This window comes from Poecilia mexicana, unplaced genomic scaffold (genome assembly GCF_051168715.1).
Source record: "Poecilia mexicana isolate PSO_F unplaced genomic scaffold, ASM5116871v1 scaffold_17, whole genome shotgun sequence".
Taxonomy (NCBI): Eukaryota; Metazoa; Chordata; class Actinopteri; order Cyprinodontiformes; family Poeciliidae; genus Poecilia; species Poecilia mexicana.
Window position 1 is genome coordinate 27694822 of NW_028263386.1, and position 72089 is coordinate 27766910.

At 39.2% G+C, this 72089-nt stretch overlaps 1 protein-coding gene across 2 annotated transcripts; it reads right to left on the minus strand.

The window, feature by feature from the left end:
- Positions 1 to 2718: 2718 nt before the first annotated feature.
- Positions 2719 to 52911, minus strand: kcnn1a (potassium intermediate/small conductance calcium-activated channel, subfamily N, member 1a). 2 transcript variants are annotated; one of them, XM_088014456.1, is made up of 10 exons: positions 52668 to 52911; positions 52507 to 52588; positions 39283 to 39756; positions 34629 to 34724; positions 32669 to 33087; positions 16028 to 16169; positions 14717 to 14827; positions 13191 to 13318; positions 6849 to 6918; positions 2719 to 5142 (listed from the first exon to the last, which is right to left on the minus strand). In XM_088014456.1, the coding sequence occupies exons 3-10, from the start codon at positions 39670 to 39672 to the stop codon at positions 4837 to 4839; spliced, it is 1662 nt and encodes a 553-aa protein (XP_087870582.1). In that variant the 5' UTR covers positions 39673 to 39756; positions 52507 to 52588; positions 52668 to 52911; the 3' UTR covers positions 2719 to 4836. The 2 variants fall into 2 exon arrangements, with proteins under 2 accessions (XP_087870582.1, XP_087870583.1); XM_088014457.1 differs by having other exon boundaries at positions 52507 to 52911.
- Between the last annotated feature and the right edge of the window lie 19178 nt (positions 52912 to 72089).

Sequence of the window (72089 nt, forward strand, 5' to 3'; positions counted from 1 at the left end):
CTGATGCAAATGCACCGATTAAAATCCAAGCAACTACATGTTTCTGTTACTCCCCCCTCCTGCTCCCCTCCCCACCTTTCACTCGCGCGCGGCGCTACTCCCTCCTCCCCCTCCCCACCTTTCACTCGCACGCGGCGCTCCAGGACATGCGCAGTGGTTTTCTCTCAGCGGCAGAAAATGTTTGTCTAATCGTCAGTAATATAATAGCGCTGCATAAATAGTAAGAAATCCGATGGCCACAGCTAACTCAGCAGCGCTTCGCTTTCACAGACGATGGGGACAACGTCTAACTATTTTCGTCACTTAGAAAAGTAGCTCAAAGAAGGTAAGCTCCGTTAACGTGATGTTAGCAAAGCTAGCTGCAGACACATAAGTATTGTAATGAAAAAGTCACTCACTGTCTGAGTTATTGTGCGGAGATGTTGACTGTCTTGTCGCATATATAGGACAACGCTATGTCCAAAAGTCTGCAATATAGTGATGTGACATTCAGAAACAGTCGATTCTTCTCCACGGCTCTTTACTTATAGATAGGACTGGAGTGTCACTCACTGAGAGCCGTTGTTCTATCAGATTACCATACACTGTCAGAATAGCATACATGCAGTGAGTACCATGCCTGCGCATGCGCATTAAGAAGTCCGACCGTCAGAGGAGTTGTCAGTTCACCACATGCAACAAGTTATGACGAAAATAAGTCATTAAATTGTTTTCAATGATAACTATATAGATATACATGTGTTGTCATGGTTTCAAAGTGTATTTAAGCAGGTCTGGCTGCAGCTGAAGTAAGCTACAACACACGCCCGTGTAAAACTCACTTAACCGCTAAATCAGGACGCCATACAACTGTTAATAACAAAGTGTATGACGATCTACGTCATGATTCTATGTTGCTAGCATACATGCAGTGAGTACCATGCCAACGCATGCGCCTTAAGAAGTTCGACCGTCAGTGGAGTTGTCAGTTGCTGACAACTCCACTGTCAGCAACAAGTTATGACGAAAATAAGTCATTAAATTGTTTATAATATGACATAATATGATAACTAGATAGATATACATGCGTTGTCATGGTTTCAAAGTGTATTTAAAGCAGGTCTGGCTGCAGCTGGATGCCATACAACTGTTAATAACTGTTAATAATGATCTACGTCATGATTCTATGTTGCTGATTAAATAAAATCATATGGTAATGACAGCGTATGCATGTCTGAGCTAAACGTACGACTATCTGACAACGTATGCTGATCCGACAGAACACCGTGAGTTTGTGCTAAGCATATGACGATCTGACCTGACAGAACACCCGTTCTTTGTTCTTGTAATGCTCTGTGTGCACTGCATCATTATTTTATTTAATTATGTACGTTGATATTTAAATTAACAAATAACTAAAACACAAGAAAGAAAGGGCATGCACTCTTTGATTGTTTTTGTTCAAAGTGGCAGCTGTAATGTCTGCCATGGTGTCAGACTACCTGGCTTCATGTACTGGGATAGAGAGTGAAAACAGACACGATGAGCGCCTTCTGTTTGGTTACTTCTTGCTTGTTGCTCCTTGGTCAGTGTTGGTAGTTGAGCGTTATTTACCGTCAGGGCATTGCCTCAATTGCTATGTTTAATGGTGCAGAGAGTGGTGGTTTCTTACATGAGCAATATGGGCAAATGCCCAGGGTGTTATGTTTTTAGGGATGGCACGAGACCATCACACATTTTAGCACAGAAATGGAATATTTAATATTGGTAAAATGTATTAAGTATTTAATATCTAGGTGTTTTTTATGGGAATATGGATCTTTCAGATTATTTTGAGAAGCAATTTCGATCATATTTTACATTTTATTGTATCATGTAGCGTGGACCGCTGGTCTTGGTCTTGACTCGGTCTCGACTTTCATCGGTCTTGGTCTTGACTTGGTCTCGGACCCTAAAAGTCTTGGTCTTGTCTCGGTCTCGATACACTCTGGTCTTGGTCTTGTCTTGGTCTCGGGTTAGGTGGTCTTGAACACAACACTGCCTGACAGTCATGTTTTTGGACTGTGGGAGGAAGTCAGAGTACCCAGAGAGAACCCACCATACACAGGGAGAACATGCAAACTCCATGCAGAAAGACCCCAGGCTGGGAATTGAACCCAGAACCTTCTTGCTGCAAGGCAATAGTGCTACCAACTGCACCACTGTGCAGCCCTTGAATTATTCTTTTTAGTCATAATGTAAATACAAATATCTTAAATTATCATTCAGGAGAGTCAACATGTATCTGTCTCTAGTCAAAGCTCATTTTTAGATCCCTGGAATATAATTACAGATAGATGAAACAGATTTTATGTTAAAATGGCCTGCCATAGCCTCTCCTCCATGGCAATCAACTCCAGACTTTAAAAGACAAAGGTTGATAAAAGACAAAGGACCATCATGTTTTAGCGTTAAATTCCACTAAAACATGATGGGGGGCTAATCTGCACTCCAAGGATATCTTTACTTTTACAGTAACCTCTCAGTGATTAACATCTTTCTACTGCAGGAAATGGAACTTTTATTAATAATAATACATTTGCAGAACTGCTCTTCAAAAAATCCAGATGAACCCTTTGACATTTGGTGGAGCTTTGCCTCATCTGGACACTGAAGCCACATGTTTTGCTCAGTGGGGATGTCCCCGTTTTCCAGGGGCCACAGTTTATATGTTAAATTATGCATAATATACACCACAGGTTCACTGGAGCTCTCAGTTTTATCATTTTATTGGGCCTTCCTCCCATCTAGATCTGGAAGATGAACCATCATGTAGGAATAGTTTCACAGTAGGGAACAATAACACATAAATTCACATTTTTTCTTTCAAATTCTGTGAAAAAAAGTAAACTTTTTTGTATGTTGCAAAAATGGCATTTAGTGGCCTAGTTTTTATAATCCAACCAATTTAGCTAATCTAAATTTTATTTTATATTTATAGTTCAGACATAGGAGTGATAACAGTCAAACAGTCAGCAAGAAAGCCGGATGGAACAGAAGAGTTTCTTTCCCATTTAAAGACGGATCCGTTCACTGTTCTAAGTTTCTTCAATGCTTTTATTTGGATCCTTTCAATATTCTTTCGTAATAGTGACTTTTTAACCCTCACCTCATATTTTAAATAGGGAATGCATTACAGAATTAACATTACCGCAACTCTCTAAGATCGGCAAATCTAAAATGCTAAATATCCTAGTTAAAAAAGTAAAAATGCATTTAAAAAAGGATAGAAAGTGACAAACAAACAGAAGTACGACAACAAAACCAAAAAAAAAAAAGTAACATAATCAAGCCAGGAAGATTGTGATCTCTCATTATTTTGCAACAGAACCATGCAAAGGAGCCAGGTAGGTTTCTCAGTTCCTCTGCTGATGTGTGGCTGTATAACAGCGCCATTCAAGCCATGCCGATTTCCCAAGACCACAGGAAGCTCTAATTAACTGGTAAGAAAGGTAGACTGCATCATGTTTCATTGTGGTGTGCAGCACTGAGCCAGAAGTTAGACTAACAAATATTCTCTACGTTTATCTCTGAACTTTTCATTTGTTACTGTTAGTAGAAACAGGAATCAAAAAAAGAAGATGTTTGGAGTTGCGGTGTAATGGAGGCAATGATATGCATTACATTAAGACAGTTTCTTTACATTTTTGGAGAGGAATGTATCTGAAAAAGGAATGCAATGCTGTATTCAGACTGTTAACATTGTAAAAAAGCTTTGAAATTAGTAATTAAATAACCCTCTACTATTTATACATTCAGGCACTGAAAAATCACATGTCAATATGTAACTAAAAAAGATAGTTGCTCTCTTTTTTTTCTTCCTTGGTAAGAACAAGGAAGCTGATACCTTGAAGTTGGCAAACGAGTACATTTCCCCTACCTTGGAGTAAAGCCATGTCCATCCTCTTTTCATGCGACCATTTCTCCTCCTCTTGAAGTGCATTTTCAAACACTGACCTGGAGTCAGAGCTTTCGTGGTTTCTCCTAAAGCTTTCACCCTAAGCTGTGAGAAAGAATCCATGACGCTTGTCTTTTTGTGAAGAAAATCAAATGGTTTATCTGGATCCTCTCCTTGGACAAACAGAGAAACGGACAGATGGGTGGACAGATGTCCTCCGTGGCCCCAGAGGGCCAGCAGGTGACCCGAGGACCTCTGCTCCACAGACCAACATCCCCCCCACCCCGTGTGGTTAAGGACTCTCCGGTGTGATAGCCAGCTCTCACTCCAGCGACCTTGAACTCAGTCATTTTTTTAACTATACAAGGGCTTTTACAAAAAAGCTAACAGGAACAGCCATACAATGGCTAAAACATAAACCATACCTCTACTTTAATCTCTGTCATTTTTTGATTTTTTTTTTTCTCTGACATTTTTTGATGCATTTTGTGTTTTCCCCATTATTTGTTTGCCTTTCTTTGTTCTTTTTGAGTAGCTCTAATCCAGAACTCTGTGTGCTGAGAGGCTCAGTCACAGAGAAACTGGACTTTGGAGGTTTTGGATTGTTTTTTTCTTTTTCTTTCTTTCTTTTTTTTTGGGGGGGGGGGTTGACGTGGGAGAATGGAAAAAAAGGCAGAGACTGGGCGAGAGAGAGAGAAAAAGAGAGAGAGGGAGAGCAAGAGAGAGACAGAGAGGAAGAAAAAGAGAGAGAATAGAGGTGAGAATCAGGTCACGGGTTCAAGATATGGTTCATTATTAGTCCAGACATGGACTCGCAGTGGATGCAGGAACGGCTTTGGATCGGACAGGATGTGGTAAGGGGGGGTGTTTGGAAAAAAGGTGCTGTCTGATAGGGCGGACTAACACAGGGTTCCTCAAGGTTATCCACTGTCAGAAGATGTGTGTGGTGCTGTGGAGGGAGAGCGCCGCCTACGGGTGGTGGAAGTCCAAGATCTGTCTGAGCGTTCAGAGCGCTCTGACGCTAGTGAGGCAGGCCGGAAGCGGTGAACGAAGCCGTCCAGGAAGTCCTGCTGCTGCTGGGTTATGGCTTGGGAGATGAGGCAGGGCAGTGCCTGCAAGCTGCCTGCCACCGAGTCCAGCTTGTCCTCCAGTGTCCCGATCCGCTTGTCCAGCTCCTCGCTGCGCTCCTGCAGCTCCGACACCAGGTCATACATCACATTCTGGGTCTGACCAGGAAGACAAAGGAAATGTGTTTCAGGGCAAACAGGAAGAAGGAGAAAGAATTGTTTCACAATTCAAAATCCAGAAAACCATTGGACATGAACTAATATTAAAAGCTGAAGCATGAAAAACAGCTCCATGTTCATCATAAAATCCAACACTCAGCTAAGTTCATTACTCAGTAAAACTAAAAGTATCAGGAAGCTAAAAGAACTGGAGCCACGGAGTTTCAGCATGTCAGCATAGATTATATCATCTCATACATTTAACAACCAGCCTCTCCAGTACATTTATAGCCTTTATACATTTATAGGCTTTTAATACCTTATGCATTTGATTGAGAAGATCCATTTATGTAATTAAAAGGGTTTCTATTATAAAGCCACTTATTGTTCTGCAGGGCCAGCAGTGGGACCAATGTTACAGAATGTGCAACTGCAACAGTTGAAATGTCAAAAGAATTTGCTGTTACATTTGTAATGTTATGTGTATCATAAAAAGGTGAATGTTTGTGTGTTTTTGAGCTTAATTACACTTTTAAACTTCAAGGGGGTAAATACAGTCAAGGCTAAAATTATTCCTACCTCTGGCAGATTCAGAGATTCAACCAGGAAGTTTGTTTCTAACAGGAAATCAGACATGCATCTTTCAAAAGATAATAAAACAACAAAGTATCCCTTTAATCTACTTTGTATTAATAAATGGCATGTGGCAAAATATTTATGCCCTTCCTATAATCAATGGAAAAACTATTTGCCAAATATTTTGACTTTCAAATACTTCCAACAAACAAACCCGAAGCTGCTGAGCTGCTGCTTGCTTGTTTCTCTTGTTTGTAAAGTTACACATTAAAAAATTAACAGCAATAATTTGTTTATTAGCTTGTCATAAGAGAAGGGTATTTTCTACCATGTTGTTCAAACCATTCATTATTTTACAAATTAAATATTTAATTTAGCTTCAAGCTAAATATGCTAACTAAAATTTAGCATAAAGACAAATATTTCGCTTGAAACTAAATACTTAGCAAAATAACACATACAACATTTTAGTTGTACGTGTTATAGAACAGGGTGAGCTGTTTTAGTATAGACATTTACCAATTGATTCATAACAACAGTCACTATCTGAAACTATATATTTAGCTCCTGGCTTAATATGGTATTTAGTGCAGAGCTCTCACCTGGAATTTGAAAATAACTAGAAAGGTAGTTTTTCTAGTTTTCTACCTTTTTTTAGTTTTCCAAATGTTAACAACTGAGTAAAATCAGATCCAATCGTTTAAAAATTCAACAGAGTCCATGCTTCCAGCAAGCAATCGTTTATCAGCAGCCAAGAGTTCACAGCTTCTGTACAAAGCAAGGCGAAAGTTTTTAACAGGCTAACTTGATCCTATGACATATGTGTACATTTCTTCATTTATCTTCTTTACAATTCTCTTTGACACCTATGCAGCTTTTTACACTCTCTAGTGTCTGATGTCTTACAGCCTTTATCTCATGTTTATCTTGTCTTAATTTCACTTTCCAAACGCTTTTCTGTAACTTTGCATCTTTCTGAATATGAAATTTTGATTTTTTTTTTTAAATTATGGTTCAGAAAGGCTGTAAATAAGCCTTTTTGGTATATATTTTTATCCAAATCAGCTTTGCGATAAGATTTTAGCAGCTTAGTATAGAAGGTTTTGTTTTGTAAAGGGAAGAAGGCTTACCTTTGCAAGGTCCACCAAGGTGTTGGCCTGATCATTGAGTTTTCTCTGCTCCATCTTCACGCTGCGCAGTCTAGGTGGGGGCAAGGGGGAATGTTAACAGGAGAAAGATAGAAGGCAAAGTAGAGAAAGACAGATGCAATGATAAATGTGGAGAAAAGAGAGCAAGAAGGAGAGGATATGTGGTTTTCAGGAATAAAAAAGGGGAAAGAAAGGCCAGTAAAGAAGAAAGAAAAAGGAGGAAAATACATTTTATTAGCTGTGTTCTCATATTAATCAAGCTCAAATAAAACACATGCATTGTAAAATATCTTTGAAATCAGAACATACATATACTTTGCAAAACTGTATATGTATATATAGAATACAAGGAGATGTGCATAAAAGCAAGCATACTTGGTCTTAGTAAATACATTGCAAACCAAAACATGCAGAAGTACAGAAGCATACTACACTCATTTTCAGTGATTTTAAAGACTTGTGTGTTTTTTTTAAAACATTTTGAAGCAGCAGGGAGCAGCAGGTATTACTGACATGAAGGAAGGTGATTCTGAGTTACTGTCTTGTTGCAGGTAGGGGTGGGCGATGGGGCAGGCTTCTAGCTACTTTTTAGGAGAGGTATTCTGAGTACAGCAATGTTAAAGCCTCACAGAACACACAGGGTTTCTTTGGTAAATAATCAGTAACTTGGTGTTAAAATTCTACTGCGTTTTCATTACATTCCCTGGTGGATTTACGTAAGAATATGAATGAAAATGCAAAACGTCTTCAACCCTCTTTTTGGCAGCATGATCCTGCAGCTTACAACAGTTAAAATGATAAATAAAATCACCCTAAACAGACTTCACTGCTTAAACTGCTCTATTACTTCTCTTACAGCTGCACTGAATATGCAACTGATAGAAACCTGACAGGGAGGTACCAGTGAAAAAAGAAAAAGTTAACTTTATTTGCAGGATAACTCTGGATGGTAGAAACTTACATCAATAAAATGACAAAATGTTCCAGAAGGGTTGCATAGCAACTTATTGTTTATCTTATCATTTCTCTACCATTATACTGCAGAGACTGAGGTCTGTGTACCAACCGTTATGTCACAGAGAATCCTGTGACTCTGAAATCTACAAACTAATATAAATAGATTTTTAGGAAAAGGTTGGGGGCAAAAGTAACTCTATATATAAGAATATAAGAATTGTCCTAAAGTCAAAACAGCTCAAATAGCCAATTAAACAAACTAACTCAACATTTATGCTTAGTTCAAGGTTTTTATGCTGATTTTTGTCCCAGTTTTCTCCTTCCATCAATATTAAAGATGCCCCGATCATCAGGATGGCTCTTAGAATAACCTTAAGATGTGTTAAGAGTGATCTGGTCCTCTCAGAAGGACATGTTGGATTGTCTTGGCCCAATATCGCAGCATGTGTGTTGTTCCCTGACAACAAATGAGAACACAGACTGTTGAATGTGACGTGTAGCTAATCAGAAAGCAAAGTGATGTAAAGCATGGAGGGGAATCTAACATACACAGAAAACAAAACAACTTGCCATGAAGCACCAGAAAGTCCTGTGGATGCTGGAGGCAGCTTTGTATCGTTTTTTTCTCTATCAAATATTTTCCACAAACTATTGCCACTGCTTCTGTTCAGTCAGCCATGTTTATTCACTCTGAACTCTTGCTTGGTTTTGCGAGATTTCACATGACATCTGAATGTTGGTGAGTGAAATCGATTTGTATGTAATGTGTTGCTCCTGTTGTGTGACTGAACACAACACACTGCATGACCAAAACTGTTATACCTAAAAAATTTCATCGTCGCTTGTGAGGTCTCAGGTTTGGCGGTGAACTGTATTAAAATCTTACAGTGTGAGCCAAGCATTAGCAATATGGAAAAAAACTTAGACTTGCCAAAGGATTGACAATTATTGTATCATTAATCATTTTCATGCAAATTGTTTCATGATGACAATTGCAATTGTATAGACCAGGTTAAACTAACTAATAATGTTTGCAAACACAAAACTAACACTTCAGTAACCATAGCCCCAGTTTGTTTCAGAAGAGTGTCAGTCAATATGAATATATTTGAAACTATGACTAAGTACAGTATTATTGTTTTGCAATGAGGATTTGGTTTTCTGTCTCTTTAGTTCCTGTGTCATCTCCTTTGCCCCTGATTGCTCCCAGCTGTGTTTCATGTTCGCTGATTACCCCTTGTGTATTTAATCCCACCTGTGTCCCCTGCTCCTGGTCAGATCCTTGTTGTGTTGTGTGTTTAATGTCCTCCCTTTGTTGTCTAGTAACTACCAGTGTTACCAGTGTCTGCGTTTCCTTGTCTCATTGCTCACCTGTGCTGCCTGGATTTCAGTGTTCTTGATTAAAACCACCAGTCTCACCATAACCTGGGTGCAGCTGTGTCCATCCCCACCACCAACACCACACAATTCATGACAACCGGTGGTAATTGTCATGAATTGTCGCCCATCCCAAGTTTTCTACACACACATCAACTAAAAAAGTTGAGAACAGTGACGTCCTGAAGAACCACTGTCGACAAGGAAGCTGGTGATAGCCTATAACTTTAGCTAACCTGTTTACACCCAAAGGTCACTGTGAGCCAAAAATTACTTTGGTAAAGTCTTGATAGCTGTCAGATTTTTCTCTGAAAGAAATGATACAGCTTTGGTTTGGTCTTGGGGAACAAAAATGATCCAAATGCATTCAGTGACGTTCTTGATGCTCCCTCTAGCTATCTCCTTAGTTATGTCCTGCTTTGTTTACTTCATTCATATCGTGGTAGCATTAATATTTTAAAAGGTATCTGACATTCTTGGACACTGCAGCTAAACTATGCTTCATATTATAGGTAGTTGGTATGGATGTTGAGGGTGTAAGTAGTAACACCATGGTCGTTCTGCAGGTTCGCTGGTTTCTTTCTCCTGCTTTGGGTCAGATTCTGACTCCAACATGTTGGATAGAAAGTCTACCGTTGTTGTCATCTCTAATAAAAAGTGTCTCTGCTAGCAGATAAATGAATCATTAGTATGAAACTGCAAAATGGCCAAACAGGGTGGAGCGGAATGTTGTGCAACCTGGAGGGGCATAAAATGTCTTATTCACATTTTTTTTTAAAAAACGCAGCAAAACGGGTTGCTCTAAAATGCGTCAGAGGAAAGGTAAGAGAGGGTCTGTGGAAATCAGACCAGAGCATTGGAGTTCTTTTTCATATAAACTGAATGATTTACATGTGAAAAGGAAAGATTTAAAAGCTGGATATATCCACTTTAAAACACCACACAGGAGACTATACCACAGAAGTTCCAGGAAAAAAACTCTATAAGTCAACAAAGTTACAGTATGAAGAACTGCAGAGCCCTGAATATTATCATTGGTTTAGGTGGTAAATATAGAATTACAACACAAGTGCAGCAGGAAAGAATATGTATCTATGAACGACAAGTAGATTTTGGAGCACCTAACTTAACAGAAACATCAAATATTCTGCCAAAGGGAAAATGTAATCACATTTTAGAGTCAGAAAGGCAGCAATTGAAAAATTTAAAATATCAATAAATTTATTGATATTTTAAATTTTTCAATTGCTGCCTTTCTGACTCTAAAATGTGATTACATTTTCCCTTTGGCAGAATATTTGATGTTTCTGTTAAGTTAGGTGCTCCAAAATCTACTTGTCGTTCATAGATACATATTGAAAATATGTTCATAGATACATATTGGAAATGTCTATTGTAATTACAATAGACATTTCCAATGCTGTTCAATTGAATAACCATTTTTTACAATTTTGTGACTCATATACACTTTTATCCACATTAACAAAGAGTTAGTGTTAGGCTTAGAGTCCAAATAATCACACAGTTAGACTGAAATTATATTTAGACTATGATTTTATCAGAATGAAATAGATGTCATGATTTTTAGCCAAATCACCCACCCCTAGTTTTAAGTCAGAAAGGAATCCGAGTACTGAACTGGTCAAATGTTTTCCCAGAAGAATGCAATATGCTTCCATAGAGAAACCTTTAAATCCAGTTTTAAATAAAAATACAAAAGCATTCTTATCCGTTTTCATCCAAAAGTAAAACATGAACAAAAGGAAAAAGATGGCATGCCCTTAGTCAGAGCTGCAGCCAGCTCAGTGGTAGGCTCTCATGTATTCACACTGGTCACTCAGAAAGCGTGCCGTAGCCATGACTGATCTTTGTGCACAATAAGCAGATCTCTGATTAGAGGAACAATCCCATTTCACTTTGGATCTGTATTTAACTCACAAGCTGACAATACAAGCCTAGGCCTTAAAACATTTTAAGTCTGTTCAGATTTAAGATAATTTATTCATTGAGAGTTATAATGGATTAAATTGTTTCATTGTTTGTTCTTGTTTTATCCAAGAGATCCAGGTGGTCTTTTATGATGTGACAAAACTACAAAAAGCAAACAACCCCCTCCTCACCGCCCCCCAAAAGATTTGTGCACATTTGCTATGGAAACGCAGCTCCTATATAAGCTCCTGGATCTTCATTATTTGTTATTAGATCCTTTTGTTACTCTGCTGGTTCCCAGTCTGATTTCTTCCTATGTTCCAAGATCTGAATTTGTTCGGCAAGTTATTTCACTTCATGAAAATATTCCGTTTCGATGCAGCTCTGCTCTGCATTTGGGTCCAATTCAAACACGACACTACTCTGCGTCCCCAGAATCAGAACCAAACATTGAGGAACAGCATTCAGTTTTCATGCTCTACTAATCTGGAATAAACTGCTGAAACTAAATTCCTTCAAATTACAGTTCAAACCTATTTTGTTCAGAGTTATGCTTGTCTGATGTATCCATAATATTAATTTGAAACATCATTAATTTTAGTCTATAGTCCAATTTTGCTTTCTGTTATGTCACTGCAATGTATTGTTTTATGTTCTCAGCATGTAAAGCACTTTGACTTGAAAAGTGCTATATAAATAAACCTGCCATGCTTAAAATAGCAACCTTTAAGCAGTTGTTAAATATACTTTAAATTACACATACATTTCTGAATTAAAATGTATTTTTATTGTTCTGATATAATATTCCAATCTTAAATTCATTTAAGATTGGTATTTAATAGTTTAACTATTTATTAATGTTATATTATATTGAATGTTTCTTTGTATAAAACTCAAGAAAGCTCTTAAATTTAAACAATCAACACTAGCAAGCACTGCAAGCATGACATTTTAGCAGCTTTGAAACCATAATATTTTTCGTCATGTTATAACATTGTCAATCTGATACCACCATAACCAAGTCTAACACTGACTAGGATCTAAAAACAAGTAACAAAGACTTTTACACACAGTTTGATTCTTGTGTTGTAAATTGTTTGCTTTGAGATTATTTTAGAGAGGAAAAAGACAAAAACCAACAGCAAACAGTTCAGCTTCTTTATGTAACTACAGTATGTTACACAGTTTGGATAAATGTCATCACAAAACCATCAAGAGTGTGGGATGAGTTCTGCTGATGACGATTAATATAGCCCCGGGAGCAGCTATATTAGTCATACTTGTGCGGTAGATGAGGATGATCTTGGCCAATAAAAGGTCCAAGCTCACTCTCTGCGAGAAGCTTTTTCTTTCACACATTCTCTCCAGACAACCCTTAATTACTGACACAAAGTGTTGGTGGCAAAATGTTGATGCTTGTTTTTTCTCATTCCATTCAAGAGAGAATGGGAAGGAGAGTGGAGGAAATGGAACACTGAAATAAATAAATAAATAAATAATAATAATAAAAAAATCAGCATCCAAGATTATTATTCTTTTTCTCATGCATGTCAAACGCAGACATGGAGAGTGGAGGAGGAGGAGGATGTTGAGGAAACAGTAGGAGAAGGATACATAGAAGACTTAACTTACTTCTGAGCTCTGCGGTGATAGAGCAAAACAAGGACAGAACACAGTACAGAGTTTTAACCTCACAACATTCACGAAACGAGTGAAACCATTACACTTGTTGTTGTAAGCGCAGGGTAAAAGAGGGAGAGGGAGGGCAGGGAAATACGAAAGACCATCACAATACTTTGAGTGTGTGTGGGTGTATGAGAGTGTGTGTGCGTGTATCTGTCAAAGTTTACATGTAAGTGAGTATGACAATAAAAGGAGCAGCTCTAAAGGGTGATAATGCATAGCTATGGCTATATTTTTTTCACCATGTTAGCAACATAACCAAATATGAGGCCTAATATTAGAACCTTAAGTGAGATTGAAACTTATTTTTACTTTCTGCAGAGAGATTTTAATTGTCAGTTTAAAACGTTCATGAGTTAACAGGAGTGCTGGACTTACTGGTGGATGGCTTGGAGAAACTTGCGCTGGTGTTTCCGCACCTTGGCGTGATCGATCTTCTTCACCAGCTTGGTGTGTTTGTAAATGAGCCATGTTTCCCTGAGTACATTGGCAGCTGTGTTCTTTACCTGAGGCACAAGAGTGAAAAAGACATTTGATATCACAGATCTGGCTCTGCTTCAGTGTATCAGTTTCTGATTGAATGATTAAACAGCACCATGTGGGAGATGGGAGATACAAGATAAAGGTAAACTGGTGGAAGCTATCTGACACAGTGTCAGCGTCATACTCTCGTGTCTGCTGGAAAATGGGAAAAGTACAAATTAACGTTCTGCTTCACAGTGAAAACCTGCTGAGTTCAAATCACTCAACTGAAACTGTCGTGTTTCTCACACCGGTTGAATTTTTCCATCATACCGCATTGCTAGTTTGAAATATTTTTTAATAAAATTAGCAGAGCTGTAGATGGTATCGAGCTGCCGCTAGGCACTGCTGGTTAGTTGGCTGAAAGGAGGCTTCTGAAGTTCTCATTAAATTAAAAATTTTAAAATTACAAAAAAAACAAACAATGTTTATGTTCCCTAAATACAAGAAGACTCTAGTTTTTTTAAAAGTCACTTTTATAAAATTATATTAGGTAAATACAAATAATGCTAATATATATATCTGCTATAATCAATATAGTTGTGTATTTTATTAATGGTAGTTGTGGGCTGCACAGTGGTGCAGTTGGTAGAGGTATTGCCTTGCAGCAAGAAGGTTCTGGGTTCAATTCCCAGCCAGGGGTCTTTCTGCATGGAGTTTGTATGTTCTGCATGCAGAACATACAAACATATGTCCACCATGTGCATGCCGGGTTCCCCGGCTTCCTCCCACAGTTCAAAAACTAAACTAAATTGTCCATAGCGGGGTCACCCTGCGACAGACTGGCGGCCTGTCCAGGGTGCCCCCCCCTCTCGCCTGGAACATTAGCTGGAGGTAGGCACCAGCAGCCCTCCTGACCCCACCAAGGGATAAGGGTGTAAAATGGATGGATGAAATGGTAGTTGTACTGAACTTTCAGTGGTTTTCTTGTCAACTTGGTGACTGTATGTTGTTTTTGTGACTTTTAATTTCTGTTTTTATGATTTAAAGCACTTTGAACTGCCTTGCTCCTGAAAAGTGATGTACAAAGAAACTTGACCGAACTGAAATGTCTATAACTGTTTCACTGGTTTAGTCTTCTGATCTCTAAAACATTATCAGGAGTTTCTATATTATCCCCATCCTAAAATAATGACCTAAGTCATCTTTGCCAAAAGCCATTTCAGCAAAAAAACCTTTGGGAAAAATGATGTCGGCCATTGTTTTAGAAAGGTGATATGGAAATTAAAAAGATCAAAAATAAGCAGGAAATGTCATGGGTTAAAAACTTACCATGACAAAAGGGTCTTTTGTCATGGTAAGTTAATCTGAGCATGGTACTGTAGTCTGCTACATCAACCTGGAGCAGACTACAGTAAGTGCAGGTAGAAAATGTAACTCACTCGTTTGCAGAGTTGTGTGTCCATCATGAAGTTGTGGACATGCTTCTCAGCCTTGGTCAGCTCCAGCTTCCTGGCAACCACTGCTACCACCAGTGCAGTGCAACCTGCCCCCTGTTGTTTAAATGTAATGACAAACACAAAAGCACTTGGTTGGTGACATTTGTAAATGTAACATGAACTATATCTATCTGCTTTAACATTATGAGAACACTGGAAGCCCCTAAAAATCTGAAAAGTGGGAAATGCATGCACTTTCAGCTCTCTGTATGGTATAATACCTCTAACTAAATAATTAGCAACCATTTGCCACCAGAAGTTATCTGTGTTTCATTAATCCCACTGTCACAGTCACAGTACATAAGACTGTACAATGAAGCCCCTTTGTAGTTTTCTACAAGCAACATAGGGGAGACAGAAGGTGCTATGATCAGATAAGAAACCTGTCAGTTTTGCCTACATACACAATGTTGTTTGTTTGGAAAACTAGCACTGCACATGACCTAGATTTGATCTTCAGGATTTAGAAGCTGGTCAGAACTGATGGAAGATGGATTAGCTGCTGCAAAAAGACCTGAAATTGTGGCAGAGGTTCACCTTACATAGTGAGGACAACCCTAAACACACAGCCAGAGCTACAATAGGAAGGGTTATATTAAAGTGTATTCATTGTTTAGAATAGCCTAATCAAAGTACAGACTTGAGTCCAACTGGGGATCTGAGACAAGTCTTGAAAATTGAGAAACTTTTGCAAATAAGACTGGACCAAACCTTTCCAGCAGAAGGAGCTGCTGGAGCCACATCGCTACAAACTGAGGGAACAAAATGCACATCAACAAACTATTTATGGGGGTTAAAAAAACAAATTCACATCACACTTTTCAGATTTTGAAAACCCTGTTATCTTTGCATTTCCACTGCATAATTACCCACTATTTTGTGCAGGCCTGATGCCAGAGTGGTTTCAGTAAATGAATAAATGAGAAGAAATCAAAAGTAATAGTAACTGGTACATTTTTAACTTGGTTTAACCTTTCAGCACAGCAAATTATCGGGCCATCCTCAGTCCTTCTAGAGAGAGCTGAATAACAGAACAGATGAGTGAGCTCTGCAGGGCGCCATTAACCACAGCTACAGGTAAAAATAGACGCCAAGAGAGTAAAAGTGCATTTGCATGTGTAAGACGAGGTAAAAGAGGTATTAAGGGTCTCAATCCAAGATTTTATTTTGATAGAACAAAAAAAAAATTAATAAAGTAAAGTTTTCCTTCCACATATTTAATGATATATTTCAATAAAAACAAAAGGAACCTACCATGATCCCTGTAAGAAGACACACGCCTTTCCCACAGTACGTGTGTGGTACCATGTCACCGTAGCCAATAGAAAGGAAGGTGATTGAGATGAGCCACATGGCTCCCAGGAAGTTACTGGTCACTTCCTGTTTGTCATGATACCTGAAACAATAAAGACAAGGACAGACAGGCTTAGAAAAAGGTAGCCGCAGTTTCATGAATGCAAACATGCTAAAGAACAGGATGCTCTGAGTCAAACAAGCCCTGTGGCCGGAGGGAAATATGGAGGAAGAGCATGAGCGAGACCTCTGCTCTAAAACAGTTTGGTGTGTTAGCTTTAAGCAGGTAGCAGCAGTTTGTAGGGATTTTAGACCAAAGTTCTTGTGCTAAACCAGGTTGTGGTTCTTATGGTGCATTCTGTCTGCACTGAAGGCCTCATGAAGTTCGAGTTCTGACTCAAAAAGTTGTAGATTCCCACCAACCCTCAACCTCAGAGTTCAAAATGCCATGTGTACAGGTACACCAAACTGGAGACTTGAGGTCAAATTAGCTAAACATGATTCTGTAGGCCGCCAACTGATGAGAAAGTGAGACAGTGACAGAAAGAAAAAAGGAGGAAACACAATCTGGAGGAAAAACCCTTAAAGGTTAGTTGTACTGTATAGAGAGGCTGTGTACTGTTCAGCAGTACATCCAACAAACCTTTGGGTCTGAAAGGCTTCCAAACGGGTTTGATCCATATGAGCTTCTGGACAGGCAGTGATGCCATAATGATCCTGTAGTTTGTTGAAAATTTTGCACTTGTCCACAAAAACATATACCGTATTTTCCGCATTATAAGGCACACCTAAAAACCTTCAATTTCCCCAAAAGCCGACAGTGCGCCTTATAGTCCGGTGCGCCTTATATATGGACCAATATTGAGCCACAACAGGTCTAGCAACGGACCTTACCACATGGGCCGCGTTTCATTGACTAATGCCCATTTTACGTCACAGCGCAGCTACCACGTGTGTGACCGTCTCACAAACACAAGCTGCAGTAGTAAACACATGCTAATGTACATTGTGGACCATCAAAACCATGAATGCCGACTTACCCAGCCTTGCAAGAACAATAGGCATCAGTGATCTTGTCCATAGCTATATTTATGCTGAGGGTGTGAGGATCTGCTGTTTTCCTCATCTGTCGGTAGCTTTTAGCTGTGACGCGCACAATGTTGGAGGCATCCCATGGCTCAAACACCTTGATGTCGTCCAAAAAAGATGACATGAACTTGTTGGTTCCCCTGTCCATTGTCGTGGCTGATATTTTGTGAAAATCCGGCAGAAATGCTACGCTAATTAACTCAGATCGAAATGAAAGACGTCATGTTTACACAGACATGCAGTAGGCTGCTTACGTAGTTGGTCCACTACGGTAAGCAGCCGCCAACTTCTTTTTTTTCCGTAGAAGAAGTGCGCGGTGCATGCTGGGACAGTATGGTTATGGGAACGCTGGTTTGTTAATAAAGTTTGATAATACATTTAAAGCCGGGGGGGAGGGGCAGGGGACGAGAGAGTGCAGCGGCAGCGTGTCGGTTGGTCTGTTACCCAGAAAGCAGTTGGGCACAATATGCAACACCAACACCGTGAGTGAAACAACGACTGGGCCAGCCTACTATATAAAGTACTCGGGGACCAAATTTTTATAAATGTATAATAGAGTATGAAGCGTCTATTCTATGCGCCTTATAATGCGGTGCGTCTAATACATGAAAAAGGTGCTAAAATAGGTCATTCTTTGAAGGTGCGCCTTGTAGTGCGGAAAATACGGTAAACATTAAAAAAATATATCAAAGGCAAATATTTGTTTTTTTGTAACCATCTTTAGTAGTTACAGATGATATGAGAACTCCATCAAAGTTTTTTAGATAATCAATGAATGACTTTTTATCTATATTAGAACAACTCCAGGACATAAGCTCAATCCTCAGTAAGAATACTTGATGGTAAAATACAGTTCCCTCATCATGATGTACATTAATGGGGCCTGCTAAGCTAGTACTGCCTGCTTGTTGCTGGTGGGAAGCTCTCCAGAAAACTTTGGAAAAAAAGCAACTTTCTATTTTTTTCATGTCACCGACATCTACCTGACAATATCCTTTAGTAAATATTGGGATTTTAACCTCAAATCACATACATCATACAGTTTATGTATGTGAGGCCTGGAACAACTTTCTACACCAACTACAGCTAGGATAGCGCCCAAAGATGTTATAGCTGATAGCTGCAACGATAGTTTATTTCCACTTCTGATAGCCTTAATGTAAATGTACATCATCTGTTTTTAAGATGGTCCTTTAGTTTTTGGAGCCAGAATATTCTAAGAACTTCATTGTTATTAGCTTATGTTGCTAACAATTCAATTAGCAAATGTTGCTTCAAATAGTCCTCATTAACAGCATGTTCTGTGAAAACACTGATAAGGATCGTGTCGTTTTTACCAGATAAGTGGCTTGTTGACAGGTGGTAACAGAACCAGAAAAGTCTTGCTTGATTAATCTGCTGTCATTTCTGATTTCATATGATTTCATTTATTTATTATTTATCGGTGGGGTTTTTTTTTGCTAGTGGTAGGAAACATAAATCCCACCACAGAATCTGGTGGGAAAGGGGGAAAAGACTGAGAAGAGGGAGTGCATGTTTAAAAGTCAGGGGTCACACCATGGACATCTAAGCTAACCTATATGGAGTGCCTGCTTTGCCACAGGAAGCACATCCTAAACACAGAACATGTTTTGAACTGTCTCCTGCATTACCTACCATGTATTTGCCATCCATGGCAGGTATAACGTTGCCATGGAGGGTATGTAAAAATACATTAGAAAAAATTTGAAAAAAAGTTAACTTGTGTTATCTCAATGCTAATCTAATTTTCTTTTAACAGCCATGCGTCAAAAGAAAATTAGATTAGTGAGCGTTTTCTTAAAAACTTTAAAAAAAAAATTGACCTAATTTTTTAGGTCAAGAAATTATTGACCTAAATTTTTTATGTCAAAAATTTAGGGAAATTAGAAGAAATGCACCTGCAAGAAAAAAATGCATCTGATGTTTTTTCCTCAGCCCAGCAGGTGGTGCAACATAGAACTAGTTTTTTTATATATAAGAGTTACTGGTCTCAGGTGGTTCTATTTTCAAGCACTGGTTTGGCACAAGAACTTACTTATTTTCAGGCAGAGAAAATTAACTTCTGCACAGAGAAACTAATGTCACATATGGGAAAAAGAATTATACACAATATGCTTAAAGTATTTGAAAACAGTATCAACAAAAGACATTCTCAGAATCTTGAAAGATACAAAAATAAATTTTTGACCAGGGACATTCATAAAATGGCTGCAGATTCAAATCCTTTACAAAATACCATAATAATTTCAAAGAACATTTTTCAAATGTCAAAGAAAAACATATTTTACCAGACATTATGGTACAAAGTGCCACACATCAATTAAACTCATGTTGATAAATGCAACTAAACAACTGCATGTCAGTGCATTCAAAATGGTAATAATGCTGCAATAAATCAAACAGTTGACTGATTGGTCACAGTGTGTGACAAATGCTCCATCAGAGATTAAGGTGCTGAAAGAAAAAAAAAAAAAAAACTGAACATACAAATGATCACAACATACAAAGTAGCTTTCAGCAATGTTTGAAATGTCAAATCAAAGGCCAACAAAGTGTATGAAAAATAACTTTACAAAGAAATAAAAAAATAAAAAAAAAATAAAAAAAAAACTGTAGAAGCCCAAGATTGAGGATGGCATTCCGATATCCTTTGCAGCAACGCAAAAGTCTGTTACAGAGGCAAATATGCCTTGGTGCACCTTTGTTCAACTTGCTTAAATATAACCAATGGACTGTCTTGGAGAAGTTGAGAGTTTTTTTAATTTTAAAACTGCATAAATTCTAACTACTGACAATGTTTTAATGGCAGAGATGCACCAATAAAAGTTCTGGTGACACAAATAGTGTCATTTTGAATTTGATCAGCCCAGATATGTGAGCAATTGATTGGAAACTTAAAAAATGCCAGCTTTTTCTAATCAGTTATTAATTATCATAATTACTATGATTCTCAATTTGATCAGCCCAGACACATGACTGATTGGTTGAGATCATACTATCAACCAAAGACTTCAGGGTACACACTGTTTCTGGGTGAAAAAAACTAAATGTTGGCAAGTTGATTCTAGATGAGGCGTTAAGCACGAGGTCACAGAGGAAGCACAAAGATGCTCACAGATTCACAGGAAGTGAGAGAGAGGGACACTAAGGAAATAACAGAAAATAAAACCTGCTCTGTTTTAGTCATTTTATCTTTTCACTTATTTATGTTACAGCAATTGCTAGATTTGGAAAAACTGGTAGCTTTGAGTTAAAGCAGCAGTATGTAACTTTTACAAAAATGTGGGGTTTTTTTTACAAATTTGTTAAAACTGTCAATATCTTGTGGCAGTTTAATATAAAAACCAAGCTCCTCTGCCTCCTCACAGTGCCGCTATTGCCATCTGCAGAAATGAGGAGGGTCTTAGCACTGTCAATCATGTATGCACTACTAAATGTGCTACTGGTGGAGAAATAACTTGGCGTTCCAGGAAAACTGTTCATCTGCTGTCATTGTAACTATGCTAACTAACCTGAACATTTGAGTGAGTGAGGGTGATTGACAGCGGTAAGACCCTCCTCCTGCCTCTGATTGGTTGTTTGACAGAGCTGTATATTTGTTCAGATGACAGCAGGACCATAGAAAGAAGGCAGCAGAGGTAATTTTTTTCACAGATTATCCGTCTCATATTTTATCACCACATGGTGATAGTTTTAACAAATAAGTAAAAAACATGTTTTTTTTAAAAAAAAAAAAAATACTGCTGCTTTATGGTAAACATTTATTCTCCACGAAATAAGTACAAGCTAACCATGCTAATATAATTTGCTAAATGTAGTTTAAGATGTAAAGTCTGCGGCAAATTTGTCTCTCACATGCTGCAGGACTCGCCTTTAGCCTGTGATAGAAAGTTAAAGAATACTTTAAACACAATTCTCATATCAACAAATAATATAACTGTTAAAGTGAAGCTAGGATTAGCATAAATATATTTAACGGCTGGTCAAATATGTCCAAAAACCGAGTAACAAAAATTAAAGTCGTAATAAGTGCATCTTTTCTCAAGAAGATTTTAGTTCAATCAGTTAACTGCATTTTCCAAAGTGAACCTATCAAAAATGTCCAACAGATCTCCTCCAAACACAAAAGAAAAACTAAGGGCTCAGTTTCTTTTTTTCTATTAGAAAAAAAAAAAAAACACTGTTTCAGAAATTCTTGGGTCAATTTTCTCCTCCAAGACAGTTCATTGCCACCAAATATTTTTAATCATCTACTCATGCCTTCTGCAGTGCATAAAACTCCCACTCCTCGTGTTCATGCTCAAAGTCAAGGGGGAATGAATTCCTGGGAGCTTCTCTGTCCCACAGCAGTGTGTGGCTTGTAGGATTCTAGTGTGTGATGACATGCACAGAAGCAGTCCGTTTTGTATCATGCACGAATAAAAAGTTGTCTGCATCCTGCATGCTTCAAAGCCAGTATATTGAGAGCAGGAGTGTGAGGGAAAAACTCAGGGTCTGTAATGTTGCACTGGGACGAGGGAATGAAGCGTCTTTGAGGACCAGCTCTCATTTGTGAAACGTGGAAGGTAGATGCTCATTGAATTTGACACCCCTGTCTCTTTTACCTGCATTCCAACACTTCACCAGCTGGCCTTTGATAGCTGCCAGGGGGCTAAACTTGATCAGATGGCTAAATATTGTAATTACAAATGACTAGTATGCAAACTTCATTCATCTTGGCATGAAGGCGTGCAGAGAATGAGTCATGTCTTTAGTGCAGGCTGAAATGTGCCGCATTTTCAACTTGGAGAACACGGTGCAGTACAGTGGGCTTCTTTCTGCAGTAAACATAACCCAGAAGAATGCTGGGAGAAACGCTAAAGGTGTCTTTTCTCCCTCTTTTATTATTAGCACCAACTATGGATGTCTCTGCTCTCTTCTTTGTAAATGAATCATGGAAATAGAAGGGACGTGATGAAAACAATATTTTCAAGCTCTCAATATACCGTGGCAGGTTTTTGGGTTAACATGGAGAAGAGCTGGCACCACTTTCAACCTATTCCAGGGCAACAAATATGTCAGGAACCTAGAGTTTGTTCCCCACTTTGACTACTTTGTTATCAGGACACGTATGAAGTGATTCAAAGAAGGCGATCAGTTATCCATTTCTGCATAAAACACATGATACATAGTGGGACCTGAATGGTAAGAGGGAAAGGAAAAACATGACCTGCATCTCTTCTCGAAAAAAAATAAACTGCTTGTTCAAATTATCTACAGTCAAGCCTGGTACTAATAAATACTTCCCAACAGTTGATGACTGAAGATTAACAATCCAGCAGCCTCTGTTGATGTGAAAAGGCTGTGTCTGTTGATGTGTGTCTTTTTGTCCCACCATCACAAACATGTATGTAGAGTTTTCTAAATTATGCTGAAACTTTAATGTCAGCTGTGTGCTTTGGTCAGATGAGACCAAGATTTAACTTTTCGCAAAAGTTTTGCAAGGGAACACAATAAATCCATAGGAATAAATGTAAGTGAATTTTTTTAAGTCCCACCTTACTGTTTTAAGTTGAACATGGTATTAAGTGACTCGGAGACCTAATTCTCTTTGCCTCTCTTCAAAACGCAAAAGTTTTGCGAGGGAACGCAAAAGAAAAAAAATTCCCATGTCCCCTGGAGGGCTCTGTGAGTATCAGATTGATTCTAATGATGGTAAGATTGATACTTTAGCATCAGAATCCATCTTGAAATTTTATTTTATTTCTGCATTGTAGTTTCTCAATAGTGCCTCAAAAAAATTGTATTGATTTGCTCCCCCTTTAATAAAACTGTCACTTTGTTTATTTAAAAAAAATGGACACATCTTTGTTTGATTTTTCTGTTGCTACCGTTTGTCGTGGTAGTATGTTAACACCTTTCAGCTTTGTCCAAATTCTATCGTAGGTGTGAACAGAATAATTTAAAGGAAAAAACAAAACAACCTAAAGGTCAGAAGTTTGATAATATGTCAAACTTAGACAAAACGTGTCGGTATCAGTATCGATATAATTATTGGTCTCAGCGATACTGGTCCAATATTTACTTAGTACTGAATCAATATCAAAATATGAAGTATCACACACCTATAGTGGTCACCTTAAATAAAGATGCTACATTTATGTTGATAATCTTGACCTTATCTGTTGGTAACCAATGGAAAAATTGGTTACCAAAATAGCAAGGTCAGTCAAGTGAGACAATCATATTCACCTTAAAAATGTGACTTGTTAATTTTCCCCTAAAGCAGGCCTCTCTGTCATTCCATGACTGTCCTCCTCAGTCTGCAAGGCCACTACACAGGTAGCAGTTCATGAGCTCCTTATTGTCAACGCTTCAGTCCTGGAGTGCATACTTATGTCTCCAGTGTTAACAAACCTGAGATTTTTCTGTTACAGAGGTCTCATTGAATTACTTGGAGGTAGCACCCAAAAAACACAGCAAAATCACCACAGTGTGACCGACCTCAACTCCAGCTGCAGCTGCTCCCCCTTTAATAAAACTGTCACTATTTGGTGCAGATTCTGGGCTTCTGTCCTTCAGGGGACACAGCAGCAGTAAAACTCCACCACTCCATCGCCTCTACAAACGCTGTGTAGCTCTATGAAGTCATCCCGAGCATCAATTCATGAAATGTGTTGCATTTCCACCCACAACACTGGTTAGATCATGGAGTGTTTGCTTAGTGTAGCTCACTTTCTCTCCAACCTATCTACTCTTTCGACAAAAATCTGATTTTCTTTTTTTTGTTTGGAGAGAGTAGGTTTCAGATGAATATATTATATATAATACTAGCTTTATATATAATGTTAGTATGTGGCTGCCTGAGGACCTCCATGAAAAAATAAAAATAGAAAAATAAACACACACACACACATACAATCAACCAAGATGTATGTAAACCTTGTATCTGTTCTAAGTGCATCATGGTGGATGTTTTCCCTGGTCAGAGTATTTGGGTTATTCTATGTTTCAATTGGGCAATGATGCATGTAACATATGGTGTGTGTGTGTATCCGATGAGTAATTCGAGCTCGATTATGTGGTGCCTTGCTCTCAGCGACAGATAAACTTTCTGAGACTTTGACGTTGCTGTAGACAGTGAGGTGAGAAGCACCACTCACACTGCCTGGGAATGGAACGTTTTGTTTCAGGTAAAAGAATCGAAACAAGAAGGGAAAGAAAATTAACGAATGGCTAAGAAAGGGAGGCAGAACAAGCACGCATGCAGCAGTTTAAAGCGGGTTCGGTCTGTAAGGGGACAAGATCGGAACAGGGAAGAGAAGATGACGGGAAACTGCAGATGAGGCCACATTAGATGGGTAGAGTAGGGGATGTATAAATCAGTCAGTGAGGAGTAGGGAGAGAGGGACTTGGAGGTTAAAGCCAAAAGAACTTAGATGAGGTTCATGACATGTTATGCACTAGGAGAGGAGTAAGAACAAACTATGAGGAAAGGAGTAAGAATGGACTAAGAACAGTCTTTAATCCATTCACAGTAAATTTAAAAAAATCTTCCCCAACTCCACACTCCCTCTACTTCTCCATCCCTCTCAATTCCTCTGGATGTGTGACTTTCATTCCCCCCATCTAGGCATTTTCCAGTTAGACTCCGTGTTCGTCCACTCTCACAGCATACTGCCCTTTCATAAACACAGGAGCATGATCAATGTGACAGTGCCTCAATGCATTTAACAGAGGATACAAGTCACACAAAGCACTTTTAGGAAACAAGCGCCTCTTCTTTTCGTTTTTGATTTGTTTAAAAGAATGGAATTGGGCAGTAAACATGAAAACTATCATGCTGTTTTTTATGTTTACCAAAGGAGATGAGGAAGGGGAAGTGACATTTAGAATAGTGAAACAAACAAGGACAGTAGTCATCACATTCTGAAGAGTTTCCTGCTTTACCGTTGTGTCTACGTACTTTAAGTTGCAAGGGAACACAAAGCCCTCATTTAAATCCTGCCCTGTAATATTTCAACTGGTTGAACCTCAATCTCTACATCAGCATTGCAATGTTCAAACCAGGGCCACAAAAAAACAACTTAAACAGTCTCAACAACAAGACTGAAACTGCTCACTGTTCTGATTCAAGATAAAGTTAGTCTGGATAGGATTTTTGTTTCTGGATTTCTAGGCAAAATATATTTGGGTAAGAGCAACAAATGTCTTTGAAAAACCATTAGAACACGATTCAATCAATTTTGTGAGAGGGAGACGCATAATGAGATGGTAATGTGTGAGGAAAAGAATAAACAGGGTTTTTCTCCTCAAAAAATCTTTGCAGTTGCTCCTAGAAAGTATTTTTGTGTCACATGGATCTATACCAATTTCATAAATCAAGAAAGGGAGACAAATTGTACAAAGATGGATTGCCCTCTGGTAGACTTCTGAAGGTGACATGGAGTACTTTGCTTTAAATCCAACCCCTCCTCCCACCCACTCAGGTTCTCTTTGGCCTCATGCACAACAGTTAGCAAAGAGACGCTTGCTTCAAAGTGCTGCTCACACAGTTACTTCACCTCTGCTATGCTTCTAGAGCCAGTAGAATATGTCCTCTTAGCAGAGGAGCAGTGGCACATTCCTGCCAACGAGAGGCCTTACCTGATTCTGCTTTGGCCTGCTAGGTTTGACAGTTCATGTGTTTTAGAAGGGCTGCCCCTATACCCCTCTAATACCCCCACCCTCCCAGTCAGGGCAGCAGTGGCGCCAGCTCAGTGAAGAAAATGATATATAGATTTTTTTTTTTTTTTTTTTTTTTACAGCCAGAGAAAAAGGACTCACATGGTATCCCTATGGAGCAGCATAGTGGGGAAATAGAAAGTACAACAAAACATTATACAAACACACATACACACACGCACACACACACACACACTCACAAAACTGCACATGCATGCTCATAACCATTCACAGTAACACAAAAAGACATACATACACAGCTCCGCCCATCTCATTCTGGAAAATGAAGTAAAGTGGTGACATGCCCTGGTGTTTGGGAGTGTGCTCTAGCAGTGTGAATGACTGCGTGGTTGAGCCAATCAATTTTTTTTTAGCTTTTTTGGAACCTCTGTGCGTCTCAAGTATGACTTTATTAATGTCTGGGTTTCTGAGCTCACTCTGGGTGGAGGACATACAGTTAGATGTGCAGTAGAAGACAGGAAGACAGGGCTGGACGATATAGACCAAAACCAAATTCTTATTTATGTTCAAGGTCAAAGCCAAGGTTATCAAGACTAGGCATTTACCTTCAATATGCTACTCTCCTGTTCTTTTTCCTCTTATTATACTAGAAATAAATTTTTACTTCTAATGATGCTAAACCATTTTGGTTATCTACTGTTTTATTTATAATGGAGTAGAATTTTGTTGCGCAATGTGGCAGCTTGTTGCTGTATCTCTGTTATAAAACAAGCAATTTAAATCATTTTGAGATTAAAAGCTTTACTTTTGCTGATTTTTTTAAATTTAGCATTTTTGTCACATTCTGATAATGTGAAATAAAAGAGAGATAAATATTTCAAAAGCTCTAATAGAACCAAACTGGACCCTAAATCAATGACGGGTTATGGAGGAAGAGTTTTGGATGAAGAGCAAGAGCAGAGTGGATCAAGAAAAACAGGAAGCTAAAACCTTCTTGATCACAGTGGCTAACATGACCCTCTCATACATTGGAGGATGATCTAACAAATACCCAGCCACGCTCTCTGGAATACAGTGTCATGTGTTTCAAAGAGATGTGGCAGCAATAGCCAACCACATAATAACCAACTCTAGTATCTCTTCCTGACTTTCACAAGTTAAGACTGGACAAGCAGACAGAGATTTGAAGAGTCGGAGCAAAAATAAGAGTTGTAGGGATTGTCATCAATAGCTTGTGTAATCCAGAACATCCTGCTGTTGTTTCTGCAGTCCAGGTACTGAACTTTGACATAGCTGTAAAATTTTATTTACCAAAGGAATTCAGCAGTATTACCTCTGTAGATGTATAGATCCTGTAGTGGATGATTTAATATGCCAACTGTGCATATTAAGTCATCCACTCCACTCTGTTGTTAAGGACAGAAGCCTCATTGGATGCATATGCAGGAATATCTGAAAAATGTTATCTATTCCTCTCTCCCTTCAATGATTTCAGCAGCTCTTCAACTACTCCACCAGAATGAAAAATAAAAACAAAAAAATGTTGGATTTGTTTTATGCAAACATCAGGGATGGTACAGACTGGTGCACCCTGTGTATCACATGGACATGACAACTATGCCATGAAGTTTATGTGGACAAAATGATTCCCAATAGACCACTACAGTACTTTCTGAAATGTAAAGCTCTATACAGCCACTGGCCTCAAAGAATGACTGAAAGAGAAAAAGGAGATACCCGAGAAAAGAAGCCATGGAAATTACTGAGCTGTGCACAAAATCAACTTCAGACATAACAAGAGGGTCAGATGGTGTGAGGTGGACAGGGCCATTGAACTAAAGACCTTCCTCAACATGTTCAGCTTAGAAACGAGCCCAGCATCATCCTCACCTGCTCTCAGCCAGACACACCTCTTTTCCTCCAATTTACCCACAACTTCCTTTTCACACCACATTTTTCTTCTGATTTGGACATTGATCGTAGGGTTACTGCTCAGTTATTTTCTTCAATGATATCAGGGAAGGCTGGTGCTTCCTTCACCTCACCCCATGTCCATGTCTTGTCATCATGAAAGGAAGGTGGAGAGATGGAACCAGAACAAGACTGCAGCCAGACGGTTTCAGACCCTCAGGATTTGAAGGTCTGTGGGATCCTGCATCATCTCTTCAAGTTCAGCGCAACCCAGGAAATAATTGCGGTGCTTTGGAAGACATCCTGCCTCATTCCAGTATCCAGGAAATCTCATTCATCCATGCTTAGCAACTACAAGCCCTGTTGTCCAAGCATCTTTCATCATAAAAGTCATGGGGAGAATGTCTTTGGCCCAACTGAGAAGGTAAACAAGCCACTCAGGACCTAAAACAGTAAAGAGGTCACTATAAGCCAGTACTGTGAGTTTATCTTCTTTAATTTCTCTAGTGCATTTAACACAACCCAGACTGCTTAAGTGTGTAAGAAACTCAGGAAGGCACAGGTGGACTCCGATTCAAATTCAGATACTTTTGTTGTCCCTCAAGGGGAAAATTCATTTTCACAAGGTCAGCAAACCTGAACTGAGGCAAGATTAGTACAAACATCAATATTCAGCCATAATCACCTGAATTAATAACTTCCTGACAAACAGACCACAGTTTGTGAGACTACAGACTGTGTGTTTGACCAGGAGGTCAGCAGGGGACTGTCCTGTCAAAATGTATTTTTACACTGTGTGCTTCAGTCTTCCAGTACAAGTCAGAGTCCTTTCATCTGCAGAAACACTTAGATGACTTTAAGTCGCTGGGTCTATCAGAAGTGGACAAGAGGCTGAGCACAGGGACCTGACAGACTACTCAGCAGTACGGCCATCTTTAAAGTCAAGGTATACGTTGATGTCCATCTGCACAACAGGATGGACTGGAGAACAATAGCTGCACTTCCATTACAAATGAAATGTACACAAATCTTTATCTATACTCTGCTAATGTCGAAAAAACACAATTTTGCAATTGTGGTGTTTTCATTAAAGGTGCAGGATGTAACTTTTAGAAAAACTGTTCATATATATATATATATATATATATATATATATATATATATATATATATATATATATATATATATATATATATATATATATATATATATATATACAGTATGTTATGAGACAGATAATCTGTGAAAAGTTCAGTCCCACCCATCTTCTCCTTGAGCTATTGTTGTCTGAAGAAATGTTCAGTTCCAGACCAAAAACAACCAATCAGAGCCAGGAGGCAGGGCTCAGCGCTGTCAAGCAGCCTTTCTTACTCACTGCTAAATGTCCTAATGGCGGAGAAACAGCTTACCATTACAGAAAAAAACTTATCTACCGTCATCGATGACTATGCTAATTAGCCTGAGCATTCACAACAGGATCTGTTGACTGGAAAAAGCTGCGGCATTACCAGAGAGCAGGCAACGTAGGATGTGAAAAAAATGTTTCTACTGGAGTTTTTTAAAGTACCTCTATCTTGATACAGCTGAAAAACCACCTTGTCCCAGTGCAAAACCCATTTATCGAAAAAAAAAACATACAATTTTCCAAAATTGCCATGGTTCCATAAAGCAAATTTATTTCTACAATTTCAATTTGCGCAATTTTATTGTTAGTGGACATTCAGGCAGTGAAACTGTATACAAGGAACTGAGCAGGCTATAATTTATCAAATCCATTCCGTATATGTAAACATAGAAACACTATGACAGAGCTGCAAACCTACCAAAACATCTAAACTGACAGCAATAACCAGAGAGGCAGCCAACAATCCCATCTCTGGAGGAGATGCAAAGATCCACAGCTCAGATAAGAAAATACCCCAACAGAGAAACAAATAGTTTTTCAAATTTCACAAATCTGTGAGAAAAGTTATAAAAGAAGGACAATAAGAAAATCATTACAAAATGAAAGCTAAAAGAAGCCTTGTTTGCAGGTTCACACAAACCATTCCAACCACACAGCCAACATGTGGAAGAAGGTGTTCTGTTCAAAAGACACCAAATTAATCCTGTTTTTCTACAATTATGTGTGGCAGAAAACATACTGCATATCACCCTAAACCCACCTCATCCACTGACAAACAGCTAGTCATCTAGTGACCAGTGTCTCTGGTCACTGGATGATGGGAAGATGGATGGATCTAAATGCAGGGATATCCTGGGAGAATCCCTGGTAAAGACTTGGAGCGAGCTTCACCTTCCAGCAGGAGAACGACCCTGAACATACAGCGAGAGCTACACTGAAGCAGTGCACATCTCCATGTGTCAGAATAACTCAGTCAGCCCAGAACTAAATCCAATTAAGATGGCAAGAGCCAAAAACTGAAGTTCAGATGACATCATCCAATCAGAGCTTGAGATGTTTTGCTAAATGTTTATAGACATCCAGAACTGGTACAAACATGCCTCAAAACACACATTTTCCTTCCATTACACAATTATTTTGTGTTTGGCAATAAAATAAAATATTTTTTAAGACAATTATGATAGCTCTGGTTAACTAAAACTATTTATATGACCGTTTTCACTGATGTCACTCTAGCAGTTAAAACTATGTTCAAACAGTGGTGTCTATTTATCAGCTCAGATGTGGTCCAGTGGTGAGCTGAAAATATAATATAAGCTGCCATGATATTAGTGCATGTCTAAAAGGAACAATGCAAGAAACCGGAAATGACAGGTTTACATGATGTATTGTGTCAGTATATTAAAATGAATGTATATATAGAGGTTGCTATATCGCCCAGCCCTTTGGTCAGGAATTTAGTTTTTTTTTAGTTTCTTACATGCCAAGTACTGCACATGGAATCCTTTACTAATATGAAACTTTGTGAAACTAATGTTAATGTTAGGTAAGGGGAACCAGAGTAAATAATAAAATGCAGCCATCAAATCACAATTTTATTTATTAAGTAAACAAGCTATCCAAACCAACCTGGCCCCGTGAGAAAAAGTAATTGACCTTAACTCGTACGACAAGTTGTTTCTTCCTTGGTTGCAACAACTGTCAACAACTGTCTTCAAACATGTAAAGACAGTATCTCCATCAAATTGCAGTAAAGGAATTTTTTGCCACTCCTCTTTGCAGAATTTTTTTTTAAACTTTGGAGGGTTTAGACTGAATTTAAGTCTAAACTTTGGCTAAGCCCTCTGTTTTGCTTTGCTAAAAATCTGAGTCTCTCTCATATTGCTGTATCATAAAACCTGTCTAAGGGAGGCCTAGAGTGGTTCAGCTGTTGTTCAGAGTTCCTTTGTGACCTCCTGGATCAGCCATCAGGGACTCTTTTGGTCAGCCAGACACTCCTGGAAAGTTTCATGCTGTTCCCAGTATTTGCTGGAGTCTCAAAGCCTTAGAAATGGCTTTGTTACCGTTTTCCAGACAGATGTCAGATCGGTTCTTGATTTTTTTTTTTTATTGGAACATGACATGTTGCATTTTCTAAATGTATTATAGACTACTGATTTTCTATCAGATGGATTGTATTAAAGTAACTTCTAGATTCTACAGTCCTGGCAGTAATCCGGCCTGGGAGGGAGACGGAAACTGAACAAAAAATATCAGATTTGGTTAATGATTTGGCAACAGGGACAACTGTATGTGCTCAGAGTCATGATGGTTTGGATATGTGCAGCTTTTATGCTTACTACATTATATCGTCATTCTGAAAACTGCATTCTGTAGTTTACTCAGGTTATTTGTACTGATTTTAAAATTTATTTGATGATATGGACCATTTTAGTGGGACAAAAAACAAAAACAGAAGAATTCTGTAAAGGTTGCCCATGTTATTCACAACTGTGTATTTAAGCTTAGAACAACGTCTGCCTACCTCTGCACTGGTTTGTAATGTAAAATACTGTTATCAGGATGAAAATCCACCAGCTAACAGCTGAAGTGCTGAGGCTAAGGCTAGCAGAGAGGAATGATTAGTGTCAGGTTAACAAGGACGGAGTTAGGAGAGAGGAAACAGAGGGAAGGATGGGAGTTAGAGCTTAAGGAAGAAACTAAGCATCTGTGGTCAGGACCTGGACAAATTCAAACCCTCCCCTGTGGTGCAATATGAACTACTGTAGCTACACCACCAGAAAGGGGTAATTTGCTGTATTAGATCTCCTTGACAACATCACTGAAGCAACCACGCAAAAAAGACTTTAAACATCAAAGCTGACATTAGCGTCTCATTTCCCTATGCAAATGTAAAGCGAGGAAAAGAACGGAAAGCTTTCCATTTTTTTCTGCCTTTCCTTCATTTTCACTGAGATTCCCTGATGCCCCTCCTACCAATACCCGCCCCACCACCCGTCCCGAGACGGACCAAGATGCTCAGCTTTGGGGGGGAGGAAAGTGGGTTAAGGGATTTTGGGGGCTTCTCTGCATTACCCAAACAAACCATTCAGCAAACAAACAATTAGGCTCTCATGAATTATGGACAAGCCATCTAAAATAGCAATATTCATCTAAAACAAGGAGTGGGAAATTGTGGAGCGAGTGCTGAGCTAATGAGACAGATGTCAGGGTGTTTTTAAACACTTCAACAGGGCTGTCGCATGTGGGCGAATCAGTGAATGCCTTCCTGCAAACATGTAAGCTTTGTTTCTATGTGACCTATGCTAATGATTTCATCCATGTGGGCCACTGCAGGTGAGTGATAAAAAGCAAGAGAAGACTGACGAGAATGAGACACGACAGGTACGAACGTGAAAGGAAGGAAAGAAGGAAGGCATCTAGTAATCCACAAATCAACACAACTGTGCATCAGCCATTTTGTGTCTTGGTTTGCACCTAGCAACATCCATTATTCACAGCCCTGTGTTTACCTCTCACAGACACGCACAGTCCATGCAGCAATGATCCAGGAGGATATACTGAACACCAGCAACACTGTTCCCGGACAGATGGTCATGAGGGTTTTCATGACAAAGCGCGTGTTAAAGTTGATCTTGTTGAGGGCGCCGATACTGCGGGACGAGGCGTCCGTGAACAGCTTGCTGTGGAGTAACATGACCCTGCCAATCAGGTAGAGTCTCAGGAACATGGGTATAGAGAGGATGATGTCCACGTCGGCGTCAGCCACAGACGGTGTGTAGGTAAAGGCCAGTCGCGCCGTCCAAGTGAAGACGTACTGGCCTGGGATGGGGTGAATGGCGCACACCAGAAGCTCCAGCACAATGAAGAAGATTCGCTCATATGTCATGGCTATCCTCCAATCATCTGCTCCATTGTCGACCATGAACAGCTGAAAAGAAGCAAAGTGCATCTTAGCTGAATGCATTTTCTTTTATTTAAAAAAAACAAAAAAAAACTGTACAGCATCTTCCAATTGTTTAATTTGATAAATCATAACTTAGCTGTCTGCATATCATTATCCATTAATCAATCAAAATGAACTGCAATTCAATTTCCTCATACTAGTCGTCATCTGCTTATGCAGAACGGGGTCGCTGGGGCAGCAGTTTCAGCCCAGACTTCCCTCCTCCAGATCATCGGGGGGGAAGCCTGATGTGTCCCCACGCCAGCTGAGTATCCTGGCAGAGGAACATACCCGAAAAATGTTTCGAGGCATCCAGAAAAGATAATAAGAGACACCTTAACTGACTCCGTTAGATGTGGAGAAGCAGCGACTCTAGACTGAGTCCCTCTCTGATGGCTTCTCTAAGGGAGAGTACAGCCACGCTGTGGACAAAGCTCATTTTGGCTGCTTGTGTCGGCAATCTCATTCTATCATAACCTAATAAATGACCATAAATGAGCGTAGGAACGTAGTCTTACTTTTTGGCTAAGCTCTCTTCACCACAAGTCTGTGCAGCAGTTATTGGGCAAGAGGCAAGGTACATTTTGGTTCAGTTGTCAATCAAATAAAGAAACACAAAATCAGAAGGCCACACATTGTTAATATCAATGAACACACAATTTTTGGTTTGGAGTAGAGTAGCAGTCTTCAGATGCAGGCCTTGAGGGCCAGTGTCCTGTGACTTTTAGATGTGTCTCAGCTTCAACTCAGAGTGAAATAATGAGGTAATTAGCAGGACTCTAGAAAACCTGACAGAGTGAGGTGGTCATTGAGCCATTTGATTCAGGTGTGTTGGACCAGGGACACATCTGCAGGACATTGGCCCTAGAGGCCTGGATTTGGAGACCCCTGCTCTAGAGGAAACTGGATTATTCAGGCATGCTCAGAGTTACACCTGAGATTCAAACCAGGGAACCTCTGATCATGAAAACAAATTGTTTTACTATTTATCCTTCAGTTACTCTGCAAAATCCAATTTATTTTTACAGTTATATACTTATCTCAAAATTAAGTTCAGACTCATACTGAAGTTCATCAGCGGCAGTTCTAGACCAAATTTACCAGAGGGACCAGTGTGTCCTTTCATGGGGGCACAAAACAAAAGAGTGAAGCAATAAAAACAGGGCAGTAATCCATCCTTTAAAATATTAAGTGAGCCACAGAACCAGAGCCATTTGCAACTCCAGAGCTACAGGCTGCAGATGAAATCTTTGATCCCATCTCAGCACAATTGAAGCTAAAAATGCAACACTTAAATTTGAATTCATTGTTAAAGTAAAATTCTCAAAGTAAAAATAAATTTGCTCCAAAGGACAATTATATACAGTTTCTGTGCCTGCGCATATCAGCATAAGAAATTGATTTAGTATCATTTCTTCAGTACAGGAGGCATAACAGGGACTGGGATCAGTTCTGCAGGGGCACTGGCCCCTAATGGCCTCCATCTAGAACCGCCCCTGAAGTTAATATTTTATTAATAGACTCACCTGGATTTCTCGGGCGTGGTACATTATTATAAGACCAAGCAAAATAACAGTGGAAAGGCTGATAAGGCATTTCAGTGCAAATGAGTATGAGGATTCCTGCAATAAAAAACACAGAAAAAGAATAATTTATTCCAATATCAACATAAACTATATAAAATACAAATCATTTAGTGTGTATTGTTATATATCATGACAATAACAGTGATTTCTGAATAGCATGTCTCTAATAAAGATAATAGACCAGGATGAGTAGACCTCAGACAAAAGGAGGTCACAAACAACCTTAAAAAACAGATCTTTCAACAGTTTTGTTGTGCTTTTTTCAAATACATAGATTATGAGGCAAGGCAAGTGATATATTTTCAAAAGTTAGCCAAGTATCATCTTAAGTGTTGCTTCCACTACCTAAGCCTGTAGTGGCAACTCTTATTTGTAATGGGAGGTCAGCGTGGTTCTGTTACAACCAAGTTAAAACCAGAAATCCACATGTGCTGTTTATATTTACATACACAAGGACACACAAACTTATTGTTGGTGTGATTTTAAATTAGACTAAATATTTCTGGTTGTAGCCCAGTTGGGAGTACAAGATTATTTCTCTCAGCTAAATCCCAGAATACTCAGAAAAAATTTTGTGTGTGTGTATATATATATATATATATATATATATATATATATATATATATATATATAGTTTAGAAGTTCAATTCCTAACAATGCAGAACTAGTTTTTGTATTGATAATGATTTTATATAAAATAATAAGATATTCTCTAAAAAAAAACATGTATTTCAAACAGTTATGCTGCTTGGCAATATAAATCATTTTGATAATCCTAAATGACCCAAGACAGAAAGATTTTAGTCTGATTTAATATCAGGGGAAAAAAATATGCCTTTTTAAATATCTGGTTTCAACTACATTAACAATCATATTCTTTGGATATATGGCTCTTTTGTCAGACTGAAATGAACTTTTGAACATAACGACCTTTAACCGGATATTAAACATGCTTTTCAATAAGCCCACATTTCTGTATTCAGAATGTTTTTTGTTTTATTATTAGTCTTATGTAAGCTGAAGATCATAACAGAAAGAAAGGCTTGATTCATCAATGTGTGCAAACCTAATCTATATAATGTGCATGACTTATTGAACTGGGATACTAAAATACGTAAAATTGTCAATAAAATTAAAATTTATTGAAATATCCTGCATTTCTTGTTTAGGATGTAAATATAAAATGAGAAGCAAAAATTAAACAAAAGCACTCAAAGGAAACACACAGATGCGCACACACACACACACACACTACTCACACAAGCACAGAGAATTCCTATTAGTATAAGTGGATAATGTAGTTCTATACAAAAAGTACACTTAAGATGATGCTTAGCCATGCAGGTGCAGGTGTAAGTACAGCCTGATGTTGTCTGGACACCGTTCATCATAAATGAAAGTACAGATTAATCAAAACGTGACATAAATAGGGGGACTTTTTACATAGTGGTTGGAGCCAAAAGCCATTGCTAACACTAGCACAGGGCCACCAGCGTGAGCTGTGCTTGTGATAAATAGACTGGCTGGATGCTAGAGTGCCGCTGCTGTTTATTTGTGTACATTGGAAATGAGAACCGGTAGTCCTCACACCTCCTACTTGGTAAAATGCCAGATGATAAATCAGTTTAACAACCCTGGTGTAAAAGGGCCTCTCTACTGCAGGCTAATGATCCTAAGATTGCTTTTATAATAACAGCGCAAGCACAAATGATAAAAACGAGAGAAAATATTCCACATAATCAGCAGTGTGATGACAGTCAGAGCAGCTCTACATCACTCTGTCCTTCAGTGGTCTATATAGCCAAATGTATTTTTAGTCATCAACTAGATTGCCTTGCCCCTCAGTTCAGCGACATGTTCTCAAGACATTTGGAAATTGTTTTGAGAAATCCCTGGTGAAATAACATCGGGTAAACCAATTAATCCACCTGCCAGTGGTTCAAGGATTTTTCAGTCCCAGTGCTTCCCGTTTCCCTACCAGTTTCCCTGCTTCAGGGCTCAGAAAACCTTAACTGTACCTCAAGTTTCCACTCTGCAATGTGAGATGGTGAAGTGGACCATCCACAGAACCTGCTACCAGTCTAGTGTTGGAGCTTACAGTTCTACTAAGACCACTCGGGTCATTTCCATTTCAGCTGAGGTCAGGTTGATGAATGGACTGATCTCCACTCAGTAACAATCAAGACAAATCTATTAATTTTCTTAGATCCCCATAAATCATATTATGGATTAGTCCCCCTAACTTTCACATATACACCCACATACTTCTGTAGCTCTTTTAAGTTACAGTTCATTATCTGCAATTTGCTGTAAATAAATATTAATGATTTATCAGCTCATATTGAAGACCATGTATATGTCTGAAATCATCCTTTCGCTATTTATTCTCCTTTCCTTGGTTTGCTGAGCCACTGGTCCCTCTCAGCCAAAGACAAAAAGTGCTAGAAACATGAACTTTCTAACTCCTAAAATACATAATGTTGCATGGTGATTTGAGAAAGTATAATTTGTGACCATTAACACAAATACAAAGATGTTTGTTTTGTTTGTTTGCTCAAACGGTACAAGAACAAGAGAGTGGGACGTTCAGCTGGAAAAAGTCTCAATCTGTATCAACCCAAAGGGCCTTCCCTTCCAGCTGCACCCTGTTAGTAATCACATCCCTCTGTATTTAAGCTCCTGGATTTTTCATTGTTGATACCTCATCTTTCCATACTGGATACATAAAAAAAAAAAAAAACTGTAGGGTGTTCTACCTTTCTCAGTTAGAAAAATAATTTTTGGCTGCTATATTTTGTTCAGTGACCAAAACAAGGTTAACTTTTGGTGTTTGCCAGTAATTATACAATTCTATTTTCTACAGATTAACAAAAAAACAGCAGTACATGTATGGCAATTTCATTTTAAAGAACTGAATATTTAATAGAGTAAATATTTAATGTTTTGTTCACATGACTATGATGTACTAGGACAACACTAGTGTATTAGAAGCAGGGGTATTCCACTACCATAAACAACACCAAATGGTAGTAAAGAGGTAGTCGGTTTATATCTCGCTTTATGACAATTTCATCAAAATACAGAGACGCCAAGTAAAGCTGTTCAGTGACACAATTCTATTTGGACATAACTGATGCACAAGTAGCTCATTGATGGTTGTGTAAGTAGTTCTATTTGTGAGCTGGGACAATGACTTTGCATGTAGCTGGATGGTTGTTTAGGACAGTGCGCTGTATGGCACTGTGGCCTAAGTTTAGAACAAAAGACACTTCAAGACACTCAAACTGCAAGCGTAGTTCAGTACTAAGTGATAAAGAGCATATTTCACATACTGAGAAAACTCCATCACTGTGATGTAATGCATCTACAAGCTGCCTTTAGTTAATGTCCATCACAAATTAAATGACTGTCAGACCTTGAACACACCACACCTCCAAAACATAGTGGTGGGAGCATCATTTTGACTGAAATCATTTCTTCAGCAGTCAGCAAGAATGACTTACATTAGAATAGTAGAAATCAGAGGTCTTCAAATCCAGACCTGGAGGGCCAGTGGCCTGCAACCTTTAGCACTGCTTCAACACACATGACTGTTGTAGATTGTCTCATTAAATATGATTGCTTCCACTCTGTTTTCATACACTCGTTGCATTATTAATGGAGATCTGTCTCAAACGATTTAATCCTTTTCAATTTCTAACTTTTAACTCTGTCTGCTTTGCACTGGGAGCTGATGAAGCAGATAAAGCATGATGTTTGTTCGAATAAAAGAGGGTTTGTTAGGATAGTTCAGGATTTGTGAAATGAAATTCTATTAAAGGGGGAAAAAAAAAATCAATATATTTCTTACAGTAGATATTGCTAATGGCAACATTATTTAGCTTAACTACAGATTAGTTGGTCCTGAAAGCTAAAGGTTAGTCCAAGAGCAACTGGGACCAAACTACTCCAAAAATACAAAGTATGAAAAGTGTAGATGTTATTTATTTTCTATTTTATGGCCTTACTTGTCAATTAGGTTATTTCTCTGACCAGAAACTTAGTAAGTGTTTAAAACACAGGAACACAGATGGAACTCTTTGAAGACAGACAGATCTTCTGGATCCATTCTTTTTCTGAGAGCTTTTTAGGCTTAAACTAGGATTAGAATCAAATAAACTTAAGTATATCAAAATTTTAATCTTTGCTTTACCTTTGTTGTTAACAGAACAGTGCATGGTGTGTTTTGTTTCAGTCAGATTTGTAATTTTGTCCTGTTGATTTGCCAGATGCTCACTACAGAAGAAGCACATAAAACCCAGATACTGTTGCATCCTGAACACAATACAGACTGAGTTACTGAGTTGTTTTAGGTCAGCAGAAGGATTCTTTGGTCTTTGGTCTCCATCTTAAGCATGGTTTCAGTTTCCTGGACCAACTTATCTGGATTGATCCTAACAGAAGATGCTCAGAGTAAGGGTTGGGAGAAGCATCTGATATCAGAAAATACACTTCAGGATTAATAATCTCTTTCCACAAAGCTGAAAACGGCAGTATCCACACAAATGACAGAAATCAGACACACTTTGTTCTAACTCTCACACACAAAACCCACCTTAGTGTAAACCCCCCATGAAAGTTCTGTCTCCGTCACCATGACAACAATCCCAAACATCCCGAAGATGAGTGCATAGTCACTGAGTCGCTTTCGTTTCTCGAACAGCGCCCTCCGGTGACCGAGCTTGTAGCCAATGTCCTTGTTCTTCTTCTGTGGAGCCCTGCCGCCGCCTCGCCCGCTACCCTCCCTTACCAGGCTCTCGTTGGACGCCTTACTGGGGTCCTCTCCGCCGTTGCCCTTGGACACCACCACCTCTAAGCCAGAGCTGTGCAACGTCTGCAAGGGTTGCGTTTCCGAGTCAAGCTCCGCAAGGTTTCGGCGCGACGAGGACGCCAGGCTGCCTACTAGTGGTCTTACCACTCCACCATTGTACTTGCAGGTGTTCATGGCTATCTGAGGGAGTCGGCCACTGCTCTCAGAGAGGGAGGGCTTGGATCCAGCATGGCTCAGCTTCTTCTGCTCAGTTGAGGTCTGGAAACAGAAAGAGCAAGAATAAATAAAGCACTCTCACAACAAACAAGGTGTAAAATCTAGCAGTGGGTTGAAGAAACCCACACAGGTTCATTGTTTAAATAGGACACTGATGCAGGAGTTTGAGCAGCAACTGACAGAGACGGATAAATACTTGGTTCATTGTTGAGAAGAACCACAAATTAAAAACAAAAATAAACCCTTTGAAAACCACCAATACTACAATGCCTTGCAAAAATCCAATCCCCTTTCATTTTTTGACATGTTACACAACAACCACAAACAATGTACTCCATACCATCAAAAAGTTGTGTATAACTGTGAAGCAAAAGGAAATTATGCCAAATAATTTTTACAGATTAAAACCTCAAAAGTGTGCCATCCATTTGTATTCTCGTCCCCTGAGTCAATACCTTCTAGAACTTGCTTTCAGTTCTGTTTCATCTTCAAGTCTTCCAGGGTTTGTACCAGCTTTGAACAACTTTAGACTACATTTTTGTCCCCAAACTTCTTTGCAAAAGAGCCCTAGTTCAGTCTCTATATACAGCAGCTGTGAGCAGTAACATTTATGTTTTGCCATAAATTCTCACCTAGATCTGGATTGGACTGGCCCATTCTAACATGGATATGTTTTGAGCTAAACCAGGGCTTTTAAAAGTGCTCTTCATGAGGAAAAAAAATAACCAGACAAAGTAACTGCAGACATTTAGCCAACTTCATCAAGCCTATGCCAGAGACCAGATGGACAGACTAAAGCTATGGTGAGAGATAAGATATGGTCTGGGTCAAGCAAATTAACAAAAGGAGGAAGTATCACCATGAATACTGAAACTTTGGATTTCTATGGGCTGGATCTGAAGATGATTGACTGTCGTCTGCCAAAATGTGCTAGCTAACAACCCCGTAAGGCTGTGATGTTATATTAAGACCAAAAACCCAAGTTTGATGACCAAGCCCCAGGAGTTTTAGGCAGGAAGGTAAATGTAGTTTATTATTTTAGCACTGCATATGGAGAGGCAGCTAAGGCCGATCACGTGGTGCTAGACATAGCTAAAGTAGGTAACTGCTGTGATAATGTAGTGGGGGGCAGGACAGTTATCTGTTTAATGATGCTGCTGCCACCATGAGTAACCATGGGGATGATGTGTTCACAGTCATGTGCACAGTTAGTTTTTTACCTCAGAGTGTTTTGCAGGATGATCACAAACATTTTTGGTCTCTTCCTGGCTGCTTCATTTTGCATATATTTTGAAAGTATCTGACATTACACACTGATTTATTACAAAGAAACTCCAAAAATGCACTGAAGTTTTGAGTTTCAGTTCCACGAGATGTGTAAATTTCAATAGGTATGAATACCTTAACCCAGTGGTTCCCAAACTTTTTCTTCTGCACCCCCCCAGTGGTTTCCAAACATTTTCTGCGCCCCCTCCTATGGATTACAAATGGCTGTCTGGTTGAAATGACACGTGTGACCGGGGGGGAGTCATCGACTTTTTTGGGGGCAAAATGAATGCTGAAAATAGACACCAACCCCAGTAGCCTACAAGGTACTTGTTAAGCTTAAGGTTCTGTATTGATATTAGCTAGTCATCTTTTACCTGCATCCAACAGCTTTACTCAACTCAGTCGGTTAGTTTGGAGGGAAAAACTGTGAAAAGTTCTTTGCGTTTTGCTGCCGTGATTCTAACACAAACCTATGTAGCTCCACACAGCAGCAGCAGGTCTCCTTCACAGGTGTAAACCCAGCGCGAGCGTCGTAGCGCTCATGTTGCGTTTAAAGGCGGCTCGGAAAAACAGGTTACACCATGTTAACGACGGATTAAACAGTTTTAACTGCTGATAAAAGTGACAGAGGACACAAATATGGGAAGTGTGGAAGCCTCTACTGTATCAAATTTACATAGTTATAACAGAGAGTTGGCCATTCTAAGGTAAAAACCCAAGCGCATACAGTGTTCATGTTTTGTTTTGTTTTTTTCATCCAGACGGCTTCCCGCGCCCCCCTGCAATGACACGGCGCCCCCCCCAGGGGGCGCGCCCCACAGTTTGGGAACCTCTGCCATAGTGCCTTTCAAAGGCATTATAAGTTAAGGTTTTATTGCAATAAGGGTTTTTATTGCAAACTATGAAGTATCCAAAATTGTGAAATAGTAAATATTTGCATGTGTCTCTTGAGATTTTTTTTTTCTTTAAGGATGGCATCATGTGATGTCTCGATGAGCTCTTCCCTCTACAGAATGAAATTAAAATAGGAACTTTTAAAAATAAATGAATTATGAATAGCTCCAGATGTATAAATAAAACCACATAACCAACAGTGGACCATACAAAGTGCAGAAAATTGAATCTGTGCTTTTGCACAAATGCACATATGAATGATTAATGCTTGGCATGACCCCTTTTCCTGTCACACAAGCACTCTTTACTGTGGAGAGCTGTAGCAGCCACCAATAACAAAGGGCAGAAGAAGACATTGACTATTTATATATCTTTTTTTATAATTATTGACAGAAAAATTGATATGCAGATACATTTCTAATTTGATATAAAAGTTCACTGAAGCGAATGTTGAAATAATTTTAAAACGTTTCCTTTTAATCCACTATAACATATTTATTGAGCTCAACAACATTTCTGCTAATCCAAAGCACTCATAGCTTGTCCTGGATGTTCAGGTCTATTGTCCTGTTAAACCTGAACCTCTGACATAATCTCATCTTTTCCAGCCTCTGCTAGTTTTGTTTGTTTTTTGTGTCTGGTGTCTTCCGTCTTCTAATCAAATCTTACCATCTTGTCTGTCACTGCTGAAGAAAAGCATTACCAAACCATGATACTACCACCAGCAGCATTCTAGATGGCGATAGTGTGTTCGAGGTTATGTGCACTGTTAATGTAATGAGCTCTGTACATGTGCAGTTCCACCAGGTGTGTGATAAGTGCTGCTGGCTAGTCTGAAGGAGCAGAGGGAGGAGTCGAGTGGGAGGCACAAGCGTGGAACCTGCAGCTTGGAGGAGGAGCTGCAGCTTGAAAGCGGGGCTAGGTCTACTGAGAGGTTTTACACAGCTGAATGGTTGCCATGGGAGACTAAAGGATTTCTCAAACATGCGCGAAAGCAACACCCCAGGTATGTTTCTGATGAGGAAATGACATAACTCAATTTAAAGCTTAAAAAAAAGTCGATTTTACGTCATAAAATTGACTTTTATGACGTAAAAGTCATAAAAGTCTTTTATGACGTAAAAGTCATAAGTCTTTTATGACTTTTATGACTTTTAAAAGTCATAAAAGTACTTTAAAAGTACTTTGTACTTTAAGGGATTTCCTCCCTTAAAGGGAGGAAATCACTCCCTTTAAGAGTGATTTCCTCTTAAAGGGAGAGGAAATCACTCTCCCTTTAAGAGAGTGATTTCCTTAAGCTGAACAAGAACCAGACATTTTGTCTCTAAGCTCAATATCATTTCTGCGTCGTCTTGTAGTGCAGACGTAAAGCACTCCATCCATTGGTCACCCCAGCAGCATCTATGTGGCTGTCGCCCCAGGTCCTTCGGAGACCCGGGCAGATTATCATAATGGGTTATGAAGACATCACACAGAACAGTAGCTTAAAAAAAAAAAAAAAAAAAAAAAAAAAAAAAAAAAAAAAAGTTGGGGGGATGCAATACCAATGCCAGACCTTTTTATTAGCCTTGACAAAGCGTGCCTAATGCCTTTAAAAGTGCTGGTGGGAATACAGAAGGGCAGCCCTAATGGAAATTCACTAACTCTCATCCTGTGATGCTATCATCTTCCGCATATTGTGGCGAATAAGAACAGAACTAAAGGTTAAGGATTAGTGCAGCCCATAGTGTTTCTAATCCCCTTTTCTGTATTAAATTGCTTTTTAATCTGTGCCATTAGAAGCCCTCTATACTTCAGAAGTCAGTGGAGTAAGTGAACTTTGAGTTTGAATGACAGGAAACAGTGCAGATAGATGCTGATATGGCAGTGGAGATCAGGGTGCTGTTCTTTGTGCCTGGACTAAATTAGATCAGAGCTAATTTGATACCAGTTCAACAAATTAAGATAACAGCGGAGTTCCCTGCAGAGGGAATCTGAACTTTACTGTCTTGTGACCGATTTTATAATTCATTTGACCAACACAGCATTTAGCAACAAAGATTAGAATTCCCCACGTCTTTAATCATTTCAATGCCAATGGCCACTAATGGATTTAAGGAGAAAGTGTAGTTTCAGAAATTGTTTTGACGTCACGTCAGAAATGTCTCTGAGCATAAATCGCTGATGTGTGCTGACACTCTCAAAAAAAAAAAAAGGTTGTTTTTTTTTTGGTTTTTTTTTTAGAAAACTGAAAATAGATTTCCTTTTGTGAAACTAAGGCCTACGATTTAACCGTTTTTATGTTTTGGATCCAGATTACATCCATTTGCGAGAAACTAAAGCATCACTTTTTCCTTTGATTCATCACAATATGTCAGACATGTTAAAAAAAGAATCTGTGATTCTTGTTGGTGATTTAAATAGCTCTGAAGTCCTGCTCCCAGCTAAGAGTATTTTTAGTGTCCTGGATATTTGAAGTGGAAATATGGATCCTGGACTGTAAGAAAGCAAAGGTAAGACTCAGCCAAGTCTACTACGCTAAAAAATTCCTTTATTGTACAATTATAGAGAAATTCTGGGCACATAAACCTGTTTTAAGAAAATAGGTTTACATTCAAGAATGAGCAAAAATGCAAAGTAATGATGCTCTTAAGTTTATTTTCTACTTTCATAATACATCAGATTTTTGTCAGCTAGTGTTGCACATTACTGCTACAGTCAGGCTGTTCCATGTGCTTAACATGGCAAGACAACGCCAAGGCCCTTGAAGCCAGAAATCAGTAAGAATAACATCACTTTCAGTTTAACTGAGATCCAGTTGCAGTTTGCAAGCAGTGATACCCCTTCACTGGACTGTCATAGAACTACAGAGTGTCTTCAGTCAGAGGCGCTAACAGATCTACTGTACGACAGACCGCTACAGGAGATCCTTCCTGTTCACAGACATCACCATCTACAACATCGCTGAAGAAACTTGGACAGATTGCGTTATAAGATTATTTCATTTCCCTTTGTGGTATTTTTTTTATTATATTTGAAATGAATTAAAAAATTACTGAAATCCATTTGGATCCTTGTTCAGTCCCTCAGACGTTCACAGGCTTGAAGCAGGAATCCTCACATTACCTTCCAAACTCACAAACACTCAGTGCCTTCCATTCTCATGCCCACTCGGTCAGTCACCAAAGCTGCTCAGTTATTTAGTTTATTTGTTTGGCATGTTCACTGCAACACTACTAAAGAGTGTGGCAGAGCGGGCATGGGGGGCCAGCATGCCCTTGACTGCCCGCAAAGCCCCCAGAGAGGAGACGCAGAGGCAGCTCGTCCAGCTAAGAAATGGCTCAATTTTATTCTAAATAGCACACAGCATCCAGGCTCATGAAATGGAAACTCATAATCAAATTGAAAAGCCTCAGTGCAGAACAGCTTAAATGAAGGCAACCCTCTGCCTGGCTTTCTCGGTCTGTCTCACTCTGCAGGCAGCTCAGACCTAACAGAAAACCTGTCTTTCATTTTGGAACGCGCCACAGTGCTGTACTTTTGAAGCCTTATATACATTTGTGAAATTGAATTGTGTATTATAGCACAGTGCGTGCGTACGTGCGTACGTGCGTGCGTGCGTGCGTGCGTGCGTGCGACAGAGAAATTTCTGTGTGTAAATAAGCCCAGATGTGTGTTGGTTAAAGCCAGGATCCAGACCAAGTTGGATCGTGATGCAGACTGTGTGCAGCAATTAAAAAAAATATAAATAGGAAAAAGCCACGCAAGTGTATGTATGTGGGTGAAAGCAAGTGTATGCGTGTGTGCGTGTGTATGGAGACAGATTCAGCAGGGTTAACGAGAAAAGAAAGATCACAAAAGAAGACCGAAGAAGGAAACGTGACAAAATGAGGCAGTTCTGGAAATGGAGGAAACATGAACGATGGAGTGAAAGAAGAGAAAAAGAAAATGAATGAAAGAGGGGAGACAGCTCCCTGCGGGCGTCTCTGCCAGGGTGGGAGTGATTGAGAGCTCCAGGCTACCCTTTCCAGTTTGTCCCTGCACCCTAGACGCTGTCAGATTTCTGTGACAGGCCAGCAGGCTACAGGGCTCCTCCGTCCATCACTGACCAGCATGTGGATCATTACTCAGTGCTGGTAAAGACAGCAGGAAAACACGGCTACAAGCTCCACATGCATAGGAAAATATTTGATCACATCAGCCTCTGAAAACAAAGATATATAATTGTACATTTTTTGCCTACATTTAGTATTGTAATGCTTCCTAACAAATTTGTAATAGGAATACACCAATCTACTCTTCACTTCCGATACCGATATCTGAAGCTTAGTATTGGCTGATTCCGATCCGATACAGAATTACTTAAAACATTTCTTTTTCAAAGCACAGAGACAAAAGAAAGTAATTACAATTGCATTTAGTAACTCTGCACCAGTACAGCACACTTAAAACACCAACAGTTTCACAGGTTTGGTCAAATATGTAAAATCAACTTTCATTTGTTCAGTCCGTGCAATTAGGAGTAAAACAACCAATGTAAAACAAATGAGGAGGAGGAAGCACTTTCTCTGTCTACCTGCCCTCCCCATCTTCCCTGGTCAGCGTCTGTTTAGAGTCTTGTTTGCAAAGTTGCAAATTATGGATGTGGTCAGCTGGTCTCTCAACACGATAATTTTTTTTCCACTGGGAAACCGGGAAAAGGGGAACCCTTGTGTCCAGAAGGGACATTCTTCGCTGGATACACAATGGATTCTGGATGGAAGTGGAAGACCATGTCTGACGACGCCGTCAGTCGAGGATGTTGAAGATGTGTACATGAGTGGATTTATGATAACAGGTTTTTTTGCTTATTGGAGTTGGCGGCTACCTGGCTTATCGGAAATATCGGAAGATGCCGGTAGCCATTTTGGCAACTTCGAGGCTGCTGGGTATGGCTGATGGGATGGGACCAGAGCAATCAACACTCAAACTGAGATGATACGGAAGCTGAGCCGTAGACTGGGGGCGATCCTGGAACAGGACCATGGCCAGGCAGCGGATCTCGGACTCAGAATGGATACGGTGTGACCTTGGAGAACGTTGTTCACTCGGATCAGGTGGGAGACCCTAAAATTTGGCTGTTTGGATTTGCCATTGAGAGGCACCAGCGAGACTTTCAAGGAAGGCGGTAAACTGATTTCAGCCTGACCTAAACGAATTTCTGCTATCGGAATCTGGCTCCCTGGGCTGGCCTTGGCTGGCCAGCTATCCTCCCCTGGTTATGTCTAAAGAAGGCTCCGTTCTGCTGCCCCTCCCCTCCCTGAGAACATATGTGGGCCCTGAACTGATAAAGCTGGTGGTGAACTCCAACATCATACTCACAGACAACCACATGCTTCAGTTAAAATTGTTAAAATACTGTAAAATAAATAATAAAGCATGATGCTTAAATATATTATCTTGAACATCTACTAACTTATTATGAATGGCTCTCAGCTGAGATCTAGTGATAATAAAATACATTCTATTTTTATGGTGCTGTTTTGGACACTCAAAGTAATAGTGCTTATTGACTTAGTGTCAGTTTTCAATGAGAAATGTTCCTTATTTTATTTACCTTTATTTTACCATGATTTTCAAGGGAATCCTGGCCAAGAGTCAGCAACACAACAGAAAAATACCCAGTGCAGAGAAAACTCCACAACTTCCCAATAAAGTTTAGTTTAATAGACAGAGCCCAACCCGACCAAATCCTGACCAAAAATTTATGCTGGGTGGGTCAAAATGAAATATGTTTTATGGTTGAGTAGGGTTGGGCTTACAAACTTACAATACACACAGCAAGTAGGAAAGCTAAACAGGAATGCATGAAAAAAGTTGTTTCAATCTACTTATTCTAGTCTAAACAGAGGAGCAGGTATTTTATCCGGTTGAGGAACGAAAATAAAAGTGCAGGAGTTAATTAGACTGTAATAAGCGGAGTGAGCTGAACAAGTATTGCTCGGAAGATTTGTACTTGATCCATCCTGTGATTACAATAAGCAACATATCAGGTTTACTGCTGGCTCAGGCCTCATGTAATTTTAATGTGAAATGTAGTTTGGTTAGAAGGGCAGGTGGCATGGAACAGCTTAAAGTGGCATCTCTAAAAAAGATGTTTTCGTAGTCTTAATTTTCCATACCTTCTTTAATAACTTATTCACACCTCAACAAATAATCATCATGTATTTAGCATTTTCATGGACAATTGCAGGAAAGTCATTAGTATCCAGAATTTTTCTTTGCAACCACAAAAATTAAATACTTCCATTGTGTTTGTTCATTTTTGTCTGTTGAAAACCAACTAACTCAAAACCGCTAAAGATTTGTGACATTTCAAACAAAGCTCAGTGACCAACACAACCATCCTTCGACTCCATAACAGATGCAAGCCTTCCAGTCATGGAGTCTGTCAATTTCATGATCCGTTTATGATCAACTTTTTGTTCAGCAGGAACCACAGCATCCCAGATGCTGTTCAGAGAACGCCACTGCTTTCCTTTACCATAACTCTCCTGTTTAAGAAGGACTCGTGTTTTCAAAAAGATTTAGATCAGGTGAGAAAGGAGGCCGTGTCATTATTCTTTTACCTTTGGAGCCTTTAGTGATAAGATGCATTGAGTACTTCAATGCATCTTATGGAACGTTGTCTGGCATGAAAGATGCAGACTGTTCCCTGTATCACTGGCTAAGGAAGTCTCTTATAAAGACTTGCAGTATTTTTGTTTAATTTTGAGTCCGTCTTCAACTCCAAAAGGTCCGACCAGCTTGTTTTGAATTAAACACCATATCCCAGAAATGTAGCAGCCAACCTGATGTTATAAAGACCCTGTTTAGTATTGTTTAGACGTAAAACACCCAATTTCTTTATTTTTTTACTCAATACATAATAAACACAATAACTCTCTTCTACATCCCTTCTCCCTCCACTTGCCCTTTTTCTTTAACGTCAGATTTAGATGAAGAAAAAGTTTCTAAAAACCAGGATAATCCTCCATGGAGGAAAAAAAGGACATGGGTACACGCCTGTGGGAGCCAGTTTAGTTCGGACAAATAACACAGTGTTCAACAGAGACTCCGTGCCATTATAATTAGGACCCAACAAGGTTATTCCATGAATGCGTGCATGAGTGTGTGTCTTATAAATTAGGTCCTGGGGAGATTGGGGTTATAACGGATGGAGGGAGATGTAGGAGGGGGGTTACGTTCCCTGTGGGATGCACACTGCCTGATTTTAATTTCCAGCAAATTAAAATTGTTAGAAAACGGATTTGTAAATTGGGGCCATAAAGGGTGGACTGATCCTGATAATATGGGTAGCAAATTAAAGCTTGAAGTGATACCAGCCTGACTTCTTCTCACTCCACTGGAAGACAAGTTACATCTGACAAGAGTAGCAAATATAGTAAATATTATTTACTGAAACACTTTCCTATGACTTCTTTTAGTGTATTCATTGGTGGCATTTAGTACATATAATAAGAAATAAGCTATACCAACAAAATACCAACTGAATTTTTTAGGGGCAAGACAAATAATCGCATAAGTGAGCACAACAGATCTCATTCTGACAATGTCAGTCAAGATTCACAAAACTACAAGAAAAGCTCAAAAATTAGAGTTTCATCAAAAAGTTTATTTTTGCCTCATTTCAGAAAGTGAAGCTCCAGAAAGTGAATGTATTGCATACATTAAAGATAGAGAGGAATGTTGATATAAAATGTCCAATGAAACCAATGTTGAAATTTGGGATATAATTGTAAAAGAAAAAGGGAAAAAATTTACATCGATAAATAATACCCATATAGAATCATATTGATGGCAGCAGCATGCTCTGGGTCTACTTCACCTCCAAAACATGTTTGAGGAGAACTGAGGCCTTAGTCATAGTGGAGGGAATGAAAAACAGCTTCAAACAAGCTCTTATTTTGAATGCTTTGCACACTCTGCAGCGAATGTGTCTTTACAGAACTAGTGAATGACAGCAACTCCATCGAAATCATTAAAGTAGTTGATCAGCTTCAGCCCCTCTTTACCCTCCAGGTCATACTGCTTCCCACAGAGACCTAAAGAACACACCTAGATCTGGATTCCATCTGCAAAGTTTTCTGAATGAGGTTTCTGTGACAAATCCAACATTTGCTGTTAACACAGCAGTTACATCTCCTTTTTTACTCTTCATGCTCAGTTGTGCAGAGATCTCAAGATGTATATTCTAGCTGGCATATTGTGGTAAAACATAAAAATTACATTACTATATTTCTGTTGTATCCTTTTTGCTGCTCTGAGCTCATCAGCGTATTGCCAAGTAATCTTTCTTCTTTTTTGTTTGTGTCCTACATTCTAAACATCGACTCATTTTCAATCTAGAGTCTTATTTCAGACCTTCCTCAGATTTTGGAAAGGTCAGTCAGCTGCTCCCACACAAACGACTTTCCCACTGGCATAGTTACAAACCATGGCAGATACAAAAAAAATACCAGAATTACAAGAATAATTCCCTTAAAGCAGCACATCCTGCAGAACAGCTTAGAGTTCAGTTATTTTTAGGGAGGGAGGCGGGGGGAATCTCAAGCTGCTGTCATGCTGCTTCCTATCCTGCCATGTCTGCTGGCTTTCTGCAAAATATGTGTCCAAGCATGAGGACCTAAGCACAATTTGCAGAACATTAAATTCTGTCATATCCTTGAAGAATGTGTGCTGCTTTTGATGCCCCCGTTTTCTGAATAGAGTGTTTTAGATCAATGTTCAAATGCCACTGTTCACAGTGTTCTGCTGCGTCAGGACAGGATGCTGACAGGATACTTTTCTGTGACATCACTGTCTCCACTGATCCAGACGAGCTCAATTAGAGGGATTTAGAACTACTGTATGAGAGGGCAAAGCAGGAAAAAAAAAACAAGCAACACAGAGGAAGCCAAACTAAACCAGGATTTACAAACCAAAGAGAAAACAACATTAACATAGAAGTCGAAACTAAACCGAACAGAAAACGGGAACAGAATTAAGCTAGAATATAAACCCCAAAAAAATTGAACTACAAAGCAAGATCCTAACGAAAACAACACCACAGAGACTGAGTATGGAAAGTCCATTCTAACAATAACAACCAAACCCAAAATGATCAGAAAACAAAGAGGAAATGAAAACAAAACACCCATGGGTCACAACATGCCATAGTGCACAGTCCACATTTTCTGCAAACAGGATTTCTGTACAATTCTTTTTATGGAATATTACACCTTTACTGATTCAAATAAAACAATAAAATAAAGATTAAGCATGTCAACATAATGTAAAGAGTCAACCACAGCAGTCATCAAGCATGATAAGACCTGTGGAGGAAAACTGAAAATTTTTTTCATACTCTGCTTTCTTTTTTCCTGGAACTTTCCAGACTTTATGGGAAAGCATATCAGACCTGTTGAAATCCATGTCCATGTTCCGTATTAACACTAAAGAACTGTAAAACGTCAGATGTTTTTGGCTGAGTCATGCATAGAAAACAGCCCATTCACTACTAGTTTCACTCCTACCAGCAGACGGAATGTAGATGAAATGTCCTTAGTGTTGACATTATCTCTCAAGTTAAAAAAAAAAAAAAAAAATCAACAACTTTTTTCTAAGAGTATTTTTACTGTTATACTAACAGAGAACTAAAAGCCTTTTAGCATTTCGCAACAGTAGTCAAAATGGAGTTCTGATCAGATCTAATAATAATTTCATTAGAGATGCAGAATCTTTTTCTGGAAATGTAATGACTCCACTCCTGTGCTCATTCAGAAGCTCCATCCACCATGGAGGAACGTTGCCGGGCAACACCACCAACAACAGAGCTTTCTTACAAGAAGTAAACCATTTAAGTCTTACCCAGTGTGGAGGTGGACATCTCTTTCTAAAAGCTGCAGCAAGACAATCATAATGCAAACAATAAGCAAGCACATGCAACAGTTATGGGCTATGCAGATAACTGCGGCTACAAGAGCAGCATCAGAAGATGGTTCTTTAAGGAGCCTGAGGTGTGAATGAAGACACAAAGCAATGGTTTTAGTTTTTGGTGCAAATATTAGTGATTTGGGAAAAGAAAAAAACAGACAATTACAAATGCACAATGAGAGACAAATTAACTCAAAATAAATCGATTCCAAGATCATAGAGTTCTTGTCCTTTTTCCTTAGCTCGCCATCCTTGGATTCAGACGAGGATCTGATCCATCATGAATAAAAAAAAAAAAAAAAACCCAACCTAAAAGGCCAGAAAACCCATTAAGTGTTTTATCAACAACCAACAATTATGTGTAAACATACAAATGCAATAAATATGAAATTCAAATGCAATTATTAAATGTCTAATAATTAAACTAAACATATCAGGTTAAATTAACCATAATTTAAGTAAGCAAAAAGAATATTAATCATATTTCAAACTAATCAATTTAAAGTTGAAAAGTTGAAATCAAAGTTCACTTTCAAAATCAAGAAAAATAAATTAACTGAAATACTCAAACAGAGTGAAGGAAAAAACAATACATAAATATATTGCGCAATATCAATTAAAATGTAGCTACATCCTATTTTAATCATATCAATACAAAAAGTGCCAGAGCTTGCACAAAACCAGCGATTATGTTACCTTTGGGAAGAGAGTGGGGCGTACTAACTGCAATCAGCTGTTTCAATCCCGGTGACGGCCCAGGTAACAGACGCCAACAGTTCTAATAAAACAATGCTCTAATGAGCAATCGAGCAGAAATTTCATGCTAAACCAATAGTGCTATCCCACAAACAACTCACCAATAGATCAAATCAGTGGATGCAAAGATTTTGATGAATTTGCCAGGATGAATTGTCAGGAAGACGTCAAACAGCCAACCACAATCACAATAGAACAGGTGATAAAGTTCAACTGTGTGCTGGAGGCGGGGCTTTAAATAAGTTGGCAGGTTTGGGGCAAAACAGGAAGTGGGCCCGCAAAAATAAAAGTCTTGACTAATTGACTAAATGCGGGTTACACACACATACACAGCACCTTCAAACAGTGAAAAATGGTCAGATTTTTTACATGAAATGCAACAGGGTCCGGCATTACAGCTGTGTTTATGTCTTCATTGCTACAAAACCTTTCCAGATGTTCTTCAGGGAGTCAGTGACATCTCAAATAAATCTAATGTTACTTTTTTTTTAAGTCATTCATCCAGTTGAAGTGCCAAATGTTTTACCTGAACATTCACAGAACTCATTCAACCACAAACCTCTGCAGCATAACGTCTGCAGCGGTCTTGCTGCTTTATTAAGCTTTATTATTTGGATAACAGTCTGGCTGCAATTTGGAGGTGTGCGTACTCTAGGTGTGTTAAATGCATAGAATACTGATTTTCGATCCTGATCCTCAGAGCCCACATTCCCTTTCACTTTCAACTGCAGCATCCAGATTATATGAAAGCATGGATTCATCCTGTGCATCAATGCTAAAGGCTAGTGTTGGTGGTGTAATGGTTTTCATTGCATGGTTTGGGCCTCTTAGTACCAAATGATCTCTGTTTAAATGCCACAGACTATTTCTGCTGCACTGTTGCTCATGTCCACCTTCTGTTAGCTTATTCCAACAGGATAAGTTGCCATGTCAGAAAGCACAGGTAAGAGAGAAGTGATTTCTTGACTGTGACTGATTCTGATTACAGTGGGCTTACTGTGCTCTAAAGGACTCCATAGTCACTACAACTCAGTCCAACAGAGGTAAGGTAAGGTAAGATAATTTTATTATATAGCACATTTTCAGCAACAAGGCAATTCAAATTGCTTTACATGAATTAAAAGGAAATACAAACAAAATAAACTAAAGGAAAGAAAAAGAAGAAAAAAAGCAGTGTTTCTCAGCTCTGGGGCCTTATGAAGCCTTTTGGGTAACACTTTATTTGAAGGGGGCTGAATAAGACTGTCATGACACCATCATAAATATGACATAACACCTGTCATGCACATGAATAAGTCTTCATGAATATTTATGACTGTTGTCATAAAGCGTCATTCGGTAAATTATGACACTTTTAATACAAAGTTGACATTATTCAAAATGTCTTTGTTATGACATCTTGACATTAACCAAGAAATCATTACTGATATAAATTTTTTATAAAAGTATTACTGATTGCACTTTAAAAATTAGGTAACTTTATGTTATTAAAGGTAAAGTTTAAAGAGTAATGATTTCTTGGTTAATGTCAAGTTGTCATAACAAAGACATTTTGAATAATGTCAACTTTGTATTAAAAGTGTCATAATTTACCGAATGACGCTTTATGACAACAGTCATAAATATTCATGAAGGCTTATTCATGTTCATGACAGGTGTTATGTCATGTTTATGAAAGTGTCATGACAGTCTTATTCAACCCCCTTCAAATAAAGTGTTATCGCCTTTAGTCCTTCCTAAGGCCCCACATACTAGGGGTACTAAACTCTCCAGAGGTCCACAGATGTGAACTCAATGCAAACATCTGCCATACATGTCCTAGCAGTGGTAGATTTTAATGACTGCATACTCTGTCTCAGACATTGAACTGCTCAGTGGTAAATGGTGTTCACATGGAACAATTCTGTATGCGCCACCCAGCTGATGGCTGATGATGTTGAGAGTCGGCACAAACAGTCTCAAGGACACGCAGCAGCAAGACCACCATTCTGCCGCACTAACTGGTGTTCAGTGGATGCCCTGAAGGGCCAGGCGACCGACTAGCTCATCAAACTTACTAGTATCCATTGTGATGGGAGAAATGAAAGAATTTGAAATGAACGACATCTCAACTGTCCGTGGACAATGAACGGACTCCACACAGTTCACAGAATACACAGTACACCCGAGTGTGTGGGAGCCTTTGGATGTGTCTTGTTTCTAGTGACTGCATTATCGACTGCATTCCTTATGAGCTGCAGATGCTGTTAATCACAGATACACACCTGGCTTCATTTAAGCCAGGTGTGTGACAGAAGTGACATCTAAAACTTCCAGGACAGTGGGTCCTAAGGACCAGTGTTGAGTCACACAACAAGCCTTGTAGTACGCAGAAATTAGATTAGATGAGGTCGCCTTGTGATTCCCTGTGACTGCATCTCTGATGGTCCAACCAAGACAGACCTGGGGTCTATTTTGTTTTGAGTTATGCAGCAGTTTTACAGGAATGTCATGAGTGAGACAGGTAGTAAGCTAGGGGGTAAAGTAAAACACATCCACTTTGGGGGAAAATATAAACTAAACTCTTTTACTCGCAAAAAAGTAGTGTACTTAAGTCCTCAAAAGTACAGAAAAAAAACAAAGGGAAAAGGCAATCTTGTTCAAACAGCAGCTACAGCTTTCTGTTTACTGCTTGACAGACCTGTGCTTACAACAGCGGGTCTTCTGGTACCTACTCTCTAGAGTCCGGTGATACATTGACAGAGCGTTGAGTTTGAGCCTGTGTGTCAGGTCAAAATGTGAAGAGTGAAAAGTCGGATGCAGCAATGCGGTTTGGACCTTATTATTTTGAGCTTGATGTTTGGAGGCTGAACTGGATACCGTGGGATCCTGCTCATCTTGGTTCTCAAACTTGTTTGATCCTTTGGATAAGACGCAACAAAAGAGGAAAATATCCTGTTTGGCTTCTATTGACAAAGTAACCAGAAGCTTAGTGGCAAACAGTAGACCACTGCAACAAGAAAACTAATCCTGTAATTCAGTCACGTTTTATAACCAACATTAGACATTAAATCTTGTGAGATCAAACTTACAATATGGGAAATACTGACACCATCTTTACTCAATACAAATAAACAAGCAGCTCATTAGATGTTAAATGTGAATTAGCAGCATTCTAGGAGGTTAATACAAAAAGATTACAATTAAGCCACTGACTGATAAGTACAGTGAAGTAGGAGGAAATGCAGACCAGTGCTATTTATGAAAATGATTTGATTTGGATCCACAGATAAAGATGGAGGAGCAATAGTATTATCAGGTAGTTACTGGAGCAACAGACAGTGGCTGAAGGTCAGCAGACAGAGAATGCTTAGTTGTGCCTTACCAGCACATGTCGGGAAATTGCACAGTAAGAGCAAACAGTATGATACAAATCCAGAATGGAAGTTCAATAAATAGTTGATCATTAACTGATGTCCCAAAGATGCCTGTTCAACAAACACCTGTTATTCCCAACTGTCTCAGAAAGCATCTGGAGCAACATCTCCTTGATCTGATGTTTCTGTTCTATGTGTAATTTTAATAAGCATGAAGTCTACAGACACGTACAGCTCTACCAACGTTTCTGTTCAATCTATTATTAAACTCATGATCCGAATAACTTTTAAAAGAGATACTCTTCAGTAATAGACTGATGTTCTTCATAGACATTTTAACCAAGCTCAGTCGTGTTTTCAAGTGACATAAAGCTACTTTTCAGCTTGGAAACTGCTGTTAGACTGTAGTTGGAAACAAAACATGATTTTCAACAAACAGCTAGACTGTTAGATTTTGTGAAAGTAGTCAGGAAAACATGGGCTGTAAAATCAAAGCAGACTGGCAACAATGTCTAATTCTGTATATTTAAATTTACACAAAAAATTGGTGGTTCAAAAATCATAAAGGAATCACTAAATGCATATCAGATTAACAAGGTTTTTCTTGTTCTCATGAATTCAGCCATGGAGCCTGGAAAGTCACCGATTCCAGAGTGAACACAGCAAGACAGCGCATCCAAAATGGCAGATAGCAGCACCATAATCATGTCAAATGAAATTAACTTGATCACAGAATGTGTGTGCATGTGTATGAAGTGTCTTGCTCAAGGACACGACAGAGGAGGAACCCACTGATTGCAGGACAAACTCCTATCACCGTGGCCACCATCATTTTGCTTTAGCTAATATTTATGTTTTATGTCTTAAAGTCTGCCGCACATATTTTATGACATTTTGGAAGTTTGCTTCATCTTGCCGGTTCTTCTGCTTTACAGAAAACACATTTTTAAAACAAATTTTTAAATATCAAAATATCATTACTCTGGTTAAATCAGATGTTTGTTAAATGACTTGTTTAAGAATCTATGTTAAAAGTTTAGGACTTTAACCCCCCTGTTGTCCTCGGGTCATAATGACCCGAGGACAACAGGAGGGTTAAGATGAAGTGAGGCTTGCATGCCTTAATTGTACTTACTTCCTGACTCCAGACTTGGTTGTAATGACTTGAGACTCACCTGTGACTTTCAATATGATGACTTGGACCCACTACTAGGTACTAATTATAATTTCTATTGCTAAACATTCAGACATTGTGAGTTAAAACTCTCCTCTCCTATATTTTCAGAGTTGATGTTTATGAGAAAGTTCTTTCAATAAACCTGCTTAAGATTTACATAGAATATAAAATAGAACTAAGAGCTCATTCAGTGTTTGGCTAATCAGCTCGTGAAAGCATCCTCTAATCAACAGTATTGGCCCATTCGCCTCTGTAGAATCCCATTACGCCTGATTGCTTGATTGATGCCAGATTTGGGCTGATGACTTGATCACAAAGAAGAACTTGTCTTGGATACATTCACACATTAACTGAGAAGAATGAGGGAAAGTTTCATTCAGAATCAGTGTGTCACTCCACATATACAGGAATTATCTTATGTAGAATGACTTTATTCTGATAAACACCTGGATTCAAAACTATAAGCATGTTCAAGTGTTCCTACTCAAAGACAAATGCTATGTGAATATAACTTTAGCAATAGTTTTCTTTAGCAATATGGTAAAGGGCTTCAGATAAATGATTTTATCATTTCATTTGTTAAATATTGCTTACTCTTACGCATTTATACCAAGGGTCAACCATGGATTGTGATAGAAACACAAAGTTTAATTGAAGTAAGAGATAAGTGGTTTGGGTTAAAGTGGTCAAAATAACCAATGTTTCAATATAATCAATACAAATATTTACTCACAGATACTCATTAACATCAAAATGATCATAAACTGGCTCATTTGGCAACAGTACTGCAATAACATTCCATCCATTTTGCATATTTTGAATTATCGCATCTGAAAAGTTTAATGGAAATGACAAAATTCAAAATAACTTCCTCAATTTCACAAAAACGTTTTTATGCTTGCTTGAGGTGTTTTTTTTTTGTGTGTTTTTTTTTGTTGTCTTTCTTTTTTAAAAAGAGTTAATGAACTAAGGGGGAGATGGAAATATATCTGAGGAAGATGGTGTGTCTATGCCTTAGCAGAGGCATAAAATTTGGAAACATTTCAAAGTCAGCGACTCCAAAGTCCAAACCAGGAGTTTCTGAGCAGAGACCAGTGTATCCATCTTAATGCGTCATGTCATAAATCATCTGCAGCTAGTTTCTTGATTGTGCTCCATTGTTCTCCATGGTCACTACATCACAATTGTTGTTGCACAGCACCTCGCCCCCCCCCCCCTTCTCTCTCTCTACTTCCTCTTCTGAGAGGAGGGAGATGTTGCTCCCAGCTCTCCGTCTAACGGGTGAATTGAGTTTCCTAAATCTGCCGAGATTTACCCTACCCAGAACTGAAGTAAACTCTGTTTAAGCTGGGTGCGAGAAAGACTAGCCTGGCTTCTAACGACCTCCATCCAGATGTCCCACCCTTTTTCACCCTGTGAACTAGCCAGATAGAGTAGCCCGGAATCAGCTAGTTTCACAGAGCACACCTGTTAACGGTCGCTCTTTCTCTTATTACAACTTGCACTTGTTACTGAACCAGGTTGGTTTTAGTGACTCGGGCGAGTCCCAAGGGTGCCGTTTTAGTTTTGGCTAAAAGCAACCTATAAAACATTTTCCACCTTCTCCTCCCAGAATCAAACTTCATAGCTATTTTACAACCATCAAAGAACTTTAAGGTGACTCATTAACTGAATGTCCACAACATCTTTTAGATTTTCTTGATGCTGATTATTTTATTAGTAAGGCAATTTTGCAAGGGTCAGTACAGCTTAAATCAGTAGCAGAAATAATCAAATAAGTAAAATCAATAATCTAGCCTATCTTTCCCTAATGCTGACACTGTGAACTAAAATAAGAAAACTTTGAGAGAGACGGACGGAGTTTGGCATTTTGAACCCCAGAACTGGCCTGATGATGAAAAAGGTGTTGCAGCAGCAGGAGGCTCCCAGTACAGGAAGAGTACTGAGTCAGAGCGGCAGATCTCGGGCCTCAGGGTGACTTCCTCATGCGCGTAGCGGTCCTCTCCTTCTTGTCTTGCAGCTCTGTAGCTCCTTTCTCTTCGTCTCACGATCTTTCTGGTCCTTCGAGATGTAGATGAGCTGGTCTCACGGAAGGAACACACCAGTTCTTCCTCTTTGCCTTTGTTCTTTGTCTTTGTCTTTATCTTCATCTTTGGCTTGGTCTTTGTCTTTGGGGTCTCGAACCCAGCTGATGAGAGAAGTGCAATTTGAAGCCACATGTTGCGGGGCTAACGGGTTGGTCCCCATGTGCAGAACAGTCTTCGGCTCTGTGGCTCCGGCTCTTCTTCAGCTGCAGAGTTCTTTGTCCATCTCGATCTTGGCTCAAAGCTGCCTGAAGGATCCAACCAAAGACTCCTCTTTTGCACTCACCTTATAAAGGGTTTATCCACCCTTTTGGTGCATTTGCATTGGCTAGCTTTGTTACTGTGCCTGTTTCATTGGCTGACTGCTTGGACCGATAATCTCATATCCATCACCATCTTTGGACATGACCTGATGTCTGTACTAATGTCCCAAGTTGCTCAACAGTCCTCTTGTGTCTAACCTTTTCTTAGGTAAGTTTTAAGTTTAGCAATAAGGCGTTAGACACCTCCGCTCTCCCATCAGTTCCTCTTTCCACCTGACCTTTCACCTACCATCTACCTCCAACACAACATCAGTGACCTTTAGTTACAGTTACACACTTTACACCATTTCAAGTTCAATGTCAAAATCACATTTATAACCCCTTAGTTTCTCTGATTTAGCAGTCACTTATAATATTATAATAACCATTACTTATTAGTTACTCTTATAATCATAATGTGTTATTACAGACATTTCTGAAAAGAAACCAAGAATAATTCATTATTCTAATTATTTGACACCATGTTACAGTTACTTGTTTCACCTTTAAGTACTTCCATAAGTATAAGAGTAAGTGTAAATATTCTTATAATCAAACCAACACCAACCACTGGTTAAACCAATATTAATTATTGGCTTAATAATAAGTTATCATTATTAATTCAAGTATTTTACTCTGGGTTTTATCCAATTACTCAAAATGTTTAGATTTTATTCCTTAAACCTTTAAAGCTCAAAATGAGCAGTCTGAACTATTTTTAATCACTGCAGGCTGGAAACTTCCTCTTTCTCCAGGAAACCTGCTCTTCCTGTTGCATAACTCTCTTTCTGCCTGACTATGATTTTTTATGATTAAATAGAAAAAAGTAGAATTAAAGCAGGACACAATAACAACACACACAACCAGATTAATTTTATTACCATCTGACTCTACTGTTGGGTCTTGATGTAACCTGTGTAATCAGTTTTAAAGATAACTTTATTTATTGTTATTATTAAACTAAAATCTCCAGCATGGGGAAGTGGGCTGAGCTCGACTTTTCTCGACACAATCAAATATAGAAACAGGAGACTCCCATCATGGATGTACATCCAACAAATCTGCAGCATCTGTGATGCGATCATGTCAATGTGAACCTCTGAGGAACTCTTCAGACACCGTGTCAAATCAGCATGGACAGGAATTAAGTCACTTCTAAAGCCAACTAACTGTGTACTAACAGAGTGTACCTAATAAAGTGGCTGGTGAGTTGTAATAAAATTCAAAAATATGATGATGCATGTTACAAGTTATACTCCTCAGCTCTATTTAAACATCCAAACATCACTCCATTCCTCACAGAGTGACAGCTGTTAAATGGCCCTTAAACCTCCTTAAAATTCACCAATCTTGACCTTCTATGGATTCGCGTTCAGTGCTGTGAAAAGCAACGACTACATCAGGTATATAAATGCCAGCGACCTGACAACTTCTATTTTCATTGAACTGTGATTGTGACTCATTTGAAAACGAACCCCCTATAAATTCTGGCCTAAGCGCTTTCTTTCCACCCCAAGGGAAAAAATATCAATTGCAGCGAGAGAAGCCAGGACAACCTATAGCACCGGACAGATCGATAGCACAACAAAGTCAGTAAAGATTGACTGGAGAGCTGCCTGGAAACGTCCGGCTTGGGATTTACGGAGAAAGGAGGACATGAGCCAACAAGAGCAGAAGAAGGAAGACAAGAAGAAAAGAAAAAGTCAGACGATTTCAGGGTCACAGCATATCGTCATCAATGTGTTTTTTTTTTTTAATAATTCATTCTTAACTAGAGTAAATTGCCACTGTCTGTTCCAAATGTTCCCCTTGTGAGTTTCCACAAACATGACAAAGGTGTCTTGTGCACCCGTAGATATGACGGGTGTCTGCAAGGTGCCCATTTGCACCTTGCAGACACAAGGTAAAACATAACATTATTTCTGTACCTTACTACATTGCACATTGTCTTGTTTCCAGGTGGGTAACCCATAATCAGAACTCACAATACACCTTAAAACAGCCAAGATAAAAGTTGCAGGTATTATGATAATACCCTTGAGCTATGCCACCTTCCCTCTGTGCCTTTTCTTTCTTTTTACTTTTTTTTTTTAGTTATGAAATTAAGTGACTAATATCCTTTGGGCCTTTTGGCGTAAATTGATTCTATTTAAAAAGCTTTTTTTCCAGTCTGTCAGAGAAGAAGAGGTGGCTGGGGAGAAGAAAAGTGATTGAAAATGGACTCTCAAAGAAAAAGAAACCAGACAGATGGTAAAGTGAGCCCAGCTTGTGAAGGGGTTAAAGAGGAAATTGTAATAACAAACGGGGATCTGAAACAGAGCCTCGCTCATCCATTAAGGAGCAAACTTTCAGCCTGATGATGGAGGCTGGAGCTGCTGTACAGGAATTGAGACAAACGCAGTTTCAAACATTGCAGAGACCAGAATCACAAACCGAAGGAATGTACTGGGGCAGGAAGAAAGGTGAAGAATTCCAATACGTCTTCATTCTGAAGCTTTGACCACTTTCTGTTGTGATTTCTAACTAGAATTTAGCATCAGCAGACACATGTGAGGTTACTGTGTGCTGTTTAGCAGTAACCAATGTAGATATTACAGGTGCACATTGTCTTGTACACCCGTCATATCTACGGGTGCACAAGACACCCATATATATGTCTTTTGATGTAAGATTAGATCCACATTGACCAAAGCCTTGTGACCTCTAATATATATTGTTAAATCTGCCACCAAAAGCCTAAAAATGTCACCAGATGCTCAAACTATGTACATTTTAAATCTATTTCTTCAACTTTATAATTTCTACCTGGTGAGAGGTTATCCAGGTGTGTGCTGTAATTTACCTTCCATATTGCAAAAGCCAGTTAAGACACACGTCCTTGTTGTTGTTTTATATTATTTTCACAGCTAGAGAGAAATAGTGCCGTAAAAAGCGTATTTTTTACGGCACTGTTTTTATGAAACAGTTCAGACTTGGCCAGATGACACAGACTGCTGTCCTTTCAGACAGTCTGTCTCTGATTGGATAAAAAAAATACAAACACAAAATGACAGATTTCAGGGACTTGAAGGTCCTGTGGCATGACCTTAAACAGTCTGTTCATCCTCAAAAACCCACCAACATTTACTCAGCATATCTTTGTATAGCACTAAAATTATCAGTCAGGTGTTACAAAAAGTCCAAAAATTTATAAGAAAATCTGTCAGAAAAAATACTTTTCACAATACTGTATGCAAACATTCTTTCTACATGGATGACAATTCAATACATATTTCAAAAGTGTGAAAGGACTTCATGTTCCACAAAGAATGCTTCATGTTTAGATCTTCATAACAAACGTTTACAGGCCAAAGTAGAGAACAGTGAGGAAGCAGCTTTGCACTGAGTCTTAAAAGGAACCAGTAGAAAAATCAGGAAGCGTGAGAAGTCACAACTTTTTAAAATGTTGTCCAGGACTGGCATGGAAATCGGGGTCTTTTGTAAACTATTTGACAGACTGATGCGAGACCAGCAATGAAATAAATGTCATAATAATCACACAAGGAAGACTTTAGTTTCAGTTGCATTGTGTTGTCAGAGGAGATTGGGCTGCAGGAGAAATATGATGAGATTCACCGTGTAAAGACACCCACACAACAATCATCCCACTCTTTCACTTGCGCTCTTCACCTTAAACACTGACACAAAACTACAAGCACACATATGCAGAGGCACATACAAATGGTAGATAAATGTATTTTAAAACTAGTGCAAATATGCAGCAGAAGGTGATGTTTCATCATAATTAATAGAGAGTGAATAGAGCTGAAGTAAATGAGCTTGGTTTAACAACAGCATGAGAACAAACACGGACATTTTACACATGAAACCTTTACCCAGAAAAATACATGTTAACATAGAGTTCTGACTTTATTCTCATCTTATTTTCATATAAAGGTTCCTGTGTATGTAAGCATAAGAGATAATAACAACAGATAAAGGATGAGATGCAGATGAGGTTTGACTTTTTTCTGACTGGGTGATTCTCCATGGCCACAGAAGAATGGAAACAAAAACTGGATTTCTGGGGGAAGTGTTTTGTTTAAATTTCCAAAATGCTCAAATCGGTTTCAGATAGATTTTGAATTTTAAATTTAAAATTTTGGAACGCAGTTATTATTCAACATTCACAGCCTAAGTTCACATTCTAGGTTTCCTAAATTTTGTTTCACATCGTGCTCTAGAGACCTATAATATATTTTTAAACTCTTTAAAAAATCATAAGTTTACATAAAGTTTACATATGTCACTGAACAATTCTGAAAACCCAGTTTGATGATGATGTCATGCATACTGTAGGTTCATGTACAGTGCATGTAAATGTCTGGTTTTAACTATGGTTGTTTTTGACCTTTTAGAATGATTTTAACAGTGACAGTATTCTGCGTGTGGCTCCCTGCTCAGATATCTCCAGAAAGCTGTCAATATGTAGCACAGAGGGCAGCTGAAACACTAGTCTATACATTTTATGAAATTCATAGCAAAAACCTAAATATGTGAAGCAGAAGAACTTTCTCCATACATTTTCTCTGCACACAATTAAATGGACCTTCAATGATGATAAAGATAAGTTTAGAAGACATGACGAATGTATCTTTTTTCAAAGTGACATATTGTCATTTTCCTAAAATAATGGACAAGGCAGTGTTGTGTTCAAGACCACCTAACCCGAGACCAAGACAAGACCAAGACTTTTAGGGTCCGAGACCAAGTCAAGACCAAGACTGAGGGAAGTCGAGACCAAGTCAAGACCAAGACCAGCGGCCCGTGCTACATGACACAATAAAATGTAAAATATGATCAAAATTGCTTTTCAAAATAATCTGAAAGATCCATATTCCCATAAAAACACCTAGATATTAAATACTTAATACGTTTTACCAATAATGTGTGATGGTCTCGTGCCATCCCTAAAAACATAACGCCCTGGGCATTTGCCCATATTGCTCATATAAGAAACCACCACTGTCTGCACCATTAAACATAGCAATTGAGGCAATGCCCTGACGGTAAATAACGCTCAACTATGAACACTGACCAAGGAGCAACAAGCAAGAAGTAACCAGACAGAAGGCGCTCATCGTGACTGTTCTCACTCTCTATCCCAGTACATGACGCCAGGTAGTCTGACACCATGGCAGACATTACAGCTGCCACTTTGAACAAAAACAAAGAGCAATGTGCATGCTCTGCGTGATCTTTCGTTCTTGTGTTTTAGTTATTTGTTAATTTAAATATCAACGTACATAATTAAATAAAATAATGATGCAGTGTACACAGAGGATTACAAGAACAAAGAACGGGTGTTCTGTCAGGTCAGATCGTCATACGCTTAGCACGAACTCACGGTGTTCTGTCAGATCAGCATACGTTGTCAGATAGTCATACGCTTAGCTCAGACATGCATACGCTGTCATTACCATATGATTTTATTTAATCAGCAACATAGAATCATGACGTAGATCATTAACAGTTAACAGTTGTATGGCATCCAGCTGCAGCCAGACCTGCTTTAAATACACTTTGAAACCACGACAACGCATTTATATCTATCTAGTAATCATATTATGTCATATTATAAACAATTTAATGACTTATTTTCGTCATAATTTGTTGCGTATGCTGAACTGACAACTCCACTGATCGTCGGACTTCTTAATGCGCATGCGCTGGTATGGTACTCACTGCATGTATGCTATTCTGACAGCGTATGGCTATCTGATACGTCACGTCATTACCATAAGATTTCATTTAATCAACAACATAGAATCATGACGTAGATCATCATACACTTTGTTATTAACAGTTGTATGGCATCCTGACTTAGCGGTTAAATGAGTTTTACATGGGCGTGTGTTGTAGCTGACTCCAGCTGCAGCCAGACCTGCTTTAAATACACTTTGAAACCATGACAACACATGTATATCTATGTAGTTATCATTGAAAACAATTTAATGACTTATTTTCGTCATAACTTGCTGCGTATGGTGAACTGACAACTCCTCTGATGGTCGGACTTCTTAATGCGCATGCGCAGGCATGGTACTCACTACATGTATGCTATTCTGACAGCGTATGGTAATCTGATAGAACAACGGCTCTCAGTGACACTCCAGTCCTATCTAATAAGTAAAGAGCCGTGGAGAAGAATCGACTGTTTCTGAATGTCACCTCACTATATTGCAGACTTTTGGACATAGCGTTGTCCCATGTATGCGACAAGTCAGTCAACATCTCCGCACAATAATTCAGGCAGTGAGTGACGTTTTTTCATCACAATGCTTATGTCTCTCTGTATAGCTAGCTTTGCTAACATCACGTTAACGGAGCTTACCTTGTTTGAGCTACTTTTCTAAGTGACAAAAAAAGTTAGACGTTGTCCCCACCATCTGTGAAAGCGAAGCGCTGCTGAATTAGCTGTGGCCATCGGATTTCTTACTATTTTTGCAGCGCCATTTTATTACTTATGATTAGACAAACATTTTCTGCCGCTGAGAGAAAACCACTGCGCATGTCCTGGAGCGCCACGTGCGAGTGGAAGGTGGGGAGGGGGGAGGGGGAGAGGGGGGAGAGACATGTAGTTGCTTGGATTTTAATTGGTGCGTTTTGCATCCACTGAAAACAAAGATGTTAACAAATAAACTGGACAGTATGCTGTACGTTTAGTGATATTTTCACAGTTGCGGTCTCGACTGGTCTTGAAATAAAATGCTGAGTCCTCAGAGCCCGAGACCGAGACAAGACCGAGACCAAATGCGGTCGAGTCCGAGACAAGACCGAGACCATCAAAAAATGGTCTTAAGACCGGTCTCAAGACCAAGACCAACTTCGAGTACCACAACACTGGGACAAGGTCTTTTTTTTTCCTGACAAAAGTAATTTTGGCAAAAAAAATTTAATAAGTGTAAAAAAAATTGCACAGTTTCTTTCTTTCCAAAAGATGTCTTAGGAAAAAAATGACTATTTGCCTAAGGTCATTATTTTAGGAAGGTGACATTAAGGAGATAAAATATCTAGTAGATTGGGATTGCAGCTTTATATACACTGAAGAGGGAGCTTTTGTCATTTATTTTACACACTTTATAGCTACAGATTTTGTATGGAGTCAATTACTCGATTAATCTCCTGGGTTTCCTTAAAGCTGCCACATACCCGGGCGTACTGTGTGTTTGCTTGAGATCCCATAGTCTACATTTCTCATGGTAAATTCATATCATTTCCCACAATTCAATTGGATACCAGCAAGTTTGATGAGCTAGTTTGGCAGCTATGTGCATGTGTGACATTTGTTGTAAAATGCTGCTATATAAATAAACTTAAATGAAGTGAATTATCCTATATGTGACATTGCCTTCATTGACTCTAATATAATATTGGACTGTTGTTCTTTTTTGGCAAAAGTCTAATCTTCATTGATGCTGAGCAGTCAATGAAAATATCCTGATTGGTGCATCCCTGATCTCTAAGACTAAATGTCTCACTCATACATGCAGAAACTCTGTTCTCTCTTGAACACAAAGCAGATGCTCTGTGCAATAACTCTCAAAAATGAGTCAATCTTTCCAAACCTGAATGTTCAACAGCAGGCAGCGAGCAAAGCATTGTGTGCCTAAACTATGATTCCACATCTGCCTTTTTTTTTTACAAGCATGTTAAGCCATTGAGCAGACGGTGCTAAATAGAGTCAGCCACTCAGCTGCAAGATAACAATGTTTTAAGTGGCATGTGTGCAAACCTGCACACAGCTCAGCAATGAACGACAAAGACCTGTGTGCAGCCGCCATTATTCATTCTCTTGTGCTCTTTGTGTTGTGATTGTGCCCCAATGCAGAAGCAACCTCAGATCAATAACCTAATTAGCCATAAAGCATATGCATTGTGGTCATACATTATACACTCGACATCTACTGGCACCATCTCGCAGGAATTACCATATATATAAAAGGCGGTCGTTTATTAAGCTAAGAGCTGTGGTGGGAAACTTGGAGTACTACAGAGGTTAGGAAAGATTACGATGTTAGCTACAATGCAAATTAGAAAAGTGAAACATTTCGAAAGGTCAGAGAATGGAGCTAAAAATTCCAAGAGCTACTGAAGTGAAAACATATGCTGTCACTGCAAGTCAGCAGGTCAGGCAGCTGAGGAAACCCCCATCATGGTCTCTTTCCACTCTTTGTGTTCAGGTGTAAAACAAGTAATTTAATACACCTCAACTTGTGCAAGCACATCAGCCAGATGAACTAAAACAGGTGGAACACTGTCTGAGCACATAAGGTAATGTTAATGTGTGTGAGGGCTCAGCCCTACCCCTGTGAGTGAAACACTCATCATCAAGGTGAGGAAAGAAATTACAGGTGTTCACATTTCATCTTTGTAGTTTGTAACCTGGTTGTAGGATGGGTTTCAGCATTTAAAAACAGAAAACAGGATGAAAGAGCCTGCAAATGATTAAAAACTACCTTTAAATTCAATTTCGATGCAACCAAAATACCACCCCATCCGACTGCCAAAACCCGCAGTTTTGGCAGTCGGATGGGGTGGACCTCAAACAACCTCAGCAGTTGTTTGAGGTCTTGGTGACCTCAAACAACTGCTGACCTCACTTGCCTCAGTTAAGGTCAGAGGTCATGTCTCCACTATTAGAAAGAGACTGCATGGCAGAGTTCCAAGACAAAAAGCACTCCTGAGCAACAAAGAACTTAAAGGCATCTCAGTTTCTCCAGAACATCTTGATGATCCCCAACACTTCTAGGAGAACATTCTGTGGACTGATGAGAGAAAAGCTCATCAGTCTTTAGAAGGTGCGCGTCCTGTTACATCTGGTATAAAAGTCACACTACATTTCAGAGAAAGAATATCATATCAACAGTAAAGCATGATGGTGGCAGTGTGATGAGCTGGGACTGTCCTGCTACTGCAGGACCTGGGAGACTTGCTGTGATAAACGGAACCATGGCTTCATCCTGAAGGAGAACATCCGGCCATCTGTTCATTACCTCAAACTGAAACCAACTTGGCTTCTGCAGCAGGACAATGATCCACAACAGACCAGCAAGTCCAGCTGTGGATGGTTGAAGAAAATCAGAATGAAGACTTTGGAGTGAGCAACTCGATGTCCTGACATGAATCCTATTGAAGCAACATTTACACCAGCCAGTAGTTATTTTGTTTTCTACAGTGGTTTCTTTAGCAAATGTTCATAAACCTCTGGTCCACTGATGAACATTTGGTTTGAGTTTAAACCTACCAATTGACTGGGCTTCCTTAGGTACAAGACTTCTTCCCAACTGCCGTCATGGTAGAAATCTGCATATAACTAGGATCAAACTCAAGGTTTAGTCTGCGTTAGTAGAACTCTAGTTCATTTGCTTGGAAATACCAATTTGTTTGGCAATGTGTGGACACGCAATCAAACTCTGATGCAGACCAAGAAAATGAACTCCAGTCCACCTACAAACCTGGGTCTCCGTTCAATTGAAGTGAACTCTGATGCGGTTCAAATGCATATATGAACGCCAATCGGACCAGAGACCGCTCCAAAAGCAGGAAGCGCACTACAGCGCTAGGCATTCTGTGTAAATACCAAAACAAAACATGTAGGTCTAGCTCTAGCAGGAGAAATGGCTCACACTGAGCCCATTGTTGAAGAAGGTTTGTTTAGCACTTTTGCTAAAGACAAAAGAGAAATTCTTCAACCACTAAAATCTGATGCCACTCCATTTTTGCTTACGTTTTGTGAAGAAAGTTGCCCTTAGTGTCTTGTTCAGAGTTTTTGTCATTTCCCTCTGCCCCTCACCTCAGGTGAGGGGCAGAACAGGTTACTCAAAGGGTTTGATTGGTTTGACACTGTCCAGTAACAAGAAGAACACACCAGACTATTGGGTGTGAAAACACTAACATGTCTGTCTATATGACTGGACTGATATGAATATAAGTCTGGATCTAGTTTGTCTTGTATCTTGAAATGACAACTTGTGCATGAGGTCTATTTAAATCAACTTAACCAAACTGAATGACTCACTCTGTTTGGTTTTCTGCTATTTTTGCTTCTCTTTGCATGTTGAAGCTCAAACTTGAATCCTAATTTGGATCAGGAGTATGTGAGTTAAACACCTGCCACCATAAACATGTACAAAAGTGTAAATCCTAAAGATAATCTTCTGCACAAGATTTTCGGACCTAGCTCAACACCCTGGAGAAAACACTGCTATACAACACCAACCTGATCTCTCCATGGCAACACACATGCGGTAACACAAGTCTATTTCAGAAGAGTGCAGAGTAGCTCTTCAAACAGCAGACAGTAAAACAAGCAGAACAGCGAGTGGTTATCAAAAGAGCTTCAGGTTCATATACTTACTATCCATGTGTGCCGTCAGCTGCAGCAAAACAAAACACTGCTGCACCTTCCAGGCTGGAAAGTCCTTAGCCTTTATCAGGCATCTGCAGCAAGGCCACTCCTTCGTCAAACACAGAGGATGTGAGCTGGGGATCTACCCGGGCTCTGACATTTAATTGTTTAGTGAGATGTGTTTACTTTAAAGGTGTTGGCTGTGCTCACAGACTCCAGTGAAGAAGTCAATGGAAACAGGGACGCCTAATGAGAGAAAAATAAACGGAGGCCTGTGTAACAACAGCACAGAGATGACCGATAGAAAGTTTAAATCAGCATAATGTTCCTCCTGGCACAGAACCACAAGTCAATTAGGCCATAAGCAGATCTGTCTGCATCAATTGTCCCAAGCTACAGCATTCAACATTATCTCAGCCAACACAAACACGCTACTGATCGGATGAAGTCTGTTTTTTTTACAGCGAGCCAACAAGCAAATTATCTCGGTATTTTCCTTAAATTGCCCAGCTGAAAAAACAGAGATATCCTGATAGGACAACTACACATGCAATCAGAGAAGATTTGGGTGGATCAAGAATATTATAGCAGCAAACTGACAAATTAAGAAACAGAAGATGTTTTTTTTTTTACCCTTATGTAAAGTAATATCTGAAAAACCCTCCCATGTTTCAGGGAAACAAAATCCCCCACTTTTAAAGCTTAACCAGACTCTACTACCACAGCCTGGAGACAGGACTAAAGACACAAAGTTCTGTTTAAATGAGAGCTGACAACGTTAATGTGTTAATACATAAGATTAGTTTGAAATTTTTAACACGTTAATATTACAAAGCACAGATTAATCAAACTACCTATTATAACCTAAAAGCCTCTCTCCCACTGAGGCTTACCTCATTCACAGCAATGCATTATGGGACAGACACACTGTGAGTGACAAACAACAGCAAAGTTTTCTGTGACAGCTGTCAAAAACAGCAGTTGAACATTTTTCAACTTTCTTGTGTTGCGTCACCAGCCTGCATGTTCACATCTACATGTAGTACCTCTACATTTCTCATGCAGCAGATATGGTGGTCACTCAGCTGGGTGAGGACCAGAGACTGTCGCCTCATCACATAAGTTCCATAGAGAGTGTGTTAGGTTCTGGGGTTTTTTTTTAGGTGGTCTTTTGGTTGCTGAGTTATCTCCCCACTAGATGGAGTCCGAGAGGTGGCGGGCTGTGGTTTCAGTGATGATGTCATCCTCTCACCGGAGGCTGATCATCTAATCAGCATAAGAAGGGTGGAACGCCGGTACTTCGACGCCAGAGTGTCAACCTTAGATGGTACCTCCAGCCCCTCAGAGTTTTGCTCCGAGTTTTTTGAGATCTGCCTGTTTTTCGTATTGTGCTTCATTGCGGATTTTTTGCTCCCCTCAGGATCCTTCCGCATCTGGTTGCCTGACCACTGGTTTCTCCAACGACGTCATGGGATCTTACCCCATAGATGCCTGAAAGCCAAACCTCACCAGTTACTGTAAGATTCTGCCAGCTATTCAGAAGTCTCCGACCGGCCGTTCCACTTAGACTCAGCCGCTTACAAGGACAAGCCTCCCTGTCCGCCCTCCAACGCCACTCACCGAACCACCAAGCTCCACGGAGAAGCAAATCCATAGGTTAGAACTCCAGGACCAACCAACCCCCTCCAAGCCGTTAGAACGCTCTGAGCCAGTAAGTTTACTTAATTCTCATTCGCAACCTCCCGTTTCCCAGTCACCTGAACTCACCACGCTTCTCTTATCTCCTCAGTGCACCAAGATCAGCCGAGCAGTTTTCCGGACCAGCTTTCCTTAAATTGTTGCTTGCTGTAAATAAACTTTTCATTTTTTTTACATCCGTCTCTTTGGTGTTCCTGCATGTGGGTGAAATCCGTTAAACCCATCATGACAGAGTGATGAGAAAGGAACGTTTCTACATGAACATTTAAAACATCATAAAAACCTGGAAAACTGAGAATCTTCAGACATGTTTTGGTTTGAGATGATAAAACATTTTTTGAAAACGTGCATAAAGCAGCAGTTTGATGTGGGTTATATGAACGGTTGGTTGCCCAGGGTGCCCATTAGGAAGAGGTGGGGCACCCAGGAACTGGAGGTAAAATGTATCTTATCTGTCTGTCTGAACATGTTTTCTACTGCTTGTATCCATGTGTGGTGAAGTAAGTTTCCATTAGT

What these genes read in the sequence shown, in the direction of transcription:
- kcnn1a (XM_088014456.1), bottom strand. Translation starts at nt 39,672, where the DNA reads ATGAACACCTGCAAGTACAATGGTGGAGTGGTAAGACCACTAGTAGGC. An exon ending in CATGGGGGGTTTACACTAAG is followed by an intron (nt 34,725 to 39,282) that starts GTGGGTTTTGTG and finishes TTTTTATTGCAG; the next exon opens with GAATCCTCATACTCATTTGC. An exon ending in ACCACGCCCGAGAAATCCAG is followed by an intron (nt 33,088 to 34,628) that starts GTGAGTCTATTA and finishes GCTTCTTTTCAG; the next exon opens with CTGTTCATGGTCGACAATGG.